This window comes from Nuphar pumila, unplaced genomic scaffold (assembly GCF_984573655.1).
Source record: "Nuphar pumila unplaced genomic scaffold, dmNupPumi1.hap1.1 HAP1_SCAFFOLD_108, whole genome shotgun sequence".
In the NCBI taxonomy this organism is placed as follows: domain Eukaryota; kingdom Viridiplantae; phylum Streptophyta; class Magnoliopsida; order Nymphaeales; family Nymphaeaceae; genus Nuphar; species Nuphar pumila.
In genome coordinates this window covers 79,452-139,104 of record NW_028323176.1, presented here as the reverse complement: position 1 = coordinate 139,104, position 59,653 = coordinate 79,452, and the positions used below count along the sequence as shown (strand labels likewise).

The 59,653-nt window shown below is 39.1% G+C and overlaps 3 protein-coding genes and 1 long non-coding RNA gene across 4 annotated transcripts; 2 read left to right on the top strand and 2 right to left on the bottom strand.

The window, feature by feature from the left end:
- The first annotated feature begins 7,509 nt into the window (after positions 1-7,509).
- On the top strand, positions 7,510-17,622 carry LOC149811260 (uncharacterized). Its single transcript, XM_089994005.1, has 3 exons — positions 7,510-8,225; positions 9,512-9,630; positions 17,081-17,622. Exons 1-3 carry the CDS (start codon positions 7,510-7,512, stop codon positions 17,620-17,622), a joined length of 1,377 nt encoding a protein of 458 aa, XP_089850131.1.
- A 5,867-nt stretch (positions 17,623-23,489) lies between these two features.
- On the top strand, positions 23,490-25,430 carry LOC149811259 (metalloendoproteinase 4-MMP-like). The gene is made up of 2 exons (XM_089994004.1): positions 23,490-24,367; positions 25,373-25,430. The coding sequence occupies exons 1-2, from the start codon at positions 23,490-23,492 to the stop codon at positions 25,428-25,430; spliced, it is 936 nt and encodes a 311-aa protein (XP_089850130.1).
- Positions 25,431-34,256: 8,826 nt separating this feature from the next.
- LOC149811258 (uncharacterized) lies at positions 34,257-35,546 on the bottom strand. Its single transcript, XR_016428695.1, has 3 exons — positions 35,434-35,546; positions 35,202-35,346; positions 34,257-34,699 (listed from the first exon to the last, which is right to left on the bottom strand). It is a non-coding gene; the product is annotated as an uncharacterized LOC149811258 (long non-coding RNA).
- Positions 35,547-56,193: 20,647 nt separating this feature from the next.
- LOC149811257 (uncharacterized) lies at positions 56,194-56,661 on the bottom strand. The gene has a single exon (XM_089994003.1). The coding sequence runs from the start codon at positions 56,659-56,661 to the stop codon at positions 56,194-56,196; it is 468 nt and encodes a 155-aa protein (XP_089850129.1).
- Between the last annotated feature and the right edge of the window lie 2,992 nt (positions 56,662-59,653).

Sequence of the window (59,653 nt, the reverse complement as noted above, 5' to 3'; positions counted from 1 at the left end):
AAAGTGGGTGCATTCGGTTTGTGCACTTTTTTCCAACTGGTGGTGCCCACCTTGTAAGACCCGTGAATTTTTCGAGAAAATTATCCAATAGAAGTTGAAATTTCATAATTGTCATTATCTATGTATTTGTACATAAATATGCATATGCATATACATATGTCTCTGTGTATATATATATATATATATATATATATATATATATATATATATATATATATATATATATATATATATATATATATATATATATATATCAAAAACCCTAATGCGGATAAATGTTTATATACGTATTGAAATAAGTGCATACACATGCATATTTCGATGCATCGGTCGTCAAAACCCTAAGTTTTATCCGAATTGCATAAGATCAATCGGATCTCAAATCGAGGAATTTAAACGATGTTAAAACCCCATCGTTTTATGTAAATTAATAAGTAATGTAAATTTTAAGAGGCATGGGTCATACCGAAGATGGTTTTTCACGAAAAATAATAATTTAGAATATATTTTAATATTCGAATTATATTTGAATTTCTGATGGGTTTGAGACCGACTAGGGGGTTGACCTAGCCCATGGTCAACCATAGGTGGACATGGATAACCTTGGAGACCAGCTGGTCAAGTTGACCAAGCTGGGTGGTGGCATTGTGGTAAAATAAGGTAAGACTTTCCTTAGAAATGAATCCGATTGGCCATGTAGGCGGCAACCCATGACACTTCTAAAAGAATTTAAAGGTAGCTAAAATGATGTAATTTGATTGGTTTCATTCCTGAGACACTTCTTGAAAAGTTTTAAAGGCAAGAGGGCATAATAGACTTTATTCAGTGGCATTTTTTAAAGAACTTTTAGAAGATTTGAATGCTTGCTTCTCATAGGGGGCGTGTGAGGCACACTTGAAGTATTTCAAGTATGTCATTGCATGGATAGGTGTGCAATCTATCCCAGCCATCCCTTTTCTGAGATTTAATCTCAGCCACACATTGAAAACCCTACCTATTTAAGCATCCTCTTGAGAGGAAGAGAGAGAAAAAGTGGCAATTTTCTCTCTTTCTCCTCCTCTCCTCTCTTCTCTCTCCCCCACCAAATTCATGAACCTTCATTAGAGCCTACCTTGAGCTTGTGTATAGGGCTGGGTACCGAAGAGAGACTCCTCTCTACACTCTAAGCCAAGAGTAGAGTCCGACTTCCTCCATTCCATGCATCAAGGGTGAGATTTCTTCATTTCTCCATGTGCATTTTCATTTTTGTTGTTCCTTGAAGTAATGCGTTCTTCATTCCTTATGTGTACATGAAACCGAATTCCACAATGCATATATGTTGAGTTGCATGTGAATTTTGCGGATTAGATCTGTGATGATGCTCTTTACTTTCATTTCGTAGCACTAGATATGGTGCATTCAATGACACACACAGAGTTTAAAAAAAATGTATGCATTTTTGTAGTTGAGGCATTTCGGTTGGCTCGCTTTCTTTTCTTTTTTTGTTATCTCTTCTTTTCTTGATGGCTTTGACTCGGGGTTTAAACACACGGTTCAGACTTGGTCCGTTTGCCCAGTTCATACTCAATATTTTGTCAAAACGAGTTTCCCGAATCTAGAGTTGTTAGAGATACCTCTGCTAAATCGACTGTATCGGCCTAGATACTAGTTAGATTTTGGTGTTCTTAAACATTCTGGAAATTCAAGACACAGACCTCTAACTTTGTAGTTAAATGCTTGGCCTGATTCATTTTTCATGGTCTTCTAAAATCTTTTTCAAAAATATAGTTTTTGCATGCACTAGTTCTTCTCGATTTTTTGAGTTGTCAGAGACACCTCTGCTAAATCAACTGTATCAGCTTAGATACTAGTTGAATTTTAGTGTTTTTAAACATTATGGAAAGCTAAGACACAAACCTATAAGTTTTTAGTTAAAGGCTTTGCCTGATTCAGTCCGCATGGTCCTCTATAAATATTCTAACTGTCTCACCACGACGCACATATATATGTTCGCTTGTCCTATTACTTTGATCATTTATGTTAATGAATGCATGTCATGTTATAAATGCTATGTTTTCTAAGACTTGTTTGAATGTCAGAAACTCCGTGGCAAGTTAGTGTGGGTGATGGACTCACCTCGTGAGTCAAGCTCACTTATGTTAGAAATAAGTGGTTACACGTACTTTCACATCTTGTGTGATACATTTCATAAATCTTCATATTAGGGTTCTGACAATGGTTTGAAAGTTGTGGAATGTTTGAACTCCATGGCGAGTAAGCATGGGCTATGGACCCATGTTGTGAACTAAGCACACTTATCTAAGAGTATCACGCCCTAAATATTAAATGATTGTTATCGCCTTCACTGACGAAGTACTCTTTTTGGTTTGTAGAGCTAGAGCTCTTAAATGTTCAAGTGCGACCTCGACATTTTGATCATGTTGCCATGCAGAGAACACAAGGCCGGATGGGCCTAAGTACTTCGGAAGGAGGGAATGTTGCTAGATATGCCTAATTAAGATTAACAGTTGATTCATGATATAATGATTTTCACCATCATAATTGCTTAATGTTCAGTTGCTTATTTATATAATTGCTTAAGGGCTAAAATGCTCAAGTACACTTGGTTATGCACCTAGATGCATATTTGCTATCTAATAATGTTATTTATTATTTAATATCAACCTTGTGTTTTAGGGTTGTATGTTTCTGCTCTTAGTTATAATTAATGAGATGTTCATCATTGCCATTGATTGCTAATGTTAATTACATGGTCATGCTAGCCATTTGATAATAATTCGTACTGCTTCTTCACTTATCACAGTTACACTTGTTTAATCACTTCAAACATGCTAAATGTCTCACCATGATGCACATATATGTCCACTCGTACATATGCATTGCTTGTGATATTTTACCTGTTCCGTCATGATAAATTCACTTGTGTTGTTGCTCTGGTTAATTATGTTATTTGATGTATATCATGTTATAAATGCTATGATTTTCGCAAATAGATTGTCGTGGATGATTTTTCACCAACTTGCAAGAGTACTGATCCCGTTTTATGAGAATACAGGTAGTGACTTCTCGTGGTGCGATGGAGCTCGATGTGTGGTGGAGGACTGAACCCACACTCTATAACTCGAGATCTTGGTAGTTGTCTTTTGAAAAAGAAAATGATGTATATTTCTCCTGTATCATTTTGTAAACTGTGATAATAAAAATGTTTTATGTTCTTGTTGTTCACCCTGTAACTCACCCAGAATTTTCAACCGATTTTCCTTATGTTTTTCCGCTTTGCGCAATGTTTTCAAAAAAAAATACTCTAAAAATCTAAAAGATTTTTCAAGTTAAAATTTTGGGGGGTGTTAAACACCCTGTCCCGACTTTTCAAAGGGTCATGGTGGGCAACGTCTATCCCAACTCAATCTTTCACAAGGTCAATGTCTATCCCAACTCAACCTTTCACAAGGTCGGGGGTAGACATTGCTCATCCCTAAACAAACCCACTATTCATGGGGTTTTGGTCCAGGGTGGGCACATGGCCACCCTGGCCCAAACGTGGCTCCGCCCCTCTAGAGAAATATTATCCAACTTTAAAGAACTAATAAAATGGGGGTTATGTGGGTTAGATGAACTACTTTAATGGAAAGGGTAGATAAGGTTCCCCTGGTTTATAATAACCTTTGCAGGGTGTCGTGTTATTTATTAATAATTTTTGGCAATATGATGAATTTGTATTTGTAAAGTGATACAATAAAACAGAAAACACACGCAGTTATACCTATATTAATAGTGATAATAAATAAATTTGTTCAAATTATAAGAGCATTTAAGTTGAAAGCCTGCTTATTTTAGAAACGAAGTTACAATAATTTTTTTCAATATTTTTCAGAAGAAACAGTTTTACAATCGAAGATAGTAACTATCATTTGATCGGGTAGAATTACAATATGGATCCACAGGCATAAACTCAGTGTTCCACCCCTCGTGAGCAATGGTGTCCAAAATACTTGGGACAAAATCTCAACAAAAAGGTTAAAAAACAAAGATTGGATCACCTGAGACAAAAACTTCACTTGTTCAAGACACCTCTGTGCCTGACAAGCAATGTTTAAATAGGATTGTTCTACCCAATGTTGTCTGTATCGGTGTCAGCCCTGAATCGTTGGGCCACCGATTCAGCTGTATCGGTCGTATACCATACTCAACTGAATCATTCATTCTTATCGGCCAGAAAATTATAAAAAAATTATGTGTCAACATGACACGTGTTAAAACCATTAAAATATTATTAAAATTATTTATTATTATTTATTTTAAAAAAATAACCGATTCAGGATGAAGCTTAATAAAATTCTGCTGATACGATGCGTATCGATACTGATAACATTGGTTCTGCCCGATAGTGTCCATGCAATCAAACGCCCTATGGGGGGCGTTTGAAATATGGGACGAAATCTAGAGTCATGCCGCTTATTGTTTGGAACCATTTTATCATCTACCCAATAACAAAATGCATAATGGCACACGCACACACACACATATGCCATTAGTTTTTTGAAATTTTATTGAACAAAGAGCTAGTACATGTACCAAAGAATACACTTCCAAGTCCATTCGTAAATAAACAAGTGCATACCAAATTATTTTCCCAAGTACAAAACTGAAAGTTCGAGCTCGAAATACATGATGTTCCCTGGCGCTATGGGTGTCTCAATGGTTCGGGTTTACCCAGACCAAACCCTATACGGTACGGGTATGGTGATAAATAAGGGCCTGTTTGGAATCTTGGCGCTGGGATGGGCGTTTAAGCATTTGGTATTCCCGAGCAGTGTTGTGAGAGGCGTACACCTCAGTACCTGAAGCATACGCCTCAGAGGCGTACGCCTCAATACCTGAAGCGTACACCTCAGAGGCGAGGCGCACGCTCAAGGTACTGAGGCGTTGCTGTGATGCGCCCCTCATCAACCTCCGACCAGTTGTGACCACCGACCACCGGAGTTGCTGTGCTGCAGCTGCTGCTCAGTCTTCTCCGACCACCGGACGACCGGCATATCCCTCGCTTCCATACCAGCTGGGCGGGTGGTCCTTCTCTTACTGCCTCCCCTCCCACCGCTTCACTTCCATTCCAGTTGTGAGAGGCGTACGCCTCAGAGGCGAAGCGCAGGCTCAACGCCTCGCTTCGCCTCATCGCATTTAACAACCTTGTTCCCGAGGTAAAATCTTGGTTCAACGCCCATGATGGTCCTGTTTGGAATCTCGGCGTTTATGCATTTGGGATGGGAAGTGAGGGCCTTTCTCCTTTGTATTTATGGATTTGGCAGTAGCTGGCAAAGCAGTTACCACTTCCTCAAATGCATAAACTCCATAAACGCCCATCCCAGTTATCGATCCCAAACATGCCCTAAGAAGTCCAGCGGGAAATACTTGGAATAATTCTACCCAATTAAGACCCGGGTCTGGACCTGAAGGTCCAATTAATACATAGATCTGAGTATAGTTTATAAAATATTATTTTATCGGATATGATTCGAGTTTGATTCATGTAGTTCTTATCGGATTTGGGTATGGTTTCTTTTATAGTATATCCGATTAGATCCTGTTTTAAACCCGATATCATACCAAAAAATTGGGGCTAAGTCAGACTCCACCTGAGTTAAAACCAAACCCGACCCGTTGAAACCCAAGAAGGCATCTCTTTTGCATTTTGAAGTAACCATGGTGAGAGAGAGAGAGAGAGAGAGAGAGAGAGAGCACGCTTGCCCAGCTTTCCAGATAGAGGCCATTTTGTCTGACGAGTCCTTCCACATTAAATGTTATCGTGGCTTTGTATAATTGGTTTCAACGTGGCTCAACCCCTATCACCAATTATTATCTCTTTCTTCAGATTATCATGTAGTAGTATCTCATTATATAAATGGGATTAGGGTGACAAACACATAGGCCCTACTATATAGGTTATTTGTTTAAAGAAAAGAAAAATATTCGTAGCTTTATTCTTTTGAAGTGAGGGAAAGAGAAGAGATCGAGAGAAAAAAAAAAAAAAAAGAGAAGTGAGAAAGAGAAGATAGAGAAAGATGGTGCTTTTGACACGTGGCAGTAGACTAACTTCAATTATGGAATGAACCGGCCATTGGAAAAGGGTCCTTCTTTTTAACCAATGGGTGAAAATAGGGCTTCAGGTCTAGGGTCTTGTGCCTATGCTTATATGGGTTCCCATTGTGCATAACAACTACAATTAGGGTGACTTTGATTTGGGTACCTCTTTCTAGTCTTTTTTTTTAATTAACCAATTGGGAACTTCGTATTACGTATGTGAATTCAAAAAGTCAAGAATTTTTGTGTCATTTTTGACTCATTCATTCAAGAATCTAGATCAAACTAAAAAAAATCAGTAAGGAACGCCAAATAAAGAAACAATTTCTTAATGAGTAATTCATCGCAATTGCTGCTTCTGAATTTTCTGCTGCGTCAAATTACTACAAACAATGTTGCTGTCTGCTTTTGAGCAGGCCTATTCTTGCTACTTCCAGTCAAACAGTCCCCCCCCCCCTCACCACACACACTTTACGACATCGCTTTCTTTTTTTTGTTCTTTTTTCTTTTGTCTTCAAAAAATGTAAAAGAAAGGTTGGCAGAAGATGTTATTGTCATTTTTCACAGATGATTTCTTTAAATAATTACTGCAATATTTGTCTTTTTCAGCTTTCAAAATCTTTCTTTTCTTTTTTTATTTGAAAAAACAAATATTTGGGCATGCAATTTACACCCTTTTTTCATGTATTCATTAAAAACAGAAAAAGAAAACGGTAGAAGACAAAGAACAAAGCTCCACCAAACATGCATTAGTTAAACTAACTAACAAAAAACAACGGTTTTATGATCAGAAGAGCATTTTAGTTTGATATTGATGGGAAAAAAGGCCTTCCTCTTATAGAAAATTAGATGATATATCCATATTAGTTGCAGTATCTCTTCATTAAAGATGTAGCAAGTAGTAATGAAAAGGGGGGTTATTCTAAGAAAAAAAAATAAAAAGAATATGCTTTTAGCTGATTTGATGCTTAAAAAAAATAATATATTTTTAAATGAAAGCATTTAATGCTGTTGCCCTCAAGTCTTATCACCTCTGCAGTGGGACTCTACTGATTGACTCTCTCTCTCTACAAGACCAACAATTCAAAATGCACCCCACCTCACGTTTTTTCTCTCTCTAAATGGTCGCCCATCTCCCTGTTACTACTACTACCACTCCATGATCCTGCTTTTGTCTCGCACGTGTGAACCACTCGTTAGCCAATGAGGATAGAGACTGCAGAAGGGTGTTGCGGAAGTGCCGAGCAATAGTATGCCTGTCCCCCTCCTCACTGTCACCGCCAGCACCACCATCTCCACGTCCCCTACTCCCCCTCTTTCGCTCTCTCTCGTTCACAAAAATGTAATCTGTCCTTCTCTTGCTGGTCCTCTCTCCTGCTAGAGAGAGAGCACAGAGTTGTTTTTATTCCTCAGAGAGAGAGAGGAGGAGGGATGGATGATAACATTGAGAATGGAAGAAATGATCGTCATCATCACCATCATGAGAACGATCATCATCACCATCCCCACCGCGATTACTATCGAACCACATGGAATTTCTCTCAAGATCCCAGCACGAGCAGCAGCACCACCACCAACACCTACCTCCTTCCTCCTTTTGACCAGCCATCTTCCTCTTCCTACTTATCATCACCAGCCTTCAACCATCACCACCACCACAATCAGAGCGACGGCTTCCTCCACAGCTCCACCTTCCTCCCACTTGAAACCAAGACCTCTCAATCCTTCCTCTTGACTCCCACCGATCTCGTCGCCTCCTCCGATTTCCCCCACCATTCACTGGGCATCACCTCCGACTCTCTCACCCTCAAACTGGGCAAGCGCTACTACTACGAGGATGCGAGCGGTGGTGGTGGTTTAGCGAAGCTGGGCCCAATAGAAGAACCCCAAGTATCCGGTTTCTCTCTGCTGAAGAGGGGGAGGGCCTTCCTACCCCACCACCAACCAACACCACCACCACCACCATTATTATCGTCACCGTCGGTTATGGGGACGCCTGTACCGAGATGTCAGGTGCAGGGATGCAACGTCGGTCTGTTGGGAGCTAAGGAGTATCACAGGAGGCACAAGGTGTGTGAGATGCACTCCAAGGCTCCCAAGGTAATCGTCCAAGGACTAGAGCAACGATTTTGCCAACAATGCAGCAGGTGGGTTCCTCTCTCTCTCTCTATTCAGTTGGCAGTAAACGTACATCTCGTCTATCTAGTCGCGTTTGCTCGCTTCAGGTTTTGTGATTATGGATACTTGATCACGCCATTGTTTCCTTTTGTCTTCTGGGGATTGGTGCTGCTGTATTATACACTTGAGGATTTGAGTCTATAAGGGATTCTCAATAGTTTCTTTTATGGGTTTGTGGTTGGTTTCCGCAATTTTTTTGAGAGAGGTTGGTTTCTGCAATTTTAGTCATTAAGGGGAAAGAGTTTGACCTGATTTATTCAGGTTAGTTAGCTTCTTCCTCTTCTTCATGTTATCAAGTTTTTTGAGTTCTTTCGCCTAACCCTAGCTTGCCTATAAAAAAAAGTTTTTGGGTTCTTTTTCTTTCACAGTGTTTTCTTAGAATATTGTTGCATTTTGTATTTATACACTTCTGTTTCGAGTTTTTCTTACCATATGATCCAAAGAAAGCTTCTCTCTCTAGTTATTGATTTTATATGGTTTTCTCTTCATTTTGATTTTACTGTTTTTCTTTTCCTTCTTTGTTGCTTTCTTGTACATGGTAGTCGATTCATGGAGATTTCTGGAATTGGGTTTCTCACTTCTCAGGTGTGTCTCTGTGATTCCCTTGCTTTTGATGCTTGAGCACTTCCCTAGGTTCCCCTTCAAGATGCTGAGGCATTCTGTGACCTTGAAGTAATAGTGTTAATGGATCAAGTTTTAGTGTTAGCGTTCCTGTAATTGGCCTCATCGATTTTCACCAACCTCTTATTTTAGTGCTTCTATTCGTCTGAGATGTTTCTTCCTCGTCATTCTCATACTCTCAAATGTCTCTTTGAGTTTTTTCTATTGCCTTTGTTTATGCAATCCGTTTTGGGATCTGCAACGAATTTTTTGGGTACCTGACTATCTATTTTGTGGTCCACACATGGAAAAGCAATTTAATTAAGCTATCCGTTCCTTTACCATTGTCAGCATCTGGCTATTAGAAGTCTTACTGCAGAAATAGCTCCTTTTTGGGACGTGAAAGGCCGATTTTAACGCTATTTAATTTTGGGCGTAACCCGGCTTTTTAGAAGTTTTGCTGCAGAAATAGCTTCTCTGGGTATTTGTTTTTTTTTTTAATGAAGGTACTTGGTGTTTCATTATCACTGCATTTGCTCGGACATCTGTTTCTCCTTTTTTTTTCTTCCCCCCCTTCTCCATTTTCTTTGTTTGGGTTAATTGCCAAAACTTCTATAGCTTAACATGCCTTGTGGTTTATCTATTGTGTATGTAGGTTCCATGTGATTTCTGAGTTCGATGATTCTAAGAGGAGTTGCAGAAGGAGACTGGCTGGTCATAATGAGCGTAGGAGGAAGAACTCTTCTGATTCCATAACTAAGAATAATCCTCAAGGTATAGCTAGTAATCCTCTTTTAGCTTTTGCATGGCTTGTGTGTGGTTGGGGGGGAGGAGGTCTAGGTTGTCATCTCCATGCCCTTTTCAAAATGAGTAGGCATATGCTTGGGGTATGGGGTACCCTTTTACTTCAAGTCCATAAATGTGTGCAAATATGGGCCTTATAGATTTGAGGACTAAGATTCGCTGAGCATCTAAGAATTATATTATTTGCTTTTTGTGAAAAAAAAAACTATATTACATAAATACTTTGCAATGAATAACTTTTATATATGTTGGAACCGCCTATTATAGTTCTGGCTCTGGAGGCGTTCAATGGACTTCTCCTGCATTACATAATATGCGTGTTTTTAGCTTGAGATAATGCTGATCAGTGCCCTTGGATTTGGCTCCCTAGTTATTTCACAATGCTAATTTCTGGGTCTTGGGGCTTGTTTTACAGCAACCATTTGTTTCGTGTCATCTTTTGACTTAATTCTTAAGTAGATGCAGTCAATGTGATCTATGTCATGCAAATGCTCGATCTTGCTTTCTGTATCATATTTCTTTATATGCTAGTCATATTGAAAACTTCATAGTTCATAAAATTATTGTATCTCTGTATCAGCATCCGTACATAGAATGTAATAATAGTTGCTATTAGATAATATTCTTCATACGGAAATGTCTGTGTGTTTTTGAGGTTCATTCCATGTTGATTTAGTGTGGAATTTGTAATTTTATTTTTTGATCCTCTAGAGGGATTTCTTGCATGTTTTGAAACTTTAATTGTTTTTGCTCATTGTCATTTAAACAAGTCAATGGATTGGTTGTGCATTAAATCATTAGTCTAGCACCCAGGGCTGGTTGGTTCTTAAGCCTCTCTGCATACTGTGTAATCATTAACTTGATTATCGGTTTGATGCACGCTTCACATGATTGAATGTTCTCACTCATATTTAACTGCTATATGTGATTTGTCGATCTTAATAGTAATGTAGCCATAGCTGCACTTACGCTCGCTTAGTATAGTAGACCTCTATTTAGTTGTCTACCACTTTCTCTTTTAAAAGAACTGTTTCCCAAGGAAGTATGTGGGAGTTTATTTGCAAACTTAAGAGTGCTTTGCTAATTCTTCCTCCAAAAAACTGTCATCGGCACAAACCCATAAGTTATGATTTGGATAGTTACATATTGATAAGCTAGATATGACCTTTAATAGCATCACCATTGTTACTTTTCAATTTTCATCCGTGTGATTTGTTTAGGCCTCTAATATTTAGCGCTATTAATCGCTCCAGCTGTCTTCTGCACAAACCCATCCTTAAATTATGATTTCGATGGCTACGTACTGATATGCTAGATTGACATGATATCCAAAATAAACACATTGTGATCACGACTGTTTGGTTTTTCTCTTTTGATTTGTTGATAAGTCTTATTGATTTGAATTGTGACTAAGAGAAGAGTTCTGTTTGACTGGACCTTACGCACCTTCTATGGTGTAAGAAAATATTTGTGCTGGTCAAATTTTGCTTTAAAAGAAAACTACTGGGACTGTTTCTAAAACTTTTGTAATGTTGGTTGTGTTTAATAGTATTATGAATGTTACCGTTATTGATTTCAATGTTATATTCTGATTTTAATAATAATGGTTATGATAAAAATTCATACTATGTTGTTTTGGGGGTCTTCGTATTTGTTGAATGTTTATGCAATATTCCTAATGATGTCTAAAAATCTCCTATTATTTAGTCACTTCTATCAATTCTGCAACTTTTACCTAACAAGAAAATTGTCAATTAGAGTTTTCTTCCCCTCAAATTGTTGGGTTTCCTCTTGTGTTTCATTTTTAAATTTTATTAATGTAGCAAGTGTTTTTCAGTTTCTTATTTTGGTATTCAACTATCAATACTAAATTCCCATTAATTTTTCGCAGTGCAATTCCAACTTAAAAATCTACCCAACTCCAATATTTGTTAACTTTTCTCAATTTGGGTTTGTACATCTTCAAAATCTTTTTAAAAATTAATGTTCATATGATGGAAACCTTTGTCTTTTTTTGTATGTTTGTGAAGTATATAGTTTGTAAACATGCAGCATTTCCAAGATTGCTAAGGCACATATACGATGTGCATTGTATTCTGTTTGAATGTAACTTGCTTACTAAGGTTACCATCTATTGGCTTTAGAGGTTTCATCTGTATGGCTTACTCAGCCATGCCTCTTGTGTAGGAGAGAATGATAGGAACGCCAAGCGAACAACCACCATACTTTGGAAGAGTAGATGAGAAAGTTGGACACTTTCTTCTTCGTTTTCTTAGGTGAGAAAAGTCTTCCTAAAGCTTGAGCAAAAAAGACCCAAAATCTTCAATCAAGATAATTTCCTTTTGAAAGTTCTACCATTGCTCTCCCTAGTCAAACAATCCTTACCTGCTTTCTCTAGGGCAGCTGTCTACTTCATCTAGGTTTTTACAGTTTACAACATTCCCTAACTTTTAGCATTCTCATCTTGTCTTCCTAGCTACATTGTTTCTTTGGCTCCCAGTATTTGGCATTGAAGCTGAACATTCTTGAAATTCAAAGCCCCTTGTTGTTTTATCCATTGTTTTACAACCATCCTGTTATTGTAAAATTTTATGGCTTATGCTCCTAGGTCCAAGCATCGTTCTATGTTTATTACCAAACACCAATCTGGACCTTTTTATTAGCTTATATCACTATGTTGTTCATGTGGTCATTACATCCATTAGAGGCTTGAGATCCAATATCTGCCATTGATGCATCTGAGTCTTATCAACTATTACAATAATGGCTCAGAGATTACCATTGGTTTGTTTGCAATGCTTTGTGAATAGGAGACAATAGTACGAAACCACATGGGAATTATTGCTATGTTAATTGTCTATAACCCAATGGGTGATGTTTGTGTCTAGCTTTCTCCTACTTATACATGAAGGGTACAATTGAATGCGCCAAAAAATAGACCACTGAATATTTGTCCTAGTGGAAAATCAAGGAAAAATAGTCCTGCCGCTTTCAGAGAAAGACAGAATCTTTTCCATTTTTTTCTGTAAGGTGGTCGAGCCTTATAAAAGTGGGACAAATCCTTCAGCAGTACTATTTGTTGGTGTATTCAAATGCACCCGAAAACATAATGTTGCATATTCAATCTAATCTTTACTTTTCCGAGGGTACATTTGATAAAGTAGGGAACTAGAAGCTTTTCTTCTTGGTCTTATCAGAGTGATACTCTTGTTGCATAAATAATGCTCAGTTGCTCACCCATGATATCACACATTTCATATTGCACAATTCTTCATGGACACAACAAGTAGACTGTTATTTTCAAGTATTTGCCAGGAAAAGTGAACCATACACTATATAAAATGCTAGGCTATTGATATGGATATCTATGCTGAAAAAGAAATCATGCGGCATGTGCTTGTGATACTTTTTGTACCATGATATCTAGTGAAAAGCTTTCAATTCTTTATAGAAATCAAATCACTTTTCTCAGCAAGGTGTTTTTCATTCTTGCTCTCCATCAATTTCCCCTGATATCCTCCATCTAATCTCTTGTAGGTTGCTAGTAAAATATATTTCTTGCTAATGGGTATGGTCATTGTTGTGACAAATTTCCAGATTATGACCTATGAACTGTTTTGCTAGTTCCATATTGATTCTGCGGAACATTTGATTATCTTTAGTTAGGGAATCCTACAACCAACATAGGATTGAAATTCTCAAGTTTCTTTTGCTGTTAAGATTATGACATTTCCTCAATTATTACTTGTCATTGTTCCTCTCTAATATTATTTTCATCTTTATTAATTTTGTGGAGTTGTGCTCGCTCTGTTGTCCGTCTGTGTGCACTGGTACATTTTCAAAATTGTTCAATAATGTGAAGAGAAATTTGCAAATGATAATTACTTGGATTGCTAAAATTAATTCCATTATTAATATGAACATTGTTTGGATACATTCTTGTGCTCAAGAATTTAATAATAATTATGAAATATGAATTGCATTGAATATTTTTATTTCAATTTCTAGGTTGCACAGCTTTTGCTTAAGTTGTGATCGTAATTATGATGTTCAAGCTACAAAAGTATTATTTTGAATATGTTCATCAGTTGTCGTATGCATCTTAGTCGGTTTGAATCCTACTAGAGGATAAACCCTAGCTTGAATTCATGTTCTTGTTTTATATGTAATACTGATTTTATTGAGTGAATAGTAAAAGTACTACTTTCTAATGGGTCTATGTTCGTGAGAGATCAGAAATGATGCAATTCCTACGCTAAATAGGCAGTGTTGTGGCAGCATGCATGGAGTATTCATGTGTGTGTGTGTGCACGCCCCCACATGTTTGCACCTGTTAATGTTTGTGCAAATATCAATATGACCAGGCTGCAAAGTTTTTAGTGAAGGAAACATGATTAGCACCTGCCTAGTCCCTTACTAGTTTTCTCTTATAAATTGATTCCAGTCACTAGAAGTTCTAGTGTAAGGAGGTTTTCCTACTTCCATCTGTCCGGATCTCTTGGAAATTCATTAGTTTATTTATTTTCATTCCAGTTCAGTTGTGTTATGCCACCAGATAGTCTAACCATTTCCAATTAGATCTTCCTATTTTTGTCACCATAAGTTCTAGTCTAGGAATTTTTCCTTCTTCCATCTGTCTGGATCTCTTGGAAATTCATTACTGTTTATTTCTCTTGATTCCAGTTCAGTATCTTATGCCACCAGATTGTCTATCCCATTCCAATTAGATCATTCTAATTTTGTTACATATAATTCTGAGACTATTTGCGATTGTTGAAAAGTTGAATCAGGGCGATGGCTATCTTAAGAGGTCACCATTTCCCATTACATGATTGACCTGGTGAGTTTGGTCATGATACAATAAGCGGCTCTAGTGTCTGTTGGTAAAGTTGGTACACATGGTTATGATGCTGAGAGCTACAAGTGATTGTTATGGTGACTGCTAGACTATTGTTTATAAGCAGCGCTAGCGTTGCTGTTAGTAAAGTTGGTAGAAAGAGAATTGCTCAGTTCAACAAGCTTAACAGAAGATACGGCAATCTTGTAAAGAAAATTTTATGAAGTTGGAATGGGAGGCCGAGGAAAGGAGAAAGGTGAAGTGGTGGAGCAGTTATGGAATGGTGGTAACAGACTGGACGTTCTCTAGAGGTGAATACTCTAAGTATTGGAGTTGCATACGTTAGCATACCAACTAGTATAAGAGCAGCCCATGCAATTCGTGATTATCATGGTGATTTCTTGGAGGCAGGTGTGCCACATCAGATCAGAGAAGATCAGTGGCTTGATGATGCTATTATTCTTAAGGCTTTGAAATCTTGTGTAGGGAAGGCAGTGGACTGGAGGAAAACAGGGTTATATCCCGCCTCGCGATGGCGGACATGACATGGGGATGAAGGTTAAAATCAAAACCCTTACGGGGATGGAGACGGGGATGAACTTACGCTTTCCTTCTTCCATCCCTCCCAGCCCCGATCCCCGTTAGTAAAATAACTAAAATATTTTTAGGGATGGCAGTGGACCTGGAAGAAACGGGGCCCTGCCCTGCCTTGCCCCATTTAGATCGGGGATGGAGGTTAAAATCAAAGCCGGTGCGGGGATGGACAGAATTTTGAGAAGGGGGGAGGGTGGAGACCTTATCCCTCGCCTTCGCCCTGGTCCACTGCCATCCTTAATCTTATGAAAAGGAAGAGTATTTATGTACAGAATCTGCACCTCAAATACTGGTTGGATTAAAAGGATGAAAGGAGTGACTAAAAAGACCAGGAGTGGTGGGCAATATGAGCTGGGATATACCACTGGTGGTGACCCATGTGGTCAGCAGGGTCTTGTGTCAAGCTGAAGGCTCAGGATCGAATCCCGCCGGCACATGGGGCTGTCGTTGTTTTATCACGGTTAGGGCATGTAAGGCTGGGTGGTCATGTCTTCAACCCGGAGTTTTACCTCACCGGAAAGCGGGACCATTAAGTGACCTGGTTCTCTGTGAGGGTCCCTTGGTTTCAAAAGAAAAAGGAGCCGAGACATCATAATATATGGACGTGAGGTCCTTCAAAGCAGGCCTGATTTGTCACTGTCATCTTCCTGATTGTATTAACAGGATGGAGAGCACTTAATCTGGAAAGACAACCCTCCTGATTCGGTGCCGGATCCAAACTCACATTGATTTTTTCTTTTGAGAGAAAAAAAATCAATCAAAACTCACATTGTGATGTCTCAGCTATTCAATAAAAAAAAACAATGGCATACATGGTTGGGACGGTGAGATCCACAAGTGATTGTGATGGTGAGTGCTATACACGGCTGTGATGGTCAAATTGGTGAGATAGCGATAATCATGTTGGAAGTTTTGGAAGTTCAATGGGTAAAGTTATATTTGTTGCATACTGTCTTTTGAATCGATTGTCTCACACCATCAGCCACTGTACAGTCATGAGTGCTATTTGGAGCCCTGTTTAACTTTTCACACCCATCCCTTATGCGTTTGGAAGCATTCTTAGCTATCTGCTCTTTAACGTTGTATCAATGAATACAATGAAATGTTACTCTCTCTCTCTTTCTTTTTTGATATATATATCAAAAAGAAAGAAAGATGCATGTGGTGATGTGCTTTCAAAAAGTTGTGTTGGTCCCCCACCATCCAGCTTAGAGCTGCTTAATCCTTTTTGTTGTGGATGGTGTTCAAGTTGCTTGCTTTTTGGCTGGTTTCCTAGTATCCATACACGACCTCAACTTGCATGGTGATTGATCATTTGTATTTACAGAAAGTGTAGTTGGTCCATTGGTATGATGCTTGATTGGTGGCACTCTTTGTTCAAAGACAAACTCGTGTGATATAAAGCACTTATAGCTTACTTTTGTCTTCAACCATATATTGCTCATGTTGTTCACATGATACAAAGCAAATCCCTTACATCCCATCTAACTTGCATGATTTTATAGTGTAAAAACATCTATTAGTGTGGATGTGTTCTTTCCACCACTTTGAGATATGTGGGTTATTCTCAATACTTATACATGACAATAGAAGATAGCAATAGTCACCAATCACCATGACGTTAGCTGTATCATCACATACTTTATACTTCACGGTGTCGTGTCCGTGTATCACCTGGGTGACACTCTGCTAGGTCCGATGTGGTTGCATGACTTTGGCAAAGCCTTTTGAGAGAAATGAGCGTGGTTCTGTATGAGGGTAGATTTGTAATTTCTTTAAATCTGAAGAGCCAAAAGTAAAGCCTGTCAGCTGGATCGAATATTCTTTATCTTTTTTTCTTTTTTCTTTTCCTATTATTTTCAGCATTAATGCTAATGTAGGGGCATAAAAGTCATTTTGGTGAAGGATAAGGGCGTAATTCTCTGACACATCCTGACGTGAGCATTTTTTTGTTTTTGTTTTTTGGGAAACAAAATATTTGGCGTGCAGAAAATCAAATAATGGGTGGCACGCTCCCATTGGCCTACAACACGTCATCGTCGTCGTCAGCTGGACGTGCTCTCTCTCTTCTGTCATCCGAAAGGTCGCCGTCCTGGGCCCCACCTTCCGACCTCTCCTCGCGATCCAGCCTGGCCTTACGCGAATTAATCGCCGAGAATCGAGCCAAGCGACTCGTCCCGTCCGAGACCGATTCTTCCCTCTGTCACGTGCCGGCCACCGACCCTGCCTCCTCCGCGACGCACGCGCACTACCAGCAGCATCAGCAACAGCAGTTCCTGCTCACACAGGCCTTTAATGCCCGGCCCCCGCCAGCTGGCCTGCCTGCGTTCGAGCCGGTGTTGGAACATGGCAATGGCAATGGCACTGGCATGCGCCCGGCAGTTGCAACCACGCTCGACCTGATGCAGGCGCCAAACGTGTCCTCTCAATCTCCGGCATTCCAACTTCGCACTGCAAGGGGCGACCCACCATCCACTGGGGCTGATGAGGATGAGGACGTTGACTGCGATATATGGAGGTCCTTTGAGTGATTAATTGTGATTATTAAGTTAAATGTTGAGGAAATTATGTGATCTGTTCGACTGATCTCTGTCTCTATTGTCTTTTAATTTAAATTTTTTTTTTTTAAAAAAAAACCTTAATTAATTAGGCTTACATATTACATTATGTGATTTAAAGTTTATAATGTGATGAGTTGGGCTGATGGTTAGGGATGGCAGTAGACCCGGAGGGGGAATGGGGCCCCGCCCCGGGGACAGAGGTTAAAATCAAAACTCGTGTGGGAATGGAGGCGGAGATGGACTTACGCATTTTCCTACCCCGTATCTGATTCTCTACTCTTTGACGGTTCGACCTCCTCCTTTAAGGATGGCAGTGGACTTGGGGAAAATGGGTTCTTCATTGCCTCGCGCCGTTTGGACCGAGGATGGAAGATGGAAGACATGAATCGAGCATGGAGGGTAAAATCAAAACGGGTGCAGCGATGAAGGGCAAAATTTTGAGTCGGGGGCAGAAGTGGAGACATTGTCCCCCTGCATTCGCCCCCTACTGATACTGATGGTGCATGAAAGTGAGTCAGTGCCAGGGTATAGTTATGGTGGAGTTGGATCTACTTTGACAGGCATTCAAGTGAAAGTATTGAAAGAGCAGGTTAAATAGTGAGATACTAGAACTGTAAAAAATGGAAATGTACCATGCAAAAAAATATAAAAAAGCATCATCATCGTGTGAATATCCTGATAAAAGTACTTTATTTGAAAAATAGGTGAATTATGGCATTTCGGGATCAAAAAGTTGTAGAAGTCCTGATGTAAATTTTTTTTTTTTTTTTTGCAATGAAATTTTTTTATTTATTTAACTGGGCATAGTGATTACACTGATCAGGGGGGCTAGCAATCACCGAATTAACCTAAGACACAGTGTATGCTTAGACAGGGTCATTCATGTTGTAATAATGATATCAGCAATATTGTGCTGATATTTGTTGCATAGTGTTGGGCTACTTCTCTTTTTATAGGATAAAAGAGTGCTATACCTTAAAAACAAAAACAGGTCTATGTTGTAAGTTCTTCCATTTTCTTGTAACAATTGACCAATTGAAAGCGCAGTGAATGAGACAGCTGGATGGTTAGGTCGCATCATAACCAAGGTGTCTTGGGTTCCAATCCTACAGTGGTTATCCCCTAGGTTTTTTTTTTTGATATTTACACCTAGAAACCGCCTCCAGGATAAGAAACCTAACCACACTGGCTCTGCCTGTCGTACAGTCACTGTTTTAGCAGCATAAAACTCCAAAGGCTTAACCCTCGCCCCCACAGAGTTGCCACTTTTCGGCTTGCACAGGAGGTGATGCCCATGAGATTTGAACCTAGACCACCCGCCTAGTGGCCTAGGCCCCATCCCACTATGCCAAACCCCTTGGGGCGGTTATCCCCTGGCTTGCCAAACAATGACTAACTTAAAGCAAGCAGGCACACTGGGGATCAACAAAGTTCTTTGTTCTTAGTTCAACCAGCTTTGTTTTGATGAGCAAGCTGGGTGATAACTTCGGCAACATTCGAACCAAGACCCTTCAGTTATGATAGCGCCACATAACCATGCAGTTTTCTCACTGGTGCCCTGAGAGTCTTCATTTACACACGTAAGAAAATGGAAAAGCACAAGCAATTGAAGCAACTTAGTTGGATACGAGACCTGGATCCAGCACGTTAGTTCAAGATGCTGATCCTAAAAATAAAATCTGAGTATGAATTAATCCAATTTAAATGGATTGTTTCAGATTAGGATTGATGTTTTATGTTGGATCAAACCTAATCCTTTTGCTTGTTTTACATGTACAGACCTTCTTGTTAGCCCTTTTCTGCTGGATCCAGTATTGTCATCTATATTTCAGATCCAGATTCAATAATCACATTGGATATCATTCTGATCCAGACTCAGATAAGGTCCCATTGCATGCATTTAGGATTTGACTAATCGGTCGTTAGCTAAACCGATTCGAATTCAAAGAACCGAATAAGGTTTTGGGGGTAGTGGTCTGACAAACCCCAGCTTGCCGATCTAAGAAAAAAAAAGCTATTGGTGGTCTGACAAACCCCAGCCTGCCGCGGAAACAGAATAGGACCCCCTCCACGGTTACCGTTTCCGTGAAAAACCCAGAGGCAGCGTGTAGTTTGGCATGCCAAATGACAGTTTCCGCTGTTTGATTAGTTACTATGGGTTTCGTGAAAATGCATGCCCGTCGATGCATTTCTACGAAAAGCACCCATTTTCCGTGACACACAAACGTACCCTAAGAGTAGGAGCCCTTCCCATTGAGAAGAAAACCTCAGGTGAGGCCCCACGACCACCCTGCCTTAAGCGGCTCACCTCTGAAAGCTACATCGTGCACAAGTGGGGTTTGATCTGGTGCCTTCATATCAGCACCCTCACAACCACCCCGCTGGCCACGCGGGCCAAAAAATAGTTAACAGACTTATGACTAGATTATTATTATTATTGCATTAAGACGACATAATCACAAAATATCCTGATTCAAAGGCTCAGGTTTGTCTAAGGACGCCCTCGTCCATGAATCTAAGTTTTTCCTATATCGGTCTTTTTCTTTTCTTTACCTCCCTGGGCTAGACATAGACTCGACCTGAGCCATGGTCTAACATGGACTTGGTCCAGGCAACTAAGATCAGTCAACGGCTCATCATGGTTTGGTGAAACATGGTGTTCATTTGGTTAAGACCATGGCAGCAATATGGGCTTTTTATAGCTGATTTATCGTGGTATTTTGCTACTCAGTCCCCCTATAAATTTCCCAACAAACTGGCAAAATTACATGTACCAGATATATCACGATAAGTTCAGACAAAAAAATACGATATTTACCTGTTTTCTCGTTTTTTGTTTTCCAAATTTCAGCCTCTCAAGTGGTGTTTATTAAGGAAAATGCCTAATCTTTTGGGTGTTTCAATTGGAAAGTTTAGACGATCAAGATTGCTCTCAATTTCTTGCTATTTTTACATAGATTTTGATAGAAGATAAGATTCAGAACGAGGAGATACGTAAGAAGGTAGGCATTGCACCCATTGAAAATAAGATGAGAGAGAATCGTTTACGGTGGTTTGGACATATTCGGCGAAGGCCTAATGATGCTCCAGTTAGAAGGATGGAGAAATGAGAAAATATATTAGTTAAAAGAGGTCGGGGTAGGCCTAGGAAGACATGGATGGAGGTGATAGGAAAGGATATGAATGCTTTGAACCTCACCAAGGACATGACATTGGATAGAAATGATTGGAGGAGAAGGATTCATGTGGAAGACCCATAATGATTTTCTTTTTTGGTTCATATCGCCGACCCCAATTATTTTGGGATGAAGGCGTAGTTGTTGTTGTTTGTTGTTGTTTGTTGTTGTTTTACATAGATTTTGATAGAAGCTACAAATTTTTTATTTTGCTTTTCTTTTCTTTTCTTTTTTTTTCCTTTTTTTGGGTTTTTCCTTTGTTTTTCGTTTCGATCGGTGGCCTAACCGACCTTGAAGTCCTCTTCCCTCAGTAAGTCCACTCACCTTGCCTCTTGCACATATGTTTTTCAAATTTTATTTTATTTTTATTCCGAGAAACTGCTTCAGGCGCATAGACCTAGCTGCACTGGCTCAGCCTGCCATACTTATGGTCGCTGTTCATGCGACCTCAAAGAGTCGCCGAGCTTTGGCTTAAGCAGGGGGGGTGATGCCCATGAGATTTGAATCTAAACTGCCTGTCGAACGGTATAGGCCCCATCCATCAAATATATTGTTTATTTTTTATCTATAAATAATCATAAAAAAAACACCCACAAGAAGGTTTGGTGTAGTGAGAGGGATCCTCGGCTGCTAGACGGGTGGTCAGGGTTACATTCCCATGGGGGTTAGTCTCTTGCATATAAGAAAGAGTAATGCCTCTTACACGTGCCGAAAGCAAGGCGACTCCCTGAGGGTAAGGGGGTGTGCCACGGCCGGGTTTACACCATCAAACAAGCGACTGTAAGTACGATAGATTGAACCAGGTTGACTAGGTCTTTGATCCCCAGGGTGGTTTCCCTGTTGCTCGTGGGAGAAAAAACGATCATGAAAAATAATGTAGGAGGCTCTTTAATTATGAAGAGCAACAGAAGTGTCCATTTCCTTTGTGCCCATCGTTGTACATGTTCTTGTCTTGTGTAGAGGTAGGCGAGAACACAGAGTTGTGTGTGCCTGTGAGTTTGTGACCATTGACCAAGGCGATGGGTCCATGGATGTTCCTGCCTGTTCCCAAAATGCTGGACCCAGGCTAGGTGGGCTATGAACCTTGACCGCCCCATGGCTCATGATATCGATAGTAGATCGAATAAAATGTGTCTTTATACGGTAATGTAAAACAAGAAAAAATTAAATGACGGGGCTCTCCTTGTCTGGTAGAAGAAGCTAGTGCACGTCACCTTGTGTTGGGACGTTGCAAGTTCAAATCCCAGTAGTATCGTTGTCTGCTTAACCCCAGCTTGCCTTTCAAAAAAAAAAAAGAAAAGAAAAAAGAACATGATAGCAGCCATTGTTGTTTGCTACCATCGGGTCAGATACCCAATAATGGATAATGGGGTATCCAACACAAGATGGACAGTGTTTGAGTTTTCAGTGGGAGTCCCAAGCCTAAAAAGGTCTGGGCCTAACCCAATCAGAAAACTAAATGGGCAGGGTTGAGGTTTAAACAAAAAAGAAAAAAAAAATGGATTATTGATGAGAAATACATTAAGATGTTACAAGTGCTTCTTTGTTTTCACATTCAACTTCTACCTAATCTCAAGAATAAGCATAACTTCTGCTATCAAAATACATATCAATTAAATTAGAAAAGATTATTATCGCTATCTCACCAATTATCAAAATACATATCGGTAATCATACCAGGGTTACTGGAAGCATCATACCATATGGGAAAGCCAGCATTTATGAAGGGCGAAACCTGCGGGAAAATGCCCAAATTTTTTTTGAGAAGCGCACTTCCCCCTTGCTTCTCCTTATTTTTTTATTTTTTGTGTTTTTTTTTACTTTTTCTTACTTTTTTTTTCTTTGTTTTTCCCTCACTTTCAGTTCATTTTCTAGGTTACTTTCGGTTCACTTTTTAGGTCGCTTTAAAGACTATTCTTGATTCACTTCTAAGTCGTCCTGTGCTTCCTGCTTCCTAAAATTTTGAAAGTGCCTGGCTTTTTCGCTCTGGTTTTCGCAACTATGACCTGAACTCAATAGTATATAGTTGGGTAAGTTGTCAAACCTTAACAGGTATTGGATCTGACTGGATCGATATCACTACCAGACCCACCAAAAATCCAACTAAAGTGGGCCACTAGATGGGCGCATTAATAGGCCATACGATGCTTTTGCATAATAGAATGCATAAGAGGGGAAATCTTAAGTGCAAGCAAACTTAGGGATAAACCTCCTAGGACCTTTCTTGCTCTCAGGGAAATGCCCAGCTTCAACCTTTCAGCAACCGACGTCCTTTGTTGGTTTTCGAGCCGATCCCATTAACTTGATGGCATTCACAAGTCTCCCTTACCAGATGAGCAGCGCTCTGGTATGAGCTTCGGTCCACCCCTTCAGCATTCTTCATATTTTTTTTTTACATTTTTTAAAAATAGTCGATTCAGGGGGTGATGCCGTATCGATTTTCTGCCGATAAGTATAAGTATCGGATTTGGGGCCGATAAGACCTGACAATATTGGTCATGATTTTCAAATTATTAGTCTAACGGATGCCGAGTCAGTTTAACAAACAGAAACGCTAACAAACAAACCATGCTCCTTTTAGCCTTACTCTGCCTCCCATCCATACTTCCTCTCCTGGCCCTCCCCTTGCCGGAAAATACCACCTCCGGCAACCTTACAGGCATGTGGAAGGACCTCCGGCGATTCGAGCATGTGCCACCTGGCAGCAACATCGTCGGGATGTCCAAAATCAAGCTCTACCTCCAACAATTCGGCTACTTTCCAGATGGCAACCTCAATTTCTCTGACAGCTATGACACGGATCTGGAGGCCTCGCTCCGGATGTACCAGTCCAGGCTGGGCCTGCTGGTTACCGGCGCCTTGGACAGGCCCACCCTCTGTCAGATGATCACGCCGCGCTGTGGGGTCCACGATGATGTTCATAACGTGTCGAACCTGACGATGCAGCGGTACGTCTACTTTCCAGGCAGGCCCAGGTGGCCACTGGGGTGGACCCAGTTGGCCTACTGGATCTCTCCATCCGCCATCCCAGACTACCTGACACTCGCTGATATCCAGCGGCTCCTGGCACGGGCTTTTGACAAGTGGTCTGCGGTTATCCCGATGAACTTCACGGAGACAAGGTGCCCGGAGGAAGCGGACATCCGGATCGGGTTCTATGGTGGGAACCATGGAGACGGCCAGCCGTTCGATGGGGTTCTAGGTGTCCTGGCCCATGCCTTCGCACCAACCAATGGCAGGCTCCACCTGGACAGCGCCGAGATATGGGCCATCGATTTCGGGGCACAGAAGTCAAGGGTGGCCGTCGATCTGGAGTCGATTGTGCTGCACGAGATCGGGCACCTGTTGGGCCTGGGTCATTCTTCTGTTAGGGAGGCCGTTATGTACCCGAGCCTAAAGCCCAGAACCAAAAAGATGGATCTGACCCTTGACGATGTCCAGGGCGTGCAGTCTCTCTACGGGTCAAACCCTAATTTCGACCTTGCATCCATCCAGGTCGTTGACCAGCAGGTCGACTCCGGTGGTGCTGCCAACACTGTGTTTTTTTTACCATTTCATTTTTTTTTAATCATTTTTTTTGTGTTCACATAAAATGCAGCGCAACTGCATAATGCATAAAAAAAATGCCCTTTTTAAATACGATGTAAATCAAACTTATAATAGAATTTTTATTTATTTATGGGCAACATTTTACCTCTAATTCCATATATAGGTTATATGTTTCTGAAATTCCAGATATGGACCAAAATTTTCTGAAAACTAGAGCCTGCATTTATTATTGTTCTTTAACTCAAATTAAATTATAAATCAAATTATAACAGTGTGACCTTGTCGTTAAAAGTTTGCACTGTTTACTTTTTTTTTTATGAGGATAAATAAGTACATTTCAGTTTTAAAGGCACGATACAATAAACCAAAAAAAATCTGTCCATATTTTGAATTTTAGAAACATGTTGCCTATATTTAGAATTAGATGCCAAAAGTTGGACCCTAAATGAAAATTTTCCTTTATAATACGATATACCATGAATCCATGATCAAAAGATGGAGATTAGGAATTTGTTTTTTAGAAAATTTCATATAAGGAATTATCTTTTAAAAGAACTCTAATAACAGGCTGAAGTTTTCTAAAATTTCTAATACGGCCCCGTGGTTTCATCTGAACTGTCAGGGAGCTGAAGTTTGCTTCAGTTCAGGAAGAAGCTAAAATTGATAATTAAGTTCTCTCTCTCTCTCTCTTTTTTTTTAAGAGGGATAATTAAGTTCTCGTCTTACCATGGTGTCATAGAAGGACATATTTGCTCCTAATGCCAAGGTTTTTCATAGTTGGGAGTCTAATACATATTTTCCGACACCGGCGAAAAATCCCGGAGATTTTCCATTAATGCCAACCAAGTTCGACAAAAGTTTTACGGCAAAGGACCACCTTAATAGTCATGAACGTTTAATTTTTTGTAAGCATTTAGTATTTAATGTTCTAAGGGTAGTTTGATCATTTTACATGGCTTAACTTCCGAAAGGATGATTTTTTTTTGTTAATTTAGAGGAAATGATGAGGACTATATTGGGATTGTGAGAAAGGGGGTAATTGACATGGAATAATGAATAAAAGGATGACTTGTTTATGGAATTTTCATTTTTTCCCATCTTGATTGTGATTCTCTTAGGCCAAGTTTGGATGTAATAAAGATGTAGGAAAAATGAAGGTAGGAAGAAAAAATAAAATTTCATTTTTTTTTTTCATCGATTTTTGTTAGGCCAAGTTTGGATGTAATAAAGAGGTAGGAAAACGGAAGGTAGGAAGAAAAAATATATAGATTTTTTGGCCGTTCATACTTAGAGAGAATTTTTCTAAAAAGTACACTTTTTTATAAGAAACATTTATCCACCTGAGGGATGGAAGTATGTTTTCTACCAATGGAAAATTACATTTGGGGTTCTCTGTCTCTCATCTTTACATTTCTCCACCGGTCAGAGTGATGGCAGAATTCGAGGTCGACAAGCAGGGCGTCGGGATCACAGCCTTCCACATGAGATGGACAACACATTCTCCTCATCGGTCACCGGATTCAACGATGGATCCAGGCCATGAAGGTCACCATTGGTAGCATCAGCTCCAGCAAGCATTGCCATTGCGACCGAAACTCTAGCTCACCGCTCGGGTAATCATTGACCCAAGTTGCCGCAGGATCCGCCGGAGATGACGTTTTCTCGTCAGCGGAGGGACGGGAGAATGATCCCAAAGAAGTGAAAGGAAGGCATTGTTCGTCCGATCGGGCAGGGAAGTGGGTGACGGGAAAGAGGGGAGAGCGCGGGAAGGGCGAGGGGAGGACGCAACAGAGGTGAGGAGGGGAATGCATCGGCAGCATCTTTCGGGTGGGTTGACGGCATGCCGAAGAGAGCGGTGGTTCCACCACCACCACCCCCTCCTCCTTTCTCTCAATGTTTTAAGATTCTTTCATTTTATTTTTCTCATGCCATATAAACAAGTGATTTTTTTTTTATTTAAAAAAAATTATCATATCAAAACTTTTCATAGGCAATTTTTTTTTTTTTACTATGAGAAATTTTCTTACTTCCCTTACCTTTTAAATGTGTGGTTTAAAAACTTTGTTTTTAAGGGTAGGAAACGAAATTTCTTGTCTGGACATTCTGAAGTAAGGAAGATATTTTGTTGGTGCCAACTAGGGGTGTCAATGGGTCTAGGTTTACCTAGACCTGACCCAGACCAAAGCCTATAGAGGTATGGTGACAAATAAGAAGACCAGATTAAGAGCTGGGTCCGGACCCGAACGTTTGATTAATACATGACCTACCTGGGTATAGTTAATTTGAGAAATATTATACCAGACTCGAGGACCCACAATTTTTCAATGTAAAAATAATAAAAAATATTATTTTACCGAGTATGGTTTGGGTATGGTTTCTTTTATAGTAGACCCGATTAGACTTGGGTTTAGACCTGATACCATACCCAAAAATCTGGTCCAAGTCTGGTTCCACCTGGGTCTGAACCAAACCCGACCCTTTGACACCCCTAGTTCCAACTAGAAGAGAAGGGGTGTAATGGTCTGGCCATTGGATTTCAGAGATATTTTCTTGATCCTATTTTGCAAAGGTTTTTAAATTTATTAGAAATGGCATCATTTCTCAAGCAATGAATTGATTCTTTCACCACAAATAATGGTAGATGCATGCTGAAGAATAAGATACGAAGGATCTAGAATGAGTGCAAGGATACAAAAGGAGATCCAAAAGGTAGGAGATGAGATTTAGAATGAGTACAAGAGTGCAAGATAACTTAAGGAGATCCAAAAAGGGAAGAAGCATATGTGGTTAATTGGTGTTGCTAAATGCAGCCCTATTTTGGTCATGAAGTTTTTTAATGGCTGACATCATGCATGAGGGTTAACATGATGTCAACCGACCTAGGGTTATCAATGGGCCCCACCTGGCCCCACCTGGGTTCAAGTGAACCAAGTAAGATATTTTTCTGACCTGGCCAAGGAATATATATATATATATATAAGAACTAAAATTTTGGGTATTTTCAATACTTTTTTTAGCAAATTCAACCATGTGGATGGGCTTGGCATGATGAATTTGATAGGAATTACTTTTGATGAAAAATTGTGAATTTTGAATGCTTGAATATTTATAAAAATTATTAGTCATTGATTTTAAAGCTTTAAAAAAACTCATTTATGCATCAAAATTGGATGATTCAATAGCTGGTTCTTATAAAACCAAGCATGTAAATCACATCCGTACAATTAGATTCAAAAGAAAAGAATAAAAAATCCATGAAAATCGTAGTTTACAAATTAGTTATCATATTCTAGTGACTATATATATGAGTAAATATTAGCTACTATTGAAAGTAAGAAACTAATAAAAAATCACTCTTTTCTTCAAAAAAAATTAATTTTTTTGTAGATCAAATGTTACTTATCTACACGGTTTGTTTACTAGGAAACTTGTTTTGAATCATGTGATTATGACAAATAACAAGGTTTTTAAAGGGGTCAAAAAATCGACGGTCCACAATGTGTCAAAATTTTATAACTAAAAAGATCACATTTTTACATCAGAAAAGAATGAGTGATCCTTAGCAAACAAACCACACTGAACACATTTGGATTGAGTGGATACAACTTGCACCTATGATTTCTAACTTATTAGTTCCTTACCTTCAATAGTAGCAAATATTTTTCCTATATATGTGTAAAGTGGTAGCTGCCTACCACCTTTTTAGACTTCTACCGGCTTACCACCATTGAATGTGTGTTTCTGGGTTATTTTTTAAAAATCTGACCAACAGATGTGTTCCGCATGGTCGATTTGCTAGGAAATAACACTTAGATCATGTTTTCAATAAAAAAAAAATATTTTTTTAAGCATTGAATATTTATAAAAATTGTAGACCATCGATCTTTAAATATTGTAAAAACCTACCTATGTATTGGAATCAGACAATCCAAGAGTCTATTTCTATAAAATAAAGTATGTAGATCACATATGTAGGGTCAGATTAAAAAAAAAGGAAAAAAATGCTTCAAATCCTGGTAGGCTAGAAACAGGTATATATATATATATATATATATATATATATATATATATATATATATATATATATATATATATATATATATATATATATATATATATATATATATATATATATATATATATATATATATATATATATATATATATATATATATCATACCTTCTTTTTTTGTTATGTCACCATTAGAACACAAAAAAACATACTTTTAGGTGGTTTATGTTAGATCTGAACCATTATATGTCTATTATTGTTTATTAAATAGAAAACATGTATTTGATTAAGCATCTTTATGATCAGATGCATATTTTAAGGATATAAAAAAATCAATAGTTGATAATGTACTAAAAAATGATAATAAAATAATCATATTTTTACATTGGATTAATAATTGGCACTATTGAAGGCATGAAACTATAGAGTATAAATCACTGTCTTTTCATTCTTTTAAGATTTTTTTTAGATCAAACCTTATGGATGTGACCTATAAGGTTTGTTTATCAGAAAATATGTTTTGAATCACGTGATTGTGACATGTAAGCAGGTTTTCAAAGGCTAAAAAAATCAATGACCCACAATGCACTAAAATTTCACTACTCAAAAGATGATATTTTTACATCAAAAGAATACTATTCAAGGTTTGATCCTTAGCAAAGAAACCATGTTGAACACATCTATATAGTCAGATTGAGTTGATAAAGCCCGAACCTATGATTTTCAGCTCAATAGTTCCATGCCTTCAATGGCACCAAAACATTAACCCTTTTACATCAAATCAATTATAAACAAAGCTTGTTTCTTAATCATTTTTTGGTTTACAAGGATTGCATAAACCTGGTCCCAGTTCATACTCTAAAAAAGTATTTTTTTGATATTTTTGTCATTGAAATTTGTAGGTTTTAGTTAGAATTCAGGTGCGAGTTTAGCATGAAATTTTGTAAACCATACCCAGCTTCTTAGGCTAATTGGACTATACAAGTCCAAATCGAACCCTTAATCAGACATCCTTATTTATTACCAAACTCAGATCTTCAGTTCCGATACAGGCCGATATTGGGTCATACCCAACCCATTGACGCTCCTTGGACTGCTTCTTGGACCATGGAACTGCTATCGGGGCATGTCCAGGACAACATATCCACCAATCTGATCACGCTTTGTTATGGATGCATGCTTCTCATCTGCATCAAAAGACACTGTATGCTGTCCTCGAAGAACTGAAACTTTTGATACTTTGTATAGTTACAGGTATAGCTTCAAAATTTCAGGTATGGGTGAAACTATGGACACCCCGAATGCGGACACACAAAATTAAGCAAAAGCAAACTAAAATACAATTGACCTACATGGAGACAAAAACAAAGAACGTGAAATGAATAGAGAAAAGTATAAAAAAATAGTTAGGGTGGTAGGCTCAATGCCCAAGCAGATTGTAGGCCTCACTTGTTGAAATGCTGTTTGGAGAAGATCAAGCTGCACTGACAAGTTACAAGCTTCCAATGAAGTTCCGTACGGCAGACATTTCCGGGTAGGGTACCTGCCCCATCAAGGTACACTCGAATCTGTCCAAATAACAAATTGATGGGTTTGGGTTTTGTCATATCACGAAAATGGAATCTCAAATTTGGATATGCATAATTTCAAAATTTTACTTTTACTAAAAATACAGATAAAACACTTGGGTCGGGGCATGTACCCAGTAAAAATGCCGGATCGGATCGGGTACCTAACAAAAATCATAACCCAAAACCTGGCTCACATACTGCTCAGGTCGGGTTCGGTTAGACTCGAACATTACTCGGTTGGTACTTTTTATGCTTATACCTGGAAATTTTGGTTAGGGTCGGATCGAATACCTAATACAAACCCGACCCATTGACAACTCTACTATTTAATGCATCAATTAGAAAAGAGTTGGCTACCTATGCCACAATGAGGGATGCATTATTTAAGGCTCCATGTCCACTGGTCCCAACACGATTCGTGGGTCGGCACACCACATGACACATCATGTACCGAACAGACAATAATTATTTTATCATTTTTATAGTTTTTTAATAATGCATTCAATTTTTTTTTGAAAAATGTATGTACTATCCTCTAAAAATGGCCCATTCTCACAAAAAATCACAAATAAGCCAAAATTCTATGCATGTCCAAAATCATTGATTCTCTACTTATTTAAGACCATTTTATTTCTTGTAACACATTTGTGCAAACCTCCTGACATTGAAACAAATTAATATATTACAAACTTCTTGACGTTCACACACATATGCTGTGAACCTCCTCACATTCTGTACAAATTTGTATCAGCTTCATGTTCATTTGTGGCTCAAGATAACCAAATTATAGGATATTGTTGATTATTTCACAAGTTCCACTGCACAAGAGAATTGCTCTCCTGACCTCCATAATGGGCTTTGCAATGAGAATTTGATTTATGCTTGGATTCAGGGAATTTAGTGTAATTGTAATCCAATTTCACCAATACTGTTGCAACTTTTCGGTGATAAAGAGGAATTTTGTGGAACTTGTTCCAATTCCACTGAATTACTTGAATCCAAACAGAAGAGCAGTCTTGTCTGGCAGGAGCAGCTAGTGCACCTCATCTTGTGTTGGGACGTTGCATGTTCAAAACCCAATGGTATAGTTGTATAACTGGTAGGGGTCTGCCTAACCCCAGCTTGCCTTTCAAAAAAAAAAAGCAGAAGAGCAGTGTATTTGTAGATTATGGAGAAGAGCAACATTATGAATACTTGGGTTTGGTTTTAACTGGAAATTTAAATTGTAAAGAGACGGTGGAATTTTAACAGACGTGTGACATTCTTGTTGAGATGTTGCCAACGTGGTGGAACTGGATAGGATAGTTGTTTCCTGTCAATTCCCTGATGGGGATGTGTTTGGCTTAATGGAATTGGGAGGACGAGTTTAGTAGTACCCAATTTTACATTCTGGAGACAAATAATGGAGTGTTTCTATTAGCAGAGTTGTGTATCGCAACTCCCCAGCCAATTGAACCAAGTCAGGCACCTGGATTGGTAGAACTGTGATACCGGATATCAAACTCAGCCCAGGTCCTGGATTTCCACTTCTTCAGGGTTTGAACTTTGAAAAGTGAGATTGATTTTTCCATAGGAAAATGACAACTTTTTACTCTGATTAGAAAGTTTTTTCCATCTTTCCTATTAAACCATTTCCATGGCGGCTCTTTGGTTATAGCTGAGAATTGTTTCATGAGGAGAGCAGTAGCATAAAATTTCTCAGGATAAGTTTTTCTCTCCTATGACAATTATGGGTCCTTATGGATTTTGCCAAAAATTTTCCAACTTTGGAAAAAGTGGCATAGTTTCTTAGGTAAGAAAGTACTTCAGTTATGCAAACGTGGTCTTAAGGCTCGTTTGTTTCATTTCAATAGAAAAAAGGCTTTTCATGGGAATGAACAATGATTTCTAAAAATCTTACCAGCTCAGCCTACTTATGAAAATTCTTCTATTAGGAGGGTGGGGGAAGTACCAAAGGATTTGCACATGAAAAGTGATAGGTGGTGGAAAAAACTGAGGTCTATTTATGTCAGCATGGCACTTTCCTACTCTGATGACTTTTGATGTTTGTTCACTTATGATGGGAAAGGAAGGAAAAGAGATGCCAGATCAGCAAATTCCCATAAAAATTACATAAAACAAACAGGCCTTTAGTGAATCAAGTTGAGGGATGATAACCACGTGAAATTCAATTTCTTAACTCTTAATTAGCAATATCAATTGCTCACTTGGACCAACTTCAACATTCCTTAGAGAATCTCAATCTGAGCTCTAAAACAAAGTGGCCGTTAATGAAACTGAATTAGCATAACGAATCTGGTTAACTTTGGTAAAACCTATGAGAAATCCCCTGCCAACCAAGGAGTACACCCAGCTTTGATCTTACGGCGAGGGACGCCCCCATGGATTACATACTTGGCTACCCCACACTCAACAGGGGACATTTGAAGTCGACTGGGATGCACCAAGATCCCCATCAGCTCATATGGAATGAAATGTGATCAAGCGCACGAAGTCCAAATTATCATCTATTTCCATCACATGTACCATACAAAAACATCATGAGTAAAAATTCCTCTAATTTTTCTTTTATGATAAAAAACATATGGGCCCGATCCAGGACAAAATTTTGCAATTTTTGGCTGTTCTGGATCTAACCTCGATCCTAATCCCCATGTATTTAGCTGTTCCTAATCCAAACCATTTACATCCCTAATTCCAAAGTGGGGTTCGAAGCCCACGTGAACCGGCCCCTTCTTGGACATTATCACCCACTAGGAACACACACTCCGAGCCCTAAGATTCGGCTTACTAGTTTCTTTCCATCCCCTATCAAAAGCCCAATCATGATCTTAAATTAGATAAGGTCAAGATACAAAAAGAAGTGGCTGTAATCTCTTGAGCACTCACAATTTACTTCCATGTTAGAAAAGTCAAAAGCCAAATTCGTCATCTTTTGGTATTATGACATTGACCAACAAGAGAATCTGTTTTGTGGTATAATACATATATAAATGGGGTGATGACATGCCCTCCTATAAGGCACAAAGCACGTGCATAGACACCTACCAACCATAGACCAACAAACCCACTACTAAGCCCCCCTCCCCCGCCCGACGCTTCTTTTCCTCGGATGGTACACAACCACAAATTTACAAAGATCACCCCACCCCAACTTCAACTTCAACTTCAACTTCAAGAAGATGGCAAAAAAAAAAAACCTGTTCTGCCTGCACTTCACATGAACAGGTACCTCACTTGACAACACAGACACAAGGACTTTTTCGTACTTACCACACATCAGGAGGGTAAGTTTTGTGACCAAGATGACCACAGTTTGGGTGACGAAAATGGGTAACCCCATCAACCAAAGAAAAGATCAGACGGATCTGGAAATCCCTTGTGGGGCCCATGTAAGATATCAGTAAACCACCCACCAGTGCTCGGGTGCCGTCCATCGCTTGGATAAAAGGGCATAACTCCCCTGACAACGCGTACCCCGGACCTGATCCGAGCACGTACTACCCCGGACATGCACGGATGAAACTGGTAAAGCAGCAGCAACTATTTAAACTTTAAAGTACCACAACAGGTCACTACTCCCAATGGTGCTTTAAATGCAGTAGGGCTAGCTGCGAGATTCAATGCAAACCCACTCTTCCAATCCCTCAAAACTATTCCCCATTATCTTCACCATCACAAAATTATTCCTTTTATAGGATCAAGAACAGCGGCAAAAACAATAATAGGGTTCTAGAAGGAGTGGATTTACACAAACACTTAAAACCACAGACGACTCGAATCACCAACTTGGCAACTTCTATCATAGTTGCAAGCTTTAGTGGGCAGATGATGGTGGTCAGTTTCATAGATAAATAAATGGGAACATTCGTATTCATTAAGCACTGAATTTTTTTCTCTCAGAAAAAAAAAAAAAGACTCAATGTGATTTTCATAATTTATGACACGACTCCCATCTACCACATGTTTAAGAACCAACCTCAGCAATCATCATCACCGTGTCAAAAACCTAGCATTGTTCAGTAAATTTGAAGCAACAATATGATAACAAGAACGACAATGATAAGGACAACTATATTAACAGACACCACCCTCTGCACTGAAGACCCTACTCATATCAAATCAACATCACAATCAATATCCCCCATGGATGTTTAGGAATATTAGATGGCAGCAAATATAAAAAAGGAGATAATTATAGTAAAAATAAACATACTGACGAAAAGGTTGATGATTATAGTAGCTACAATCTTCGGCATGTTAGAGACCTAACCGATGCCATCATCATCATCATCATCACCAAAGTAGTCTCTAATATAGAACATCACCCCATACATGACCATATAGGAAAAAAAACTGTACATGGGTGTCACCGAGATTACAAAGTCTGGGCTCTATAGACAAAGGTATCACCGATATATATTCACACAAAAGAAGTTGACACATAAAACACATAAAAACTAGCATACTGTCTTCAACACATAACATCTTTGAGCAGTTTATACCTACGATTGGCTGGCCTTGAAGACGAAGCACCGCCTGCATTCTTGCCTTTGTCATGGCTCTCCAAGCCATCCTTGTGCTTCTTGCTGCTAGAATTCTCATGGCGGCTCAGGCTTCCTCCCTCTTTCTTGTCCAACTTTGTCCAGCAAACCATGCGGTTGCCTCCTCTCACCTCCGACTGGCACCAGTCGCACACTCCAGACGTCCCTAGTTTATTGCAGTAGTTACTACAGTACCTGAAAAACCATAATTTCTCAGCAGATTCTGACCAAACAGAAGATAGTAAAAATAATGATAAAATAACTGCAACAAAGAGATTGATTATGTTAGCAACTACCTTAACTGGGGCACTATTAACAAACATAACAACCAAGATGGTGATGATGATGATGATCATGAGATGAGTTGGTGATGACAATGACAAGAAGATACTGTACTGATAATTAGAAAAACAGGTCATAATCATGATGAATAGAAATATTGGGTCATGATTAATAATCAAAGACCTACCAACCCTCTCAGCTCAAGTCCAAGCCAAGATATGCAATGAAATTTGACAAAATCAGAATCTAAACGGGGTTACTCACCCCTTCGCCTAGAAGGAACCACAGAAGTGTCTCCAGTGCATTACTGTTTTCTAAACCAACAATTCTTCTTGATGTCTATTCCTAATTCTAGACCTTAAAATGTTGGTGGTGATCAAGATGATGAAGTGGTGGATGGTGATTGAGATCATACGAGTGCTGGTACCGAGAGCAGCAGCTGGTGCAACGAAAGAGCTCGTTGGGGAAACCAACATCCCCGCACATGCAGCAGACTGAGGAAAGGTCATGTTCTCCCATGGCCTCCTGAGAACAGGTGCAGAAGAGCAGCATAAGCAGAACTGCAAAGAAAAAAGAAAGGAATGAGAAGGCCCAAAAGAGGGAACAGAAGAAAGGTAAAAATACGTGCGGCTATTTGGGGTGTCTACCAAAGTCAGAGAGCAGTCATCATCAGTAGGAAGACAGAGAGAGCATGCATCACTGTGTGGTGTTTTACAGTCTTTGGTGGGATGAGAGGGACTGCAACCCACTACGACCTGCCGCCCCACATCTATATGTGTGCGTGCGCGTGTGTTGGTGTGGCAGATACAGGAGCAAAAATTGTAAAGGGGGAAGCAAAAGGGTACACATTGGTACTGTGGATGGCATACGATTTAATGTACAAGAATAGGCGAAGCACATGGAAAAAATTGGACCGCACAACCCTATCATGTGTCTAAAGTAATACCAACCAATACTTCTGGTCAAAAAAGCAGAGCAAAATTAAGAAATAAGGAGGAAAATAGTACCTCGAAACATTGCAAAGGATGGTCCTGGATACTTGGACTTGGTAAATTACGAGAATACCTACATAACAGCAAGGTTATAGTGAGAGCATTGAAAATTGAAGAATACTTTAGACATTTTGAGAATCCAAGGCTCGAAATCCAAAATACCATCATTTTATAAGAAGCTTTTTCCTGACTCTGGATAAACTCGAACTGTGGAATGACAGAATGACCCCTTCCAGTGAGGTTTAATTCCATCATCATTTTTTTAATGTATCACCACTTCTACTGCTTTTTCTCGAAAGTAAAACACCAAGTCGAATACATCTTTGAGCCCCGCCCCTAGCTTATGCAGTGAAAACGGGGCTTTCTCCTGCCCTTCTCTTCCCTCCACTATAATGCCAGTAATATCTATCATGATTTATGACTGTTGTGCGTTTGCAAAACACAGATGGGAACATTGAATATTATTGTCATCGTCTATAGAAGGAACCATTTTGTCAAGAAGCTATGTTGTCTTTGACAGTTTAACCAAGAGCATCCCTAGTTTTGCGGAGAAGAACAGTAATAAGTTGCCAACACAGAAACCAGAAAATCAAGCTCCCATCATTTGATGCTGCCAGTTGTAGATATTTGAGGTATATTGGAATTGGAATCAATAGAAAAGGTGCAGGAGTTTTGGGCAATACGTTGATAACTTTTAACTAGGGCAGCAAATAGCACTCACCAGGCTGATTCTTCAAAGTGATCATTGGTTCATGATGCCCTTTCTCACTTTTTGCAAAACTACCTTTAGTTTCAAGCTTCTGACTCAAACAAAGCCACTCCCAATCTCCCCACCGCCTCGCCTAATCTTCAAAACTAAGAGATTGGTCATTTGAAAAACCACCCATCATTTCCAACGTTCGTAACATCAACATCCCTAGTTTCTCAAAATTAGGAGAATAGAATCTGCAAAACCGCCTTCAATCCCAAGATTCTTTGTCCACAAAGCCATCATCCCCAGTTTTGGGAAGAATTTTATAACCCACGTCCAATTTCAAAGATTCTTATATACCACGGTCCCACTTAAGGAGGTACCCTTCCAATAAAGCCTTGGTCTTTTTTAAATGCCAAAACTCTTTTGCAAGATTGACTCTTTAATCCATCCCCCACCGCCTCTCTTAATGCTCACAATTATTAAAATGGAATTCAGGGATCTTTCTGCACCTTAAAGCGAGAAACAAGTCATTTCAATACTCCCCTACAAAAGAAAAAGGTCCTCCCTTTTTTTCAACAGGGGTAATCAGAAAAAACTTTTTATTGTAACCCCCACTTTTCTGCTCCTCAAAATAAGGCCATTTAGTAAAGCTCTCGTGGTTATCCATGTGTCCACGAGCCTAGCATACTTCTCTTGACAAATTTTTTTTTCAAACAGTTTTAAAAATAAAAAAGATGTGACAAGGAACCATACTAACACACATTGCATGTCAGCCTGCGGTTTGACACCCACTAAACCTTACATATTCTTTACCTCAAAAAGATTGTCCTTGAAAAGGAAGTGAACAGTTCAACACTATGTTTTGAAAGCTCACCAATCTGTGGTCGGAAATCCAGGAACTTCACAAAAAAACTGGCTCCCGCGCGCCTCTCACAAGTGCCAAAACTGCCCTCTGTTTGAAAGTGGCCTTTCATATCCATGCCCACCGCCGTCACCTTCAAACCTAACATGGGAGAATTGCCAATTACTTGAAGTTGTATTCTCAAATGGAGAAGAGAACAATGTTTCTAATGTCATCAGTATCGGTGCGTATCGGCCTGCATCGTATCATATCGTCAGAAAATCGATACACTTCAACCTGAATCGGTTACTTTTTAATAAATATTTAAAATACTAAAATTTAATTTTTGTAATATTATTTTAATAGTTGTAACACGTGTCATATAATGATTGACACGTAATACTTATTCATTATTTTTGACCGATACAGAAAGATTCAGTTGAGTGTCGGTATCAGCAGATACAGCTGAATCGGTGGCCAAACGATTCAGGCCGATACCGATACTGACAACATACAAACTTGAACCCCTTGAAGCCTTCCCGTCAATCATCAACTATGAAAAAGCCTTTCTTGACTATCACGTCGCCAGTTGCCAGAAAGAAGGAAATAGCTCGGTGATATTGTAAACCTTAAAGTATGTTCATGGTTCTATGTATTTATCATCTGCACCGTATGCATGTAAACATACAGCTTCTAACGCGCGCACACACTTAGATACGTAAAGAGCAGTGGAGAACTGGAGAGTGGAGTCTAGAATACAAACTAAATACTTATTGTTGGGTTCCCCATACAGGAACATCATTACCGATACAATATTGAAGAGGGATCGGTTATCCAACCGATCCCATTAAGAATGCTCTCTTCTACCAAGAGCATCATGGGCAGCTCGAGGTGAAGGGGAAGAGACACCAGGGAGGTGAAGGGTTAACTCACCGGCCTATAAAGTGGCCTGCGTCCATGTGTGCCAGGGTTGCTCGGCTGAGTTTAACCACTTCACCGCACTCCACTTGCTGCTGCCAGGGACTCTCTGCGATTGCCTGAGGAGCTCCACCGTTCACTGAGGCTTCATCCCGAATCCTCCACTGGTCCGGCGAACTCCATTGCTGGAGTGAAGACTGAGCGCTGAAGCTTCACGGCTCTTTGATCGTCCATGGCATCTCAAGGTACACGCCCTCTTTTTCCCTCTGCTGGTTTTGTGTTACAAGATTCTTATTGCGCCAACAATGGGTTATGGGCCCACTTTGTCTGGAGAAGCAACTGCTTCTGAATCCTGTAACCACCAGCTCCCACTGCGTGCCTTTGTCTGCCTGCGTGTGTCTGTCCCTGTGACAGAACCGAGACTGTTAAGTCTCTGTTTTCTGTGATTTGTTTATGCAAGCATGATTCTATGTACAGAATGCAAGCATGTGTAGTAAATATATGATGACAGCATGTTTAGACGTATTCTGTTAAGGTTTTCATGCTCGCCGGAAATTTTTTTTTTTTGATCACCGGAAGTTGCAGCGGTCGATTTTTCCGGCCACCCTAAAATGCATGTTTTAAAAACAAATTTCTTCATGTTTTCGTTTTCTGTATGCTATAAACATGCTGCTATGATGTTATTGTTTGATTTTGGGCAAAAGCCCCAATTTTTCCCGAAAACCCTAATTCGAAAAATTTGGGGATTTCTTGTTTACGATAAATTGAATGTTTTTTTGGGTGTTAGATAGTTGTAATCATGCGTTTAAAACCATGAACTATCGTTTAAAGCTTTCAATTTGACCATGGAACCCTAATTTTCGAAAATCCCCAAATCGGAAAAAATTCCCAAAGAAGACCTCCGACTGAAATTATTTAATGCCGCAACGTTTTCTTTTAATTTTTGCTAAAAGGGGCTTGCGAAAGATATTCTGTTTATTTCCAGAAAGGAGCCTCAATGTTTCTGAAAATTGCAGAACAGTGTTTTTCTGATTTTCTTTTCGGTTTTACTGTCTCGATTTCTTCTGAAACCGATACGGAACAGTTTTAAACCGATTTTTGAAATTCTTTCATCGGTTCCTGATTGCAGAATATTTGTTTTGTATTTCTGTATAAAAAAAAAATACAGTACTTCATTATTCGGTTATTGGGTTATTTCTTAAGAAAAGTTTCTGTATATCGGTTCATCAGGCTCTGAACCGGTTTTAAACTTTAAATAACCGATTCGGGAGTTTTCTGAACCGGTTTTATGGTTTCTCAGACCGGTTCCTGCAGAAATACAGTATGTTCTATCTAAATGCATGCTTATTTTTGCTGCGTATGTTTGATTTTATGCATATACATGGAAGCATGCATATTGGCATAAAGGATAATAGATAATATTTGTATGTTTATGTCACCAAAGTGACTAAATATACGTATATATATTATCAGTATAAATTATCATTCAGTTATAAGCCAATATAATATTGTACTTATTTTCATGAAACGATAAATAGCCCAAAGGTTATTTTATCGTGTTTAGAATTTAAGTAGGGTAAAATAAGGGAATGTGAATTGAGATACATGGCACATGTGTATCCAAAGATACCTTGTGTTAATGGTCTGTATTCACATGGACCTTAGTTTTACCAAGTTGGTCGATAGGCGAAGTGTTTTCGCGTATCAGAACTCTTACCAAAGTAGGATTCTGATGACCCCCCACTCGCCTGGAAATTAGCATATAAGGGGCCATTTTTGCTTATTTCTATTAAAGTTTTAGTCTCAAATAATGCGATTTTTGATACGAGTCTTTTGTCCATGCAGCTTCTAGTTCTGTGACCCTAGATGGCTCTAACTCTATCCCCATTTTAGATGGATCTAATTTTAGTGACTGGAAAGAAACTGTACTCTTCACCCTAGGGTATATGGATCTAGATCTAGCCCTCAGGAAAGATGAACCCACTGTCGTCACTGATGAGAGCCCTGCTGATCAAAAGGCTGCTTTTGATAAGTGGGAGCGCTCAAATAGGCTTAGTTTATTGCTCATGCAATCTAAGGTAGCCAAGAATATTCGTAGCGCAATACCACCCTGCAGGACAGTGAAGGAATTCTTGAGTGCCGTTGAGGCACAATTTGTGAGTTCATATAAGGCTAGAGCCAGTACCCTGATGTCCAAATTAATATCAATGAAATATTATGGAGGAGGAAACATTCGCCAACATATTCTGGAAATGAGGAACATAGCGTCCCAGCTGAATGGCATGAAGGTCACCATCTCAGACTCGTTCCTAATTTTTCTGATCCTGTCGTCCCTACCCCTTGAATATGGACCTTTCAAGATTTCTTACAACACGCATAACGATGAATGGACGTTCAATGAATTAATGTCCAAGTGTGTTAAGGAAGAAGAAAGACTGAAAGACGAGAAGGTGCACAGCGCACATATGTCTTCTCATACAGACAAGATGGGACCCAGGAAGAACAATTTCAAGAGGAACGGGAAGAAGAAACCAACTGGGGACAAATCATCCCATGACAAGCAGTCCACCTCCACTTCCATGAAGTGCTTCTTCTGCAAGAAGAAGGGACATGTGAAGGCTGACTGCATCAAGTACAAGCGCTGGTTGGAGAAGAGAGGTAACATGTCATTTGTAACTCATGAATGTAATTTATTGCAAGTTCTTGAAAATAGTTGGTGGATTGATTCGGGTGCCACTATGCACATTTCCAACTGTTTACAGTTGTTCCAGAACAGAAGGGAACCAACAATGCATGAGAAGAGCGTCTACTCAGGAAACAAGATGCGTTCGCATGTGAAAGCCGTTGGAACCTGCAGGATCTATCTGGAGACAGGCGCAATTTTGGAATTACATGATGTCTTTTATATTCCATCATATAGCAGGAACCTTATTTTAATTTCAAAGTTAGACAATTTTGGATATTGTTTCAAGTTTGAAAATTCAAAATTATCTATATACAGGAATTCAATTGAAATTGGTTCAGCATTTATTTGTGATGGTTTGTATCGATTGAATGTGATGATCCAAACTAAGGAATCCCTAAATTCCGTATGCGCCTTAGTTGGAAATAAACGTAGCCGAATCAACGATAAATCTTACATGCTTTGGCATCGAAGGTTAGGTCACATCTCTGAAAAGAGAATAAAGCGTTTAGTGAATGAAGGGATTTTACAATCCCTAGATTTCACTGACAGTGACCCATGTGTTGATTGCATAAAGGCAAAGCTAACCAACACATATAAAGAAGGTGCCAAACGCAGTAGTGAGATTCTAGAGACAGTCCATACGGATGTATGTGGACCTTTTCTTCCGTGTTATACAGGCGAAAGATACTTTGTCACGTTCATAGATGACTATTCCCAGTACATGTATCTCTACTTAATCAATGAAAAATCTGATGTATTTCAGATGTTTAAGGATTTTAAGAAGGAAGTAGAGAAACAAACCGATAAAGTTATTAAGATAGTCAGATCTGATAGAGGTGGCGAGTACTATGGTAGGTTTACAGAGATGGGACAAAGGGAAGGACCATTAGCGCATTTTCTCAAAGAGAAAGGCATAGTGCCTCAATATACCATGCCTGGTAGTGCCTACCAGAATGGTGTAGCTGAAAGGAGAAACCGCACGCTTAAAGAAATGGTCAGAGCAATGTTGAATTATTCAACACTTCCCATAAAGTTGTGGGGTGAAGCCCTTAGGACTGCAGTGCATATTTTGAACAAGGTACCTACTAAGGCTGTTCCTAAAACTCCTTACGAGTTGTGGACAGGTAGGAAACCGTCACTGTCATATATGCACATATGGGGATGTCCTGCAGAGACTAAGTTATATAACCCCCACATTAAAGCCTTTGATCCAAGAACGACCAGTGGATATTTCATTGGTTACCCAGAGAGATCAAAGGGATACATATTCTATTGTCCATCTCATTCACCACAGATAGTGGAAACTGATAAGGCAAAATTCCTAGAAGATGGATCGATTGGACTATGTGCACTTCAAGACATTAGTTTTGAAGAAATGCAGGATCCAGTTTTCTTACCTGCTACAGAGAACATCGAACGATATCACGTCATTATTCCTAATGATGTCGTGATTGATCATTCGACTACAGAAGCACAAGTCCAAGCTGAACCTGTTGTGGAACATACGGAAGAACCCGAACAGGATGATCAGGTTCAACCTGAACCTGAAGTCCGACCTGTTTGGAGATCCACAAGGATTAGGAGACCTGCCATACATCCGGATTATGTGGTGTACCTACAAGAGCCTGGTGATTTTATTGATATTGATGATGATCCGTTGAGTTTTATGGAAGTTGTTGAAAGCAAACAATCCTCACACTGGATTGATGCCATGAAAGAAGAGTTAGACTCTATGGCTAAAAATCAAGTGTGAGATCTTGTCACATTACCTGAAGGAGTAAAACCCGTAGGGTGTAAATGGGTCTTTAAGACCAAGAAGGACTCCAAGGGTAACATAGAGAGACATAAAACACGATTGGTTGCTAAAGGATTTACTCAAATGGAGGGCATCGACTATTGTGAGACATTTTCTCCAGTCTTCACTAAGGAGTCGATGAGGATTATCCTTGCCCTCGTAGCTCATTTTGACTTAGAGCTACATCAGATGGACGTGAAAACAGCTTTTCTCAATGGGGACTTGGATGAAGAGATTTATATGGAACAACCTCAGGGTTTCTCTGATAATGATTGTTTGGTATGTAAGCTTAACAAGTCAATATATGGACTTAAACAGGCCTCCCGACAATGGTATATTAAGTTTTCCAAAATCATTGTGACCTTTGGATTTACAGAAAACATTGTTGATCAATGTATATACCTTAAGGAAAGTGGGAGTAAGTTCATTATATTGATGTTATATGTGGACGACATCTTACTTGCGACAAACGATATAAAGTTACTTTCAGAGACTAAGGAGTTTCTAACGTCACATTTTGATATAAAAGATATGGGTGAGGCCGCTCATGTTCTTGGTATTGAGATTCGTCGAGACCGAGCAAAAGGATATCTAGGCCTTTCCCAAAGATCCTACATCAATAAAGTACTAAAGCCATATGGGATGGAGAATTGCTCTCCTACTTCGTCACCCATATCTAAAGGGGATAAGTTGAGCCTGAAGGATTGCCCACAGAACGATCTTGACAGAGCACAAATGCATGCTTATCCATATGCATCAGTTGTTGGCAGCTTGCAGTACGCGCAGACATGTTCCAGACCTGATATTTCTTTTGCAGTAGGGGTACTTGGCAGATTTCAGACTAATCCAGGATTACTCCATTGGAAAGCTGCAAAGAAAGTTTTACGCTATTTGCAGGGGACAAAAGACTATATGTTGTCGTATCATAAGGTTGACCACCTGGAGGTCATTGGCTACTCAGATGCAGACTTGGGAGGATGTGTCGATAGTAGAAAGTCTATTACCGGGTACGTCTTCTTACTTGCTGGGGGAGCGATCTCTTGGAGGAGTGGAAAGCAGAAGACCACTGCGTCACACACCATGGAGGCAAAGTTCATCGCATTATACGAGACCACATCGTAGGCTATATGGTTGAAGAACTTCATTTCACAATTAAATGTGGTCGATTCTATTGAGAAGCCACTTAGAGTTTATTGTGATAATGAAGCTGCAGTGTCTTTTTCTAATAGCAACAGAAGCACCACGTCTTGCAGGCATATGGAATTGAAGTGCTTTGTTGTTAAAGAAAGGACAAAGAATCAGTTAGTACAGATTGTCAGTATTGGTACCAAAGAAATGATCGCTGATCCTCTTACTAAAGGGCTAGCACCGGGATTATATTCCGAACTTGTAATGAGGATGTGATTGTTAAATTTCTTTTGACATTTGTACATTAATAAAGTGATCACATTTCAGTTGTTTCAGTTTGATTCTCAATTTTTCTTGTTATTATTAATCTCATAAGGATTCAAGATTTAACTAAAGACCCACAAAATAGAATAAAGGGCCAATCTATTCATAAAAGCATATTCACATAAAGTTTTCTCTACATAAAGATTGTATCATCATGATGAGTGGGAGATTGTTGGGTTCCCCATACAGGAACATCATTACCGATACAATATTGAAGAGGGATCGGTTATCCAACCGATCCCATTAAGAATGCTCTCTTCTACCAAGAGCATCATGGGCAGCTCGAGGTGAAGGGGAAGAGACGCCAGGGAGGTGAAGGGTTAACTCACCGGCCTATAAAGTGGCCTGCGTCCATGTGTGCCAGGGTTGCTCGGCTGAGTTTAACCACTTCACCGCACTCCACTTGCTGCTGCCAGGGACTCTCTGCGACTGCCTGAGGAGCTCCACCGTTCACTGAGGCTTCATCCCGAATCCTCCACTGGTCCGGCGAACTCCATTGCTGGAGTGAAGACTGAGCGCTGAAGCTTCACGGCTCTTTGATCGTCCATGGCATCTCAAGGTACACGCCCTCTTTTTCCCTCTGCTGGTTTTGTGTTATAGGATTCTTATTGCGCCAACACTTATCAGAAAGTTGCAATGAATGATGTCTTAAAATTGCTCCAACGCATGATACTGAATAAAGAGCTGTTCCTTGATCTTGTTCATGATGAGATGTATGTATTTAAGAGACGACAAACTTAAACTTGCAAAGGTGAATAATTGCTAAGGCCCTCAAGTTTATTCATACATTTGTCTCTTCAAAAAACTTTACTCATACATTTGGGAATGGAACTAAGAATCTACTTTGAAATTGGTGAAAACGAGTTTTTCGGGACTCGTTTCTACCGAAACGGCAATCCTGCCATTTGGGCAACGCAGAGTTTGCAAAATGTGAACAGACACTAGATAAAAACTAGATGGGCACATTTTTAACATCAAAGCCCTGGTTTTTTGGCCCCCAATCGACACCACTCTCTCCCCCCTTTACTTCCCTCCAACTCTCCCAACTTTCCTCTACCCATTGTCTTATCCGGCCATTTTTAGCAACTTACCATCAGGAAATGGCTGGGCTGGTATTGTTTGGCATGGATAGTACCAACCAACCTCTTTTTTTTTTTCTTTTTTGGTAGAACATCCAGCCACCCAGCAGCAAGAAATGGCTGGCTTGATATCTTTCATGTTAGACAGTACCATGCGGCCATTTTTACGCCGGTGGGTGACAAAAAGTAGTTGGATTTTGTTTATGTCGATTTTTTCCAGCCACCCACCGGCCAGAAAATGGTCTATCTGGTACTGGCCGACATGGGAGATACCAATCCAGCCATTTCAGCTAATAGGTGCTCAAAAAATTGGCCAAAACTCTCTTTTTTTTCTTTGTATTTGCTAGCTCGTGGGGTCATTTTGTAGCCACTTGGCCGGAGTGGGTGGCCTCTGTCTATGTGTATTATACATATTATCTATGATGTTATTATATATACTCTTATTTTAAAGAAAATAAAAGTTGGATTTTGCTATCTCATTATCTCTCCACCTCTCACGTTAGACACAATAAGGATTTTTTTTATTAAAAGAGATGCTAAAATTTAGAAAGTATGCCAAATCTCAGAAAAAATATCATGCTTGCTGAAAAGGTTAATGTTGTAAGTTTTGGTAAAAATTACAAAAAAAAAGAATCCCTGAACCAGGTTAATTGACATTCAAACAGCAAAACCATGCTCTTTATAGTTGTACAAAACCAGATTACTAATCTAGGTTTTCAAAAAAAAAAAAAAGAGGGCGTCCAGTGTGTCATCCAGACGCACCCTCGCACCCTTTTACCGGCCCCTTCATGCCAACCCAAAACCAACCTCTCACCTAATCCTTTAGCTCTTATAGCAAACGACACCCACAAAACACACTGAATAGGTGGCTGCATTAGACTTCATGTGTTAAAAACCGTGAAACCACATCCTAAAAGATTGAGACCCTACGAGTTCAGCTCTTCAATTTCACCCTTCTCCTCCCTCAATACATAAATACCCATTGTCTATTCCTGAGCCTGATTCATGGCTTTCAGTCCTGAACATTGACAAAGACATCAACTAACAAATGCATGCATCTCCATAATAAAAAATGCCGTAACCTCTTCCACCTTATGCAGTATGACCGTTCCAAAAGTTTTCATTGTTACCGTGGTTTGTGCACATAAAATCAAAGTATCCATGATGGGGTTTGCTGCAGTGAAAGGGGCCTTCGCCACTACGGGTGGTCAGGGTTCCATTCTCATCATAAGTGTCAAGCCCCTAGAATTAATGAGGGCAAGCGATAAAAGTCAAGGGGTGTAACACCTCAAAATTTTAAACTTATAAAAGAATTAGAAAGAATTAGAAAATCTTTTATTTTCAAAGTTTTTGTTTTAGCAAAACAGTCAAAACCATTTTCAAAATGACAAGTCGACAAACCTTAAGCGTATTATCATAAAACTTTCATTTCACAATAGATTTGCATCTTCAAAACAATATTTAAAACCATATGCATTAAAAGATAACTTCAAATTTATACAAAATGAAATTTCTTGAAAAAATCCTTATACAAAATTTTAAACCAAAAGATGTATCCAAGATGCAAAATGCCAAAAGAAACAGTAGGATTTGATGCTGTCATCGCACCTAATCATTACCTATACCCATAAGATGGGTCAAATTCATAAAAAAACTGCGAGGTGCACAAGTATAACAGAAAAAAAACAATACTAACATATGTTTGATTTCATACATGACTAAATACATGATTTGCAAACAAGATTCTATACATGACAAGAAGTTGAAATAAATGAAATAAACATAATGACTTTGTTTCAATATTAACTGTCACGAGGGTATGCAAAGAAGAAACGTAGAAACAATCAAATTTTTTCTTGGGGTCTATTATTCTTTGTATTTTTGATAACCCGAAAAACAAGTTGAATTTGCTCTTAAGGGGACGGTTGATAACCGAGAGAGGATTCTCCAAAGGCATTCGTGGTAAGGATGCATCAAACTTTTACAGAAGTCTATGAGATCAACCACCTATGATAATTTTTTGTAGTCCCGTCCCCTAACTCCGATAACTGGGAACATCGAGTCATTTACCCAAGAGATAGTTGTTAATAACCTATCCATCAGAGTTTTTGTATCATCATATCCTCTACCTTGACAGAAACAAAAAGGTGAATGAGTGTGTCGGGTTTTATTTAACTGAAGACCCATTCTACATACTCTGGTCTTTCAAACCAGCTCGAGCATCTTGCTTGTGAAGGCGATCATCACCATTTATGTGATTTCAACAATGTACTACTTGCATGCTTCGAGATTACCACAAACCTCTCATCCAATCATCGTAGTACTAACATGTTATACATGTCTGAAAGTACTACTACGATGAGAGGGATATTGGTTTCTTAGTAGAAACTCCAACTCCAATGTTTCGTAAAAAGAAACAATGCAACTGTTTATTTTAGTTTGACATGATCTGACATTGTAAACCACTTGTATATCATTGTACAATTTGCACGATACGAGATCCCCACGAATCTTTCATCCAGCTATTATAGTATCAAACATGTGGCACATGTCTTGCGATACCGCTTACGATAAAAAGAGTTTGGGTTTCTCAGAAAAAACCTCAAACAAACACATTCTCATGCTCCCATCTGGGGATATCTGGGTCATATCAGATATTAAAATCAAAGTTAAAACATTTTCTCCTATCATGCCGCTTTGGGAAAAACTTAGTTGTAATTAGGCAACCTTCAATTATTCAAAACATGCTTTTCAAAACTACGTATTTTTAAGATGCTGGATTTTCATAAAAAAACCCTTTTCTTTAACATTTTTGTGCTCATGTGTAAATCTATGTCTTTTGTAAAAGCACAAGCATGATATAGGGTAGGATAAAATACACATTTGCGTGTCTTATGCGGTTGCATATATATATATATATATATATATATATATATATATATATATATATAAACTTGTACTTATTTCAGCATGACGGCAAAGTATAAAACAAGGCTTGATGTGCAAAACTGCACATCGAGCTAAATAGATGCATAAGCAGTGCACAAGGTACGAAACCATACCCCAACTAAATAAATCTGTAAGCAATACTTTGTGCACGTAAAAATGTGGCAGCAAAAGTAAATGACATAAAGCAATGCTCGATATGTAAAACCACATATCGAACTAAATAAATAAGTAGAAGCATGTGCACGTAAAAGTACGACGGCAAAGTAAATGACATAAAGCAATGCTTGATATGTGAAACCACATATCGAGCTAAATAAATGTGTAAGCAAAAGCCTATGCACGTAAAAACAAGACAACAAAGTAAATAAAATAAAGCAATGCTCGATATGTAAAACTACATATCGAGCTAAATAAATACGTAAGCAGAAGCCTGCGTACGTAAAAGTGCAACGACAAAATAAATGACATAAAGCAATGCTCAGTATGTGAAACCACATATCAAGCTAAATAAATGCACAAGCAAAAACCTGTGCACGTAAAAGCGCAGTGGCAAAGTAAATGACATAAAGAAAAAAAGACAAAGATCGCTAAACTGCATCTTTGAGTTAAAAGTATATATATATATTTATTTATTTATTTATTTACAAGTTTTAATATTGTCATTTCTTTGTTATTCATGCAACTTTCCCCTACCTTAGAAAATGTCAGCTTTACTGACATTTTCAAGCGTAGGTGATAAGTGGCTTGTGCCTCGAGACATGCATAAAATTTATTATGCCGACAAGGTACGCTAAAGGGTTCATTGTACTACGAAAAAAGAAGGAATCATGCTCGTGTCGTGGGAGTCGAACTCAACCTTGATTCAAGCCACTCAACTATGCCGAGTCCATAATCAGGGCATCGAGCTAGAAAATAGAGGGAACCATGCTCACACGGGCGAGTGAGCTGGCTAGGAACCTAACTGAGATGGACTCGATTGGACCCCGAACCGAGCCAAGCTTGATTCAACAAAAAGGAAAGGGTGGGGTGAGCTCGGCTACTAGGCCGAGCCCAACCCAGCATACAAGGTGGGTAGGGTGGGCTCGACTACCAGGTCAAGCCCAACCCACCCTAGCACACAAGAGGTGGGGATGGGTTCAGCCACCAGGCCGAGCCCAGCCTCCAACCCAAAAACTAAGGGGGTGGGGTGGGCTCGGCTATCAGGTCAAACCCGACCCACCCGAGAGCAAAGAGAGAGAATAGAGAGGGAGAGTTGCACCCCTCCCCTGACCTCAAAGAGCAGAGGAAAGGGGGGATGTGCCCCTCCCCTTACTTGAGAGAGCAGGGCGTGGGAAGGGGGATGGTGGCCCTCCCTGCAACTTGAGAAAACAAAGAGAGAGAACACGAAGGGGGTGGCGACCCTCCCTACAAACCAAGATAACAAAGGGAGAACAGGGAGTGGGCGACACCCCTCCCTTCGAACCGAGGAGACAGGGGAAAGAGAAGAGAGAGAGGCCCTGAAGTGGATGATTGAGGGTCACCGACAACAAGTGGCCAGAAAAAGAAAAGGGGGAGAAGAGAACAGGGTGTGGGGGAGAGAAATGAGAGAGAGAGAGAGATGGTCGGGGTTCCCCTTTTTCTACGTAAGAGGGGAACCCCTGCGCGCTTATTTATAAGCACGCGGTGGTGCTCAGGTCCGGATCTGGTTGGATCCAATCCAACTTAGATCTAATTCAATCTGGATCTGATCCAACCTAGATCCGAACTTAAATTAAATAATTTTTTTTTAACATGTTTTACAAGGGGTAAGCCCTTGCTTATCCCGGCCGACTCCCTGGGGCAAGGGGTTTACAGAAAGCTACCGTAAATTCGGCAGGCTAAGTTAGTGCGACCAGGTCTTTGATCCCGAGTCCGTCCTTCATAAAAAGAAAAGTGGTAAAAATCAAAGTAATATGGAGTACCAGCATCACACGTGCATGTCAGCGTACGTCCAGCAAACTCAGCATGTTCTTTGCCTCAAAAAGCATGTCCTTCATAAAGAAGAAAATAATGCAACATCACTGAATGGGTAGCCCATCAATGCGGGCCAGAAATCAGGGAACTTCAAAAAGACAAAGGACTGCCTCTTGAACTACATAAATGTCGAACACACCCGATGCTTTAAACTTTCTTTCATATGCATGCATCTCAACAGCAATCACCGTCAAAGATTTTATGATTTGCAGAAGATAATCATCAACCACATAAGACTTTGCTTCTACAAAAGACAAAGGCCTGCTTAACATTGTAAGGTCCCCTCTCTTCACAGCTTCAATTCAATAATCCAAGTTCACACTTTAACAGAGAAGCTCAATCCTTTAAGCCCTCAGACATCAGTGAAGCATGGGCACACAAACCCGTACATACCATTTTCCAACTATTGTAAGTACATACAAATTGTTTGATTTGACATTAACAAGTAGTGCAATAATCAAAAGCAGAATGGAAAACGAGAAGCGAAAAGCAAGCAATGTGGAAAATCAATTGAGAAGCAAGATAGGGTTTATATGTGAAGTGATGAAAAAGCAGGAAAGTGAAAAATAAAGTTTCAAGAAATACAAATCATAATTCTTAGGCTAGATGAGAGCACTGCTAAATCACTTTATTGAAGAGACAACACGAAAGCATACGTGGAACATTAAAAAAAAACAGTAATTGCAGAATGAAATTTGTGAATAGTAAGTTTACATCAAGGTTTTAAAAATTAATAAGGAAATTTTACGAGAAGCCTGCCTACACGTTAAAGTATTAAAAATTAATGTATGAAACAATTTAAATATTCCATATTATTTGTTAAGATGTCTAAAAAAATATTTTGATGGTACCTTTTATTCAACAAAATTTTATAATTTATGCAACAATGGATTCACAAATCTTAGTGCCTGTAGTCATGAATCTACAATTCCTAAATATGGAAAATCATGATTTCCGAAAGCACGAATCATAATTATGACCACTTCCTACTCATTTTAGAAGCGGGTCATTCTCAATCATACTTCAAAAAGAGGACTTTCCACTATTCTTATGTTTTTCCAATAACAATGCTTGTGTGTGTGGGAGTCAACACAAGTGTATAAACAGTAAAATAACCTTAAATTTGATGTAAAAGAGAACATGAGCAATACATTAATGGTTGCTTCAGCACGTGACCTTGCAACTTGGTGAGCATTTTTTTATTAAAATTCCATCATAATGCACTAGAATCACTCCACCATATGAGTGTCTCTGTCAATTCATTGCTTTAACCCAGCCTTTTGTAGTTTATGCTTAAAGATACCACAGACTAACAGATTTTAAAGGAGAATGAGCCTTTTTCCCTATTTCTTGCCAGGATTTGCAATTACTCCAAGAGTAACCCAAATAAGAATTCTTTCATAAGCTAAACCAACATAACAATGAAAAGAAAAAGAAACTGCAGACAGAAATCATAACTGAATAGTTTTCTTGAAAAAGAATCTCGTTACATGTCCGGGAAACAAAAAGTTATTCTAAGGTAATCACCTTAGTTGTCATAGGCACTAGGCGGAGCCTAAGCTATGAGTCCCCTAAAAAGCCTAGGCGGTACCTCAAATAAAAAACAAAAAAAAAAAACAAAAAAACATACAAATTTGTAGACAAACTACTAAAATTAATAACAAACATAAATACAACATAAAATCAATCAACAATAAGCAATAGCAGAATAAAATATTTATATTAAATAATACTCAATACATTGAATAAGCAAAGCAAACAACCATCAATAAATGCAAAATAATTTAAAAATAATCTAAATTCTTAAAAGAAAGTGCTTTACTCGAGAAGATCATTCACATAATTTTTTTAGCAGAAATCCATAGAGACTGGACTCCTTTTCCTAGCTTGTAACTTGTATAGCCATCTAGGAATCAATTAAAATTTTATAAACGGTAGAAAACCACTCCTAAAACAATGCTTGGACTAAATTATTTGATTAACGGTAGAAAAAAACAAGGAGAACAACGAAATACAGAAAGCACAGTAAATCGCTATTGACGATAAAAAGAAAACACAATAAATAGCTATAAGAATATCACTCAAGAGAAAGAGTTATGTGGTTCAACATATTGCCTACATCCACGATAGGAAATGAGCTCTATCTTTTTCTCATTATGTTAATGGACCAGTACAACAACCAATATATATGGATCTTCTTGACAAATATGGTTCTTATCAGAAATCAATAAAGTACCAAAACGATAAGAACAAAAATCTAAGAGGAGCAGCTTTAGGCGATAATGAAGGGATCCATATCAAGGTTGTTATGGAAAGAGTCCTCCGATCTTCGATAGTCTCTATCCTCTTCAACACTCCCCCTCAAGTTGAGGAGAGTAAATGTCGAGCGATCCCAACTTGCCGAGAATATCCACCAACTTATCTTTGGTAACAGCCTTTGTAAATATATCTTCCAATTGATCATGGCTTCTAACATATAGAGTGACGATTTCTCCATTCTGAACTTTGTCTCGAACATAATGGCAATCGATCTCGATGTGCTTTGTCTGTTCGTGAAAAACCGGGTTAACATCGATGTGAATAGCTGCTTGATTATCACAGAAGAGCTTCAGGCTTTTCTAGAATAAAACCTAATTCACTTAATAAAGCTTTTACTCAAATGAATTCATAAGTAGCAACAGTCATAGCTCTATATTCAGCCTCTGCGCCTGATCTGGATATCACATTTTGTTTTTTGCTTTTCCATGAGACTAAATTGCCTCCAACTTTAATGCAAAAACCGATGGTAGATTTCATGTCTGAAGCACTTCCTGCCCAATCAACATCATTGTACCCTTCTATTTTAAGATGATCATTATATTTCATCAACAATCCTCGACCTGGAGAATTTTTTAGATATCTTAATATGTGATTTACAACATTCAGATGAGATTGTCGTGGAGCATGCATGTACTTGCTGACTTCACTGACCACATATGTGATATCGAGCCTAGTAACAGTTAAATAGATCAATTTGCCCACTATCCGTTGATACTGCTTTATATTGCTTAGCAGTTCATCACTGGCTAAATTCAGCCTATGGTTCACTTCAATAGGTGTTTCAAGCGGCTTTGCACCAAGCTTCCCAACGTCTTTAAGCAAATCTAACGTATATTTTCGTTGAGAAAGGGAAAGCCCCTTTTCTGAGTAACCAATTTCTATACCAAAAAAATACTTTAATTTTCTCAAATCTTTGATATCAAAGACCTTGCGAAGATATTTCATCTGTTTCTCAATTTTCATGTTGTTATTGCCAGTGACAATTATATCGTCAACATAAACCAAGACGATAATGATGGAATTTTCATCTTTGTGAACAAACAGAGGACTATTTGAAATACTTCTTTTGAAACTTGACCCCATAAGAGCTTTACTCAGTTTTTCATACCAAGCACGTGGAGACTGTATAAGCCATAACTGGATTTTTTTAGTTTGCAAACTAAATTTTGCCCTTTTTTATGACAGTATCCTGGAGGAATTTGCATGTACACTTCTTCTTGAAGATCACCTTGTAAAAAAACATTTTTAAGGTCTAATTAGAAGAGTTTCCAATGAGAATTGCAAGCAATAGACAAAAGAATTCAAAGCGTGCTCATTTTTGCAACAGGTGCAAACGTTTCGGTGTAATCTACCCCTTCGGTTTGAGTAAATCCTCTAGCCACTAATCTGGCCTTTAGCCTTTCTAACGTCCATCACTTTTAAATTTAAGTTTATATATCCACTTACACCCAACAATTCTTTTACCTGGAGGATGAGAGACCAAATCTCAAGTGTTGTTTTTTACTAAGGCTTGAAGTTCCTCTATCATAGCTTGTCCTTGTCTCCATTCTGGACGTTTGAAGGCTTCATCAAATGTCGTTGGCTCCCTGACAGCTGAAATCTTAGACAAGAAGGTTGTATATGAGGGTGACAACAAGTTATAAGCAACATAAGAGGTTATAGGATATTTAACCACACTATAAGTAACATAGTCTCTCAGTTTTTCTGGTGGCCGAGAAATCCTTTCTGAACGCCTAATATTCTAAAGATTGGCATCGTGTTCATTTCTAGAAGTATGCATATCTTGACTTGATTCGATGGAGGAGTTGAGAGACTATTTTCTTGACTAGTCTCAAGAGAAATATTAGGCAAAACCAGATGGTCATAATGAATTCAACTTGGCATGTGATGCTCCCCCTGAGAACTTTGTTTAAAATATGTTTGATTTTCATCAAATGTGACATCTCGGGAGACTAACAATTTTTTCTTTTCATTATCATAACAACAGTAACCCTTTTGAGATGGGAAATACCCTAAAAAAATACATCTGATGGCTCTTTTTCCAAACTTGTTTCTATGAGTGGGAGAAATCCATACATAGGAAATGCACCCAAAAGTTTTCAAGTGTTCTATAGAATGCTTTCTTTTCTTCAAAATCTCTATAGGAGATTTGTTTCCAAGATGCCTACTAGGAATTCTGTTTATGAGGTAACTTGCTGTTGCAATTGACTCATTCCAAAAATGTTCGAGCACTTGACTTTGAAATAAGAGAGCATGAGTAACTTCCAGGAGATGTCAGTTCTTTCTTTCGGCAACTCTGTTTTGTTGCAGAGTTCCACTACAAGAGGTTTGGTGCACCATCCCATTTTTGTTTTGAAAATTAATAAATGATTGATTTATATACTCCCTCCCATTGTTGATTCTCAAAGTTTTAATTCACTCCATACTGAGTGAGAACCATATTATAAAAAAACTGAAACTTGGAAAAAACTTCATCTTTGGACTTTAGAAAATATATCCACGTGGCTTTAGAATAATAATCAATAAAGGACAAATAGTATTTGAAGCCATCGTAAGAAATAGTGGGTGACAGCCCCCAGACGTTCAAAAACAAGAATATAATTGTTTTCAGAAGAACCAAAAGGAACTCTGGTTTGTTTAGCGTACCTACAGATTTCACAAGTATTACAATCAAACTCCATGTCTAGTTTTAAAATTTGTAAGCCTTGACTCGAAGGATGCCCAAGACGAAAGTGCCATCTATTGTCCTCCACTTTATTAGATGCAACTAGTGCTTTATTCTGAGCATTCAAATAATAAAGATCACGGTACTCTATTCCTTCACCAATCGTCTCCCCCGTTGTCTGATCCTGAAAAATGACATTAGTGGGCGAGAACACAACAGTACAGTTATGAGTCTTGGTGATTCTACTAATTGACATAAAGATTAGAAGCAAGAGATGGCATGAATAACGCTTTACTAGCTTGCCCTTTTTTAGTAAGTTGAACTTCTCCTTCACCCGTGACTCCAATAGAACTACCATTGGCAATGGTCACGGGTTTGCTATTAGGGAGATCCTTAATTTTATCCAAACTAGATTTGAACCCTGACATGTGATCAGAAGCACCCAAGTCAATTATCCATGGGTGATCACATGTTTGAGAAAGAAAAACACTATTACCTATAGGTTCGCTCGTTTCTTTGATGGCAAGAGCGGTAGCATTCTATTTAGTAAAATTTTGAAGAAGCTGAGTCAATTTTTCCATTGTCACCGGAGTTTCTATTTGATCATCACGAGCAACTTGCGCAGACTTATACTTGCTATTGAGGTTAGACAGTTTTTTTGAAAGCTTCCAACACCTATCCCTATTGTGATTATCTTTCTTACAATAGGTGCAAAACATTTTCTTTTTTTCTCCTTCTTTCTGCACAATATTATCTCCTGATTCCTTTTGATTTGATATAAGAGTTGATCTTTCGTCAGGCATAATTTCAATCTTGTTGGAAGCATTCATAACATTTCTTCTGCATTCTTCACGCATAACAATAGAATAAACAACATTTAAATCAGGGAAATCTGAGGACATGAGTACCTGGCTACGAAGTTGTTCATAGTCTGGCCCTAGGCCAGCGAGCATTTGAATTTTTTTTTCATGCTCACACCATTTTTTGAGAGTGGCAGGATCAAATCCTATAGGAGTGTATGAGTCTCACTCATCCCATAGAGCACGCATCATGCCAATATACTCACTGAATGGACGATCCCCCTTTTTTAACTCACATATTTTTTGAGACAGTTGATATCGCCTATCAATATTGTGCTGCTGTCCATACATCTCCTGAGCCACATCAAAAATGGCTTTAGCAGATGAGAGAAAGATGAATCCATGGGCTATCTTGAACTCCATTGAATTTAGCAACCACGTCATCACCAGATGATCGTTACACTCCCACTCTTCCAGCTTTGGATCACCAGTTGGAGGCCTTGGTTTAGATACGGTAACATGGCCAAGTTTAGATTTGCCACTTAACACAAGAACAAAAGACTTGGACCACGTGAGATAATTGAACCCATTCAATGGTTCAGTGGTAATCTTTAGAGAAGCATTAAACTGATCCTGCGGTTGGTGTTGAGAGTTTCCAGTTGAAACACTGTTTGATTGTCCTTCCTCAGCCATGAAGAGAGGAAGAGACCAAGAGCAACAACAAGGTTAATAACCTGACTTTGATACCATGTAGAAAAAACAAGGAAAACAACGAAATACAAAAAGCACAGTAAATCACTATTGACGATAAACAGAAAGCATAGTAAATCACTATAAGAATATCACTCAAGAGAAAGTTACGTGGTTCAGCATATTGCCTACATCCACGATAGGAAAGGAGCTCTATCTTTTTCTTATTATGTTAATGGACCAGTACAACAACCAATATATGGATCTTATTGACAAATATGGTTCTTATCAGAAATCAACAAAGTACCAAAACAATAAGAACAAAAATCCAAGAGGAGCAATTTCAGGCGATAATGAAGGGATCCATATCAAGGCTGTTATGGAAAGAGTCCTTTGATCTTCGATAGTCTCTATCCTCTTCAACATTAACACATAACACAAAGTTATATGTTGCTTCAAAAAAGAGAAAAACAAACAAACATACAGAGCCATACTAAAGTCAAAGACTATCTTGAGAAACCAAACTTTTGCCGAGCATAATGAGTTTAACAGGTGGATACACACTCAATCAAATATAACTGTATGAAATTGGAAGCAGCAGCAAATAAATGCTCTCACTTATGGATTCATGCTAAATCAACCCATTTTAGGGCACTGCATAAACACAAATCTTTTGTGAAAACAAAGACACATCTAAAAAATGGTAAACTTTGAACGAAAATAATTTAAAATTTCAAAGTTAAATTTACAGCAAATCACGCCAATTACGTAGATGCTACAAACTATAAGTCATAGTTGCAAACTCACTTAAATAGCCAAAAATAAATAAATTAATAAAAAAACAAGCATCTAACCTTATTGAATAAAAAACCCACTGTAATAAGTGAAACATTATAGAAAAATTACATAAAACTTCACTAGAATTGCATACTCGCAAAAGAATTTCAAAGAATAAAATATGCAATTCCACGAAATGCGATGACAGAGAGAGATCGAGCAAGAAAAAGAGAGAGAGAGAGAGAAATTGGGCGAATGACAGAGAGAGAGAGAGAGAGAGAGAGAGGCGAGTGACTGAGAGAGAGAACGAGCAAGAGAGATCAACAAAATGTTGAACCCATGAACTGAACAAGAGCAAAAGCCAAAACAAATAAAGAAAGCAGAAGAGAAGAACATCAGACAGATAAAATGGGCTCACGCCGGAGTCGCTTGACCATATTGCGACAAAAGAGAGGTAGCGTCAACATGAGGGAGCGGAAGATCACTAAGATGCATACGCAAGATCGCATAAACATCTACCAAGATTTTATGCACCAGGTTTTGAATGTTAACCGGAATTTGACAAAAATGAGCATTGTTTCGTGTCATCCAAACAAACCACCAAGAAGTAAGCAACCACGTCCCCCAGGTGAACCTCCACCGCTTGCTGCGCCTAATACAAACCGGCCCCAAGATCAGATCTAACGCAAAGGACTCCTCCTTAACAAACACTTTCGGATGCCTCCAGGTCCTGCTAAAGAGATCCACAAATATTGAGCAAGACCAGAACAAGTGAAACGTAGATTCTTCTGCAGCTTGACAAAGCACGCACCAACTCAGGAGCTGAATGCCCCACTTCTTTAAATTATTGTGGGTATGGATCCTATCGTGCAAAATTAACCAAGCCAGGACTCGAGAACGGGGAGAAGGACCCTTCGCCCAAAGCACATCCTCGAGCAACCAATCATCCCCTGGGAGGAGCAACGATCTATAGACTTTTTTTATGAGGAACTCTCCGCTTGGTGTCAGCGCCCACTGCAACCACTAACCAAGATTTTCGAAGTCCTCAAAATGGTCTCTAAAGCAGGCTAAACCCCTCAACCACGATTTATGCAAGTGAGAGAGTACCAAACCCCGGGTTCCCAGATGAACCGGGATAAGAGCAGAAGCCCCATATTTAGCAAGAAGCAAACTGGCACAAGGGTTATCCGGTTGGTGAGTCAACCAACATTGCTTGGCGACAAGAACAATGTTTCTCAGTCTAGGCGCAGGAATGCCTAAACCAGCCATACACCGAGGTAAGACCACCGAATGCCAACGAATCAAGTGACGCTTACCCTTGAGTTGACACCCAGACCATAGAAAATCTGCCAGCAAGCGCGTCAGCTGCTTCTCTACTCCCACAAGCATCACAAACATAGACATGAAAAATTCTGGAATAGTTGAAAGAACATGTCTGACTAAGGTTAGACGGCCAGCGATGGAGAGATAAGACGACTGCCACAAAAGTAATTTGCGCTTCACTTTTTGAAGCGTCAGAGCCCAAGCAACAGAAGAGAGGTGTTTCACTTGTAACGGCAAACCCAAGTACATAATAAGCAAGTCAGAAATAGTGCAATTAAAAATTCTTTTTACAGCTGCAAGCATATTGGCATTAACATTGAACATGGTAATAGAGCATTTGGTCTCGTTTAGAGAAAACCCAGATAGGAAGAGAAAGAACTAAATGATAAGCTTGAACCAAAGCATCTGTTGAACATTTGCACGACAAAAAATGATCATATCATCAGTATAAGTAAGAATATGACCGAGAAGCTGGAAACCTGCAAAGGATCAATGAAACATGATACAGTAGCCTGCTTAAGCAAGACCACAAGACCCTCAGCAACTGCATTGAACAACAAAGGCGATAGGGGGCACCCTTGCCGCAAACCCCGCCCTAGCTTGAACCGGTCTCCTCTAACACCATTAATATTTAACATGGCCTGGGCATTTGAGACCAACTCCCTCACCCAACCAGAAAAACGATGACCAATACCGAAATTTGCTGACATTTGAAATAAGAATGGCCAATGCACAGAGTCAAAAGCTTTATGAGAGAGAGAGAGACGAGTGATAGAGAGAGACTGAGCGAGAGAGAGAGAGAGAGAGTACTTTTTCATTTGAAACTTCTTCTTCTTTGTGCTCTAAGAGAAACTAATGCTAAAAGAAAAGGAAAATGAGCCTCCCTTTTATAGTT

Bases quoted from the DNA above. Each gene is read 5' to 3' on its own strand.
- LOC149811260 (XM_089994005.1), top strand. From the start codon at position 7,510: ATGGATGATAACATTGAGAATGGAAGAAATGATCGTCATCATCACCAT. The intron at 8,226-9,511 runs GTGGGTTCCTCT...TTGTGTATGTAG, and splicing joins TTTTGCCAACAATGCAGCAG to GTTCCATGTGATTTCTGAGT. The intron at 9,631-17,080 runs GTATAGCTAGTA...TTTGGCGTGCAG, and splicing joins AACTAAGAATAATCCTCAAG to AAAATCAAATAATGGGTGGC.
- LOC149811259 (XM_089994004.1), top strand. From the start codon at position 23,490: ATGTGGAAGGACCTCCGGCGATTCGAGCATGTGCCACCTGGCAGCAAC. The intron at 24,368-25,372 runs GTTTTTTTTACC...TTGTTAATTTAG, and splicing joins GGTGGTGCTGCCAACACTGT to AGGAAATGATGAGGACTATA.
- LOC149811257 (XM_089994003.1), bottom strand. From the start codon at position 56,661: ATGGCTGAGGAAGGACAATCAAACAGTGTTTCAACTGGAAACTCTCAA.